The sequence below is a fragment of the Medicago truncatula genome, chromosome 3 (genome assembly GCF_003473485.1).
Source record: "Medicago truncatula cultivar Jemalong A17 chromosome 3, MtrunA17r5.0-ANR, whole genome shotgun sequence".
NCBI classification, from domain to species: Eukaryota; Viridiplantae; Streptophyta; class Magnoliopsida; order Fabales; family Fabaceae; genus Medicago; species Medicago truncatula.
In genome coordinates, this window is record NC_053044.1 from 15,470,904 (window position 1) to 15,542,992 (window position 72,089).

The window sequence follows — 72,089 nt, forward strand, 5'->3', positions numbered from 1 at the left end:
GTGCGCTCTTTTGAAGTCATTTGCCGTGGAATCGATTTTTCACCGTCTGCCTATGCATTCTTTAGCTTCTTCCTAGCTAAGCTAAGTAACAATTATTGGGTGTACATGAGTAACTTTTCTGGTCGCCCCCTTGTCCGACCCTGTCATGCCTCCTGGAAAGGAACACTTAGTTTTAAAGAGAAATTCTTCTGTGTCTGTCCCTGGCCCAACTTTCCCCGATTGTTTCACGACGAGTCTGGAGATCCTCTATTTCCTTTATACTAGACGGAGAATCCTCGTTCTAAAATTAGACATCGCACTCTACCAAAATCGGATGCAGACGACCAGTTGATCTCACTGTTACGTCAGGCTACGGCTGTCCATGCCTCAGAAGTGCTTGAAAATGAGCGCGACCGCGCGAAACTAGCCTCTGTGTTGAGTAATTATTCTTCCCCTGCCGTTTTAATTCTCTTTTTCGCTTTTAATATATGTATAAGAATTGTTTGCATCTCTTCCTCAGTCGTGACCATGATTAAACTAACACTTTTACATTTTCTTCTTTCTTTTTGCAGGATCAGCCGGGATGGCCCCACTCACTAAGGAAGAGCGTCGTGCTGCTCGGGCTCAACAAGCTGTGGTGCAGGGAATCGCTCACTTCAGCCCTATACCAGACGAGCACATTGGAGGCTCTACTGCTCACCCAAAAGACCCACCTTCAAAGATGAGCTCCAAAAAACGTCGCCCCAATTCTTCTATGGTAGTGATCCCTGAAGTCGTTGAGGAACATGCTGAGCCAAAGGCTTCGGAGCCTGCTCCTTACGTGGGTTCACCTGGAACTTGGCGATCTGAGCTAGCGACTTTCAATTCTGGAGCCGAGGACTCCTCATTGTGGGATGTTGAATTTCCCTTTAACCACACTTTGAACGAGGTATCCAACCAAGGAGACAAAGCAAATATGAAGAAGCTTGGAATCAACGAGTCTCTGAAACCATGAGAGCAAACTCTCTTTGGACGAGTGCATTGGCTAACTCCACCGAGAGACTTTGTCTAGGCCAGCGCCAGGAGTACCTCGACCTTTTACAATCATTGAAAGATAAGATCGCTCCACTTGAGGAACGGTGCACGGAATTGAAGAATGCGTATAACCGTGCTACTAGTAAGTTGGCGAAGGCCGAGTCGGATTTGCAACTCTCTAGTGAGAAGTATCAGGCTCTAGAGAAAGCCAAAACTAAAATTCAGTCTCTTATGGTCGCCGCCTAGGAAGAGCAAGACAAGGCGCAAGCTAGGCTCTCTGAATTGACAAGTCAGGGGGTAGTTGATTATGACAACGGCTTTCACGATGCTCTTGGACAATTTCATGAGAAGTTTCCGAGCCTAGATCTTGACGGGATCCATCCAGACTAGCGGAGACGTTGTGGGGGTCTCCGGAAGGCTGACGTTTATAGTGTTGTATTTGGACTTATATTATTTTATTTTCCTGTAAGGTCGTTCCGACCATGGGTGGAGGAGTTACCAATGGTCATGTGGTCATATCACACCACCCCACACTCATCCACACAGGAAACTCCCTTCAGGATGGTGTATGGATCAGATGCTATGATTCCAATTGAAGTCATGGAGCCAAATGCAAGAGTCCTTTTTGCACAGGAAGAAGTGAACAATAGTAACCTACTGAACAACTTGGACTTCCAGGAAGAAGTTTGAGCACGAGCTCAGGTGAAGGAGGAAGCTTGTAAGAAAAGAGCAGCACGGAGGTACGACACTAAGGTAAGAAGGAGAAGTTTTAAGCAAGGGGACTTAGTGCTGAGGAAAAGGCCTGGAGTAGAGCAACCAGGGAAGTTGCACGCACGCTGGGAAGGACCTCTTAGAGTGAAAGACGAGGTGGGAAAAGGAGCTTACCGTTTGGAGTGTTTGGATGGATAAAAGGTGCCTTGCACTTGGAATGCAGCGAACCTTCGTTATTACTTCAGCTAAGGGGAGAAAATCGAGGGAAATGGCCAAATCTTATGTTTATTTTATTATGGTTAGTCTAGTATGTTAAGAGTAGAGCTCTAATGAAGGAATTATGCCAATAGTCGTCTAATATGTTAGAAGTAGGGCTCTAAAGAAGGCATTATGCCAATAGTTGTTGGATATTTGTAATGTTCTTCTACCGTTTTATAATATTAAATCAAGGCCATTTTCCTGCAGGATACATCAAATCTACGTTATAGGGATTGATCCGTTAGAGACTTTCCTGGACGTCTTAATAAGGGTAGCCGAGTAGAGCTATACCTTCAAGACCTAAGCGAGTATCGGTATAGAACCGACCCTTAGGCAAATCTACATTATAGGGATTGATCTTCTAGAGACTTTCCTTGACGTCTTAATAAAGGTAGCCGAGTAGAGCTACACCTTCAAGACCTAAGCGAGAGTATCGGTATAGACCCGACCCTTAGGCAAATCTACGTTATAGGGATTGATCCGTTAGAGACTTTCCTTGATTTCTTAATAAGGGTAGCCGAGTAGAGCTACACCCTCAAGACCTAAGGGAGTATCGGTATAGACCCGACCCTTAGGCAAATCTACGTTATAGGGATTGATCCGTTAGAGACTTTCCTGGCCGTCTTAATAAGGGTAGCCGAGTAGAGCTACACCTTCAAGACCTAAGCGAGTATCGATGTAGACCCGACTCTTGGATGAATATACATGGTAGGAAAAATGCGTAGTAAAAGAGAGCATGCGGTAGTGCAAAACAATAACGAGAGGTACCATAGTAATTCGAAAGTAAAATAGTACAACATAGGTTGGCCCAAAAGTGACCTAATGCAATGGCCTAAACGGCCTTACAGGAAAGTGAAATAGTACAACATAGGTTGGCCCAAAAGTGACCTAATGCAATGGTCGGAACGACCTTACAGGAAAATAAAATAATATAAGTCCAAATACAACACTATAAACGTCAGCCTTCCCGAGACCTCCACAACGTCTCCGCTAGTCTGGATGGATCCCGTCAAGATCTAGGCTCGGAAACTTCTCATGAACTTGTCCAAGAGCATCGTGAAAGCCGTTGTCATAATCAACTACCCCCTGACTTGTCAATTCAGAGAGCCTAGCTTGCGCCTTGTCTCGCTCTTCCTAGGCGGCGACCATAAGAGATTGAATTTTAGTTTTGGCTTTCTCTAGAGCTTGATACTTCTCACTAGAGAGTTGCAAATCCGACTCGGCCTTCGCCAACTTACTAGTAGCATGGTTATACGAATTTTCCAATTCCGCGCACCGTTCCTCAAGTGGAGTGATCTTATCTTTCAATGATTGTAAAAGATCGAGGTACTCCTGGCGCTGGCCTAGACAAAGTCTCTCGGTGGAGTTAGCCAATGCACTTGTCCAAAGAGAGTATGCTCTCATGGCTTTCAGAGACTCGTTGATTACAAGCTTCTTCATCTTTGCTTTGTCTCCTTGGTTGGATACCTCATTCAAAGTGTGGTTAAAGGGAAATTCAACATCCCACAATGAGGAGTCCTCGGCACTAGACTTGAAAGTCGCTAGCTTAGATCGCCAAGTTCCAGGTGAACCCACGTAAGGAGCAGGCTCCGAAGCCTCTAGCTCAGCATGTTCCTCAACGACTTCAGGGATCACTACCATAGAAGAATTAGGGCGACGTTTTTTGGAGCTCGTCTTTGAAGGTGGGTCTTTTGGGTGAGCAGTAGAGCCTCCAATGTGCTCGTCTAGTCTAGGGCTGAAATGGTCTACCCATGTCAGTCCACAGTCCACCAAGTGTCATGCCTGTTAAGGCGTAGACGTTTGTTCTTTAATCCGGTCGATCTGTACCAGTCCACAATCCACCAAGCGTTAAGCCTGTTAAGGCGTAGACGTTTGTTCTTTAATCCGATCGATCTGTACCAGTCCAATAATGGTTGGTGTGGTGTACATTGTGCCAAAACTTAGAACCAAAATGTTGATAATTTTTCCTTCGGTTGCCTATTTAACTTCGTGTTCTACAATTAGTATTGGTCCCTCTTCAATTCAAATTTGTTTAATTTATGCTTAAGTTTTGTTTAATTTTTTTATGTAGGGACTAAAAAACCTATTAAAATTAAGTAAGGACTAAACTTAGAAATTCCCAAATTTATAGGGACGAAAAACATATTTAACCCAAAAATTAATTAATTGCAAATTTTGTCCTTCATTTTGTTTTATATAGTTGGTTTTATTATTAAAATCGCAGGTGGTTCTGCGATCCATACCACAGATTCATCCGACGTCCATTTTGTTGATAATGATCTCGCCTTAATGCAACTTTTTTACGAGAGTGAAGGACAAGGTGAGTAGTGGTCATCTTAACTTTGAAAGTTAGTGTATATGATCCATGAGGTTAATTTTTTTTTTCTTTCAATCTTTACTTTTCAGAATATCTAGATATTGGTAAGATGAACACTGTTTGTCAGAAATGTGGCGGTTTGGTATGCTGAGAGGACCGGTAAACATTATGCTGCACTTACGCCAAAAATTTCATTGTGTTGTCTAAAAGGGAAGATTAAGTTGCCGCTCATGTTGGAACCTCCACCTCTAATTAGGAATTTATTTGTTGGAAATGATATTAGGAGTTCCCACTTTCTTTCAAATGTTAGATCTTACAACATGTTTTCCTTTACTTCCATGGGTGGTAGAGTCGAATCTAGAAGCAATGATGGTGGGGGGCCCAGACCTTTGTTATATCCGGACAAAGTTACCATAGGATTGGGAGTCTTATTCCGAGTGAAGGCCAACGTCCAAAATTTTGTCAGCTATACATATACGACACTTAGAACGAACTCTCTAATCGATTGTCCCATTTCAGGTTAGTCATGAGTCTTGGTTATTAATATTTGTTAGTTGTTGATGTTTTGGCACCTATGATTTTCTCAAGTATTTGATTGTATTTGTTGTATTTAGGATGCAAGAAAGGGCCAGCGAGGATTCTATTGTATTTTACGGCAAACGGTTATTCCAACAATTTGTCGTTGATATGTATTCCATGATAGAGTCACAACGTTTATCTTTTATTCGAAATAACTAGAGTTCAATACGTTCAGGATTTCTATTGGGTGTGGAGGAGGTTGTTAGTCGTGGGGACTATGATGCATCTTTGATTGGAAACCGTGTTGTTTTGCCAGCTTCATTCACTGGTGGTAGGAGCTATATGTTTAACAATTGCCAGGATGTCATGGCAATCTGTAAGAAGTTTGGATATCCCGATTTGTTTCTCACCTTTACCTGTAATCCCAAATGGGTGGAGATTCAGTGTCATTTGTCGAAGTCTGGCAACCAGGCAGTCTATAGGCCAGATATTTGTTGTAGAGTATTTCATATTAAGTTGGAACAGATGATGGCTGATTTCAAAAGCGGAAAATTTTTTGGAACAGTTATAGCAGGTGTGTACTTATTGTTTTTTTTTTAGCTCCCTTTTTTTTTTTTTTTTGTAAATGACAAGTTAATTGAATCTGCATTTTATAGGGATGTACACAATTGAGTTTCAAAGGCGTGGGTTGCCACATGAATATATTCTCTTGTGGCTTGATCCAAGGGATAAGTTGGAGTTTCCTGACGAGAGGATTTATCCTAAACTCTATGCATCAGTTACAAGTTTTATGATTCACGGTCCATGTGGGTTTGCTAGACCTAATTCTCCATGCATGAAGGATAGGCGTTGTACTAAGTTTTACCCAAAGAAATTTGTCTCTCGGACTTCTTTTGATGAGAGGGGGTATCCTGTCTATCGGCGTCGAGACCTTGGGTACAAAGTTTTGAAGAAGGATGTTGAGTTAGACAATCGTAGTGTTGTTCCGTATAATCCTATGCTTATTATGAAGCACAATGCTCATATCAATATTGAGTATTGCAACAAATCCAACTGCATTAAGTATATGTTAAAGTATATAACCAAGGGTGTTGATAGGGTGACTGCTACATTAAAGATGAATGATGAGGAGTGCGTTGATGAGATACAACAATATCATGATTGTCGTTACCTTTCTCCTTCCGAGTCGATATGGAGGATTTTCAAGTATGATATCCACAAGAGATGGCCCTGAGTTCAACCTTTGACTTTTCACCTTAAGGGCGAGCAGATGGTTTTTTTAAGGAAAATTCTAATTTGGGTAACGTGTTGGACATGAATAAGAACAAGGATACGATGTTTCTTGCATGGATGGAGGCCAATAAGAGACATGTGGCTGGAAGGAGTCTTACTTATACGAAATTTCCAACGAAATTTGTGTATGATTCAGACAATCGTAGGTGGAAACCACACACAGAAGGGTCAATCAATTGGAAGGTTGACTTTTGTAGCACCTAGTGTAACAGCCCGATTTTCGTTAGATTTATTTTAATTACTTTTATTGTGTGTTATATGTGCTTGTGCGTGATTAATCATCATTGGGTGCATTTTCATGGGTTTTCGTGTTAGAAGGGTAAATTAGTCATTTTGGACTTAGGGGTATTTTGATCATTTTGTGAGAATGGGTAAATTATAAGTTTTGGTGAGAATTACTTTTAGTATTTAGTGAGAACCGTCGTTTAACTAAGTTACTAGATTAGAAGTTAATATTTTACCGATTAGTGATCGTTGGTGATATTTTACCGTTATGTGACCGTTATTAGTGATTTGTCGTTGAGTGTGTAGAAACATTTTAGAATTAAGTTGGAATGGGTTAAATCCATTAAGCTTTATAGTTAGGCCTATTAAGGGGACTTACTATAAAAGCCTTGTCTTAGAGAAAATTTCCTCACACTTTCATTTTCATAAAATATTTTTGAGAGAGTGAGAGAGAGAAAGTGGGACCAAGAGGAAAATGGTTAGAGAGAAGAGGAACTTGAAGAATCAAGGATTGGGGGAGAGCTAGGAGCAAAATTGAAGCCTAAGCTAGGGAGATTAATCTAACTAAGGTAAGGGGGTTAGAATTCATCATAATCATTTATTGCAATTTTTCAATTATTGTATGAAAAGTGCTTAATTAGGTGAATTGATTAATTGTTCATAAATGATGAAATTCGTGCTCTAATTATGATGACATGTTTGGATATGTGAAAATATGCTCAATTGGTTGAATCATGCTATGTTGTTGTTGAATTGTGATAAGATTCATGATCAATTGATGTTGTTGTTGCTAAGTGATGTTGTTGATGGTAATTCATGGCTTGGGTATGAATGATTCATGATTTGTTGTTGAGAAATGAGATGTTGTTGGTGGTTTGATAAAAATTGGTGAATTGGTCCAAATGTCAATTGTTTTCATGTTTGTTGAGTCTTTGTGAGTCTTTTAGTCATATTGACCTGTAAACAACAACTGGAAACATATTTGGGCGTTGGGAGATCAAAATTTAGGTTTTGGGGTGAAAAATGGTTTAAATCCGTGAAAAATTCTGCAGAACTGATTACTGTTCGCTTAAGCGAGCCGGAAGCGAGCAGTAAGCGAACAATCGCTACTATAAGTAGTTCGCTTAAGCGAAAAATCCGTCGCTTAAGCGAAATGCTCTCTGACAGCATTTCTTATTCCGCGTTCTTGTGTCTTTTTCACATGTTTCTGTTTTGAATTGGCCTTTGGTGTAAACATGAAAGTTTTAGATAATTATGTTAGCTTTCTAATGGATTTGGTTTGACTTCCAAATGATTTTTAGAACTTTAGTTATGATTAAATTACTACACATGGGTCATGTGGATTTTTGTGAAAACTTATCATAACTTTTTCTATAAGCCGTGAAACTTTTCCAAACATGATATTGGGTTTAATGAAGTACTTAGAGTGAATAATTGAGTATCCATTTATGTATTTGGGAATGTGAATGTGTTGATGGTTTGAGAAATATTTTGGGTGGAATTGAATCGGTGAAAACGAGTTTTTAGCTAAAATGTCGTTTTAAGTGATCACGTGAAATAAGCTATGTTTTAGCGATTGAACTTGAGATGTTAGAGTTGAAAATGATGTGTGTAATACCCCGCATGTAAAAAATTCAATATCAGTTATTTTATCTTTGGAATTTTTTTTTAGGGAAGGACAAAATGGTAATTGTGCATAAGACTTTTCAGGACTGAAACATACGGACTATGGGGAATGAAATATTTCACTTAAAACTTTTACGATATTTTATCGGATATTCTAGTTTGAAGAAGAGTGTAGAAAAGGGCATTTTGGTCATTTCTTACCTAAGGATACAAATAAGACAAAACATGAAATTTCTACACTTTTCTCCATCTTTCTCTCTCTCTCTCTCTCTCTCTCTCCAAAATTTCAGATTTTTCTTCTCTCTTCCTCTCTAGCTCACGTCTTCTCTACCTCTCTTCACCCAATCCACCAAAAATCATTAATTCTTCATGAAATCATCATGAAAATTGTTTAAGAGTGTCCCTTGTAGTGATTAGACCAAGAAGTTCAAGGTTTGAAGTGGAATCTCAAGTGGGAAGCTTATTCTAGTAAGAGTTTATTTCAAACAAGGTGAGAATCCTAAATTAAGCTTGAATTTGAATTGTTATAGATTGAATTGTTGATTAAGTTAATGGGTATGTGAATTGTGTGAGAAAGTTTGAATTTCTATGACAATTTTCATATTATAGTAGCTTGGTTCATGAAATGAGATAATTAGAGAATTTTTGTTGAAGATCATTGTTAATGGGTTGTTGTTGATGTAAGAAAGATGAGTTGGTGATCAAAATGGTGTATTATTGTTAAAGGTGTACTTGAACCTTATGAAAATTGGGTAAAAATTCGTATGGCATGTTGGTAGTATATGCATCATATCTCTTTCTGTGTAATCTGGAATTAAGTAGTTGTTGAAGTTTCGGATTCTACACTTATTTCCCTTCAGTTTGAATATAAACTTTGCATGACTCGGATTAAGAATGGACTCAGAAAACACATTTAAAGTTTGGAAATTCATGCTGAAAATGGCTACGGGTTTGATGTGGATTTTTCCGAAATAAGCTACAATGTGAATTCAAATTGGTTATAAATGATTTCAGGTTAATTATAGATGCACTTATGGTTGAGCATGAAGTTGGTTGAGGTTTGAAATGCAAAAGTGAGACGAGCCTATGCCATTTTAAAGGATTAAAGGTGAGTTCCTTTAGCTTAGAACCCACCTTTGGGAATGGATTATGATTATGTTAGATTAATGAGATAACATGAATAATTAGGCCATTTTTATGATTTCTTGTCTTTTGTGCAAGCATGACTACTATGCCATATGAATGATACATTTGAAACATAATAGATATGAGATAGTAGAATGATTATTTCTGAACTAGGTACAATTATTAGTTATTCTAAAATCTCTTTTATGTTAATAAGTATGTTTATGTTAGCATAATTGTTGGAGGGAAATTTTTTCAAGACAATTGATATGTAAAATTATGGTAATGATTTGAAATACAGTCTATGAGTAATATGCTCACAATGAATTATAGAAAATCACAGAAAAATGGAAATGAGTAGAAAAACTTGAAATGAGTAACATGATCATAGAAAAAGAAAGAAAGAAAGAAATAAATAATAATAAATTTGATAAAATCTCCGTTTGCTACAACGAAGAGATAATGTAGCCTATGAGGAACGGCTCATAGTAACAAATGTGAAACTCTGTTTGCTACAACGAAGAGATAATGTAGCCTATGAGGAACGGCACATAGTAATGAATGTGAAACTCCGTTTGCTACAACGAAGAGATAATGTAGCCTATGAGGAACGGCTCATAGTAAAGAATGTGAAACTCTGTTTGCTACAACGAAGAGATAATGTAGCCTATGAGGAACGGCTCATAGTAACGAATGTGAAACTCCGTTTGCTACAACGAAGAGATAATGTAGCCTATGAGGAACGGCTCATAGTAACGAATGTGAAACTCCGTTTGCTACAACGAAGAGATAATGTAGCGTATGAGGTACGGCTCATAGTAACAATAATGAAATAGTTACCGTTCGCTATAATGAAGAGATAATATGATATATAGCATATAATGAAATGTATAACTAATGATACTCATATTAACATGAAAATTATGTTTAATATGAATTAGCTACGAAGCCATATCTTATGGGCATTTTGCCAATCATTGGAAATGATGAATTTTAGTTACGGAACTACGGAACTCCGGCTCAGTTAGCCGAAACTAGTTGTTACCAAAAAAAAAAAAAAAAGAATCAGAGACATACCCAGATAAGTATGTCAAAGTATAAGCTATACTAGAATACGATATATTGGATTTATGTTTATGATTATTATTATGATTATGGTGATTATGCTTATGATTGAAGTTATGAGTATGACTATATTTATGATATAATCAAAATAGTATTTCAGACAGCGATTTTAGTTATCCCCTGATTGCTCAGTTATGCATAATGAAATCATATAAACCCGAAATGGGTTGAGTTTAGTAACAGATGGCGATCTTAGATTCCCCGAGATTGCCTACAGCCTAGGATAGGTGGAACTCACTAAGACATTTTGTCTCACCCCAATCCTTTTTATTTATTTCAGACGTACAAGTTATTATACAACATGATGGTTCGTGATGAAGAAGCAGAAGTCGCTTGAAGTTTCGCGTCAGTAGTGTTAGTGTTACTTCAGAGGTATAAGACGAGAATTTTTGTATCTTATTCAGAGGAAATTTTTATTGTTGTAATTTTAATGTATCCATTGCCAAGTTTAACACTCATGCTAGATATCCTAGGTAATTTCTAGTAGGGGTGTTACAATGTGTTATTTTGCTGTTTTGATTCATATTTTTGCTGGAACATATTTTACATGGTCAAAACTTGGAGTTTCTAAATGGTTTGAAACTTGTGTTTGTGTCGTTCGGTTTTTCGGAAATTGTCGGAACTTGGAATTTTGTGAACAAAAAGGATTGCAAGCTTGGTCTCATATAGACTTAGACAAGGCTTGTAAGTTTAGTACAATGTCTTAAACATGTCAAACTTGATTTTCGGGTGGGATTGTGGAAAATGTGAACTTGGGTTTTATCATACGAACTTAAGCTATTCTTTGAACTAATGTTTAATGGTTTGTAAGTGGCTTAAGCTCATAACTATATGATTGATTAAGATTGTTTGGTGAGTTTTCAAACTTTATATTGTTACCTTACTTGAGAGTTATCAAGGTTGGCCGTTTGCCACTTGATATGGTTTTATCAGAAATGATTCTTTTAAGTCAAATATCTTATGATCTTTCGTGACTAACCTTGTATGACTAAATTGTGATGTGTGAATGAATTGTTATGTGTTGGATATGATATTTATCATGAGATGTGTATGTTATCTTACTTAGAATGTAAGAAATGTTATCTTACTTAGAATGTAAGATATTTATCATGAGATATGAGATAGTTAATGTTGAATGACATTGTTGATTATTGATGATCATGTTGATGTGGTGATGATGAGTATTATGATTTGATTGTGTATGGGCATGTTTTCTTGATAATGCAAATGTTGTGGAGATGATCAATATATATGGAAGTTGTCCTCTATATTGTGGTGAAAATTGTGGATTGATGTCGCATTATCGAGTCTTATTACATGTCCATGCATCATAGTCGTGTTGAGATTTGATATGATGTTTTTGTTGAATTATTGGGCTCCGGCTTAGCAGAGATCATTTGGTGATCTAGTTTTGTGGACTTCGGTCTTGCAGAGATCCATTAGTGATCTAGTTTTGTGGACTTCGGTCTTGCAGAGATCCATTAGTGATCTAGATTGTGGGTTTCGGCCTTGCAGAGACCTTTGACGGTCTAGATATAGGTGACGACCTTGAGGTGATTTGGTACCACATGCATATATGTGTCGGGCTAGGAACACATCATGCATAAGTCTTATTGGTGAAATGTAATTGATGATTGTGCATGCATAAGTGTGATTTGATGATTGTTCATGACACATGTGATTGGTGAATAATTGAGCTGAATCTTTGAGAATGATGGTATATGTATTTATACGTGAATATTATTATTGATCAAGTACATGATGGTTAAATTGGAATATTCATGTTAATTGTTATGTGGATTATGATGATGTAATACTTACCCCTAGTGGTTTTGACCGCCTACCTGTCTGTATGGATGGGTAGATGTTGTGCAGGATTAGTTGCTTGGTGAGTTCTTGTGCTTGGTGGATATCGGGAGCTATCTCCGGTATCGGTGTTTAGAGAGTCTAGGTTGGCTCTGTAACACCCCATTTTCCCAACTTGAAATTTTTTGCATAATAATCAGAGTATTCAACTTAAACAGGATGTCACACTTCTTTAAAAGATAAATAGAGTAAAAATTTTATTTACTTAAAACATCTGCTTCCAATAATTTTCAATAAACGTCGCAGTGGAAAATAATTATTCTTTCAACAAAATTGGCACTAAGGCCTCAACATAAACAACGTCATAAAAAATTCAACAAAAAGGTTCAACAATGAAATCATAAAAAATACGTAACGATGGAAATAAATATCAAAGTTCCCATCCCGTTACGTATCAGAGCGACTCCTAAGACGACACAAGGAATCAACTCACATCAGCGGTTACTCCTGGTTATCTGCACGTTACCCACGTAGAGGCAACATTCAAACAGAAGGGGTGAGATTTCACATTCAATAATAATAAGCATATAATTCTTAAAAGAATTCAACAACACATAACAACATCTATTCATCATTAGTAAAACTAATAAACAATAATTTAAGTAAGAGAATTTATCAACATAAACAACAACAATTAAACAATGTTAATGCTTCACATAATTTCAATTATAAATGATCAATTAACTTCAAATCATCATTAACAATGCTTCACATAAACAACATAAACAACATCAATAAATAGTATTGATACTTCACATAATTCCAACTATAAATCATTAATTATTTCGACAACTTGACAACAAGACGACAACACCGACAACTCGACATCAACGACAATGCAACGACAACAACATCAACTTGACAAATGCAATATGCATGTGGTACCAATCAGGGCATCAAGGCCCCAACTTTAAGAGCGAATAAGGCTCACATGGCATCAAGTCCCCAACTTTAAGAGCGAAAAGGCTCACAGGGCATCAAGCCCCCAACTTATAGAGCATAAGCTCTCAGGGCATCGAGCCCCCAACGTATAGAGCGAAAAAGGCTCACAGGGCATCAAGCCCTCAACTTTAATGAGTATGCATGGACTCGACAACCATCAACTTTAACAACTTAGACAACTTCGACAACTTAGACAACTTCAACAACTTGTACGACTTCAACAACGACTTTGCATCATAATATCATAATTTATCAATGTATACATTCATATAGTAATTCATTAATTATGAACAACATCATATAACATCATATTTATCAACATATACATTCATATAATAATTCATAAATCATGAACAACATCATATAACATCATATTCATCACAACATAGGTTAAATACTCTTAAACACCTTAATTGAACTCATAGTACACAAGCTTTGAAGTTTGGAGACAATCCATAAGTTTTGGATTGACTTAGAAATAGTTATGCAGAATTTTCATAAAATTTCACTAAGACCTCCTTGGAGTATTTTCATCATAACTCTAAAACCAAAAATCATTTTCAAGTCAAACCAATGCCACTGGAAAGCTAACACAATTATCTACAACTTTCATGTTTACACCAAAGGTCAATTCAAAACAGAAACGTGTGACAAAGATGCAAGAACATGAAACAGGGCATGCTGTCAGAGAGCAACTCGGGAAAAACCCATTTTTCACCCCAAAACCGCAATTTTAACTTCCCTGTGCTCAAATTTGATCCCAAAGTTTGACTAAACATTTATACACATCAAAAGAGACTCAAAACCATATAAAACTTGACCCAAAACATTATTTTAGAAAATCATCAAAAAACAACATCATATTTCACCAATTTTGAGCAAAAACACAAGTATACATATATACATAACTTAAGCATATAAATTCATCATCAACAACTTAATTAACATCAAAATCACATATCCAAACATTGCATCAAAACATAAACACAAATTTCACCAATTAAATCCACAATAATCACTTTATACAAATAGGCACTTATGGGTAGAAGTAGAAAAAGAGATTATACAAAAGATTATGAGTGAAATTTAACCCTAATTTTTATAACATCAAAACTAACAACAACTACAAGGTTAAACCTTTTTTTAGAATTATACAACCCATTATTAAAGAAAGCTAGTCCCACCCTTACCTTAGATTGATCGACGAAGGACTCTACCGCTTTCTCTCCTCTGGCTCTTCTCTTCTCTTGTTTCCTCCCTTTTTCTCCAAACACAGGTATCACGTAATCCTTATTTTCTAATTCTAACTCTCCCCTTTTATATAAATCTTTAACCTACTTATTTTCTCTTATTTCCAAATCTGCCCTCCAAGTCTCAATAATCTATTCTAATATATATATATATATATGTGCTCGTGATTTTCGGATATCAAACCATTAATTGATTTGAATCGTCAATCTTTGAACTCTTAATTTTTATTCGTGGGAAGGGAAAAAATGAGTAAAAACCCTTGTCGAGACTTTGGATTCGGGGGTTGGTTACGCGAAGGGAAGGTGCTAGCACCCTAAGCGTCTACGGTATTCCGTAGGAACCTCGTACCTAATATATCTTGTGCTAAATTCATTGCTTATTTGAAAATTATTACCTAAAAATCTAAGTGAAAGAATGGAGGGAGAAGAAGTATGTTTTTGGTTATTTTTATTTGATTTGGAAGGATAAAAATCCTATGCCTACATACCCTTAAAGAAAAGGGATCAAAACCAATGTAGTTCACCTAAAAAGTTTCTTTTGGTGGGTTGGTTGATTTTAAATTTTAGAAAAATGATTTTAAGAAGAGATAAGAGGCCTCAAGGCATGAGAGAAAATAAAGTGAGGTTGGTCAAATTTTAATTACAAGAAATCAAGTCTATTATGAATGTTAATTCAATTAAGCATTTGATTAAGAAAATAAAAGGAAAACACTTGGGTTACGAACCAAGGTTTATTAAAAAATATTTTTGAAGTTTTGACATATTTGATTTTTTTGAGAAAAATGATTTTTTAACTAACGGTGAAAACTAACATAACGGCGTAACGTAACATGAAATAAATGTGAAGTGTCGGTGCATATTCTCATTTATGGATATTTACAAGGGACCTAGATACATGCTAAAGTCTCAAGCAAGAAATATAAAATGCATGATTATATTACATCAAATTCCTAAATACACACTAAAAATAGCAACAATAAAATAAAATGACAAAAATTAAACATGCATGACATGATTCAAAGTACTAATGCAAATATACTATAAAAATAATAAAAAAAAACAGTAAATGAACAATTAACACAAAGCAAAATATTTTTTGTAAACTTTTAGAGAAATTTTAAGTAAAAGAGGTGCAGAAAGTAAAAATAGAGGTGACAAAAGTAAAACAGTAGTGAATTTTAAAAACAATTGGGCTCAGACTGGAAAGATCTGGACCGTTCGATGAATCAGAAGGTCTAGATCTAATCACAGCAAGTATCATCACAGCCACAGGATCTGAGATCCAACGGTCTAAAAGAGGATCCGGTTCGGTTCACTGGTTTACAAAAACGGTTTGGTTTAGTCACAGTATAAAAAGATTTCTCATGGTTTTTTATTCATTTGCAAGAAATTCTTCTCTCTCTAAAGTTCTCACTTCTCTCTAAAACAAAAGAACAAAACCGCCGCCCCCTACATACATTCCGGCACGATGGCCGGTGGTGCACCGCCGTGCCGGAGTTTCAAAACTCCGCCGTTTCAAAAATAAATTACCTTTTTAAACATCCTTTTCTTCATACGTTTCAAAAATCCACTTAGTTTTTACGAACAAACACCAAACAATCCTAGATCTGTAAATGAAGTTACGAAAAGAAAAAAAAATACCAAACGTGAGCGGATCTAGCTTTGCTCTTCTCTTTCTTGCTCGATCGGTTCGGATTTACTTCGATTCACGCTCCATTTTGCTCCGATTCACGCTCCAATCTCCTTCTCCGATTCCGGTTGAATTATGGCTTGAATGTGTTGGATTTACGGTTCTGTCGATTTGGTTGTGTTGTTAACTTGGAATCTTTTGTATTTTTTGTGGTGAAATCATGATACTGGAATTTTAGTGTTCATAGTGTTTTTTGTGTTTGATTTTAGAAATCGGAGAGAGAAATGAAATTAGGGTTTGGGTGTTGACTGCTGCGGCTGATTAAGTCTGGTTTTTCTCCCCCTTTCTGTATTTTGCAGGCTTGCTTTTATAGCATTAGGGTTGAAGGGAAAAAAGGAAACAATTTGCAGAAACAGCAACTGCATACTGAATTTGGAAACAAAATTTTGACAATCTGCCTGAATATGAGGCGTGTAAAAAAATATTTTTTTGGACCCCTGCTGGGATTTTTCGGACTCATTGACATTATAGCACAAAAACATAAAATAAACTATTAAATATATAAAAAGAGTAACTAATTTTAAAATCAAAACAAAAATTAAAACTAATAAAAGATGGAAATTAAACACTGAAATAAAAAGAAAATAAAGAGAGAAGAGGGCCCGACTCGGAATAAAAAATGAGGTACTTCAAAGTAACCTCTTTTGCCGAAATTTCGTCTGAAACGACGAAAATTCCCGACTTTAAAAATATGAATAAAATGGATAAGAATAGAGAAAAGTGGTCAAAATTTGGGGTATGACAGATGCCCATATTTAAGTTTCTCCTCACGGAGATTTAAAAAAATGAAAATTTTAAATCGACGGGTCGAAGAGACTTAAATACTAAGTACACCAATTTTTGACCAGTTGAAATGCCGAGAACGCAATGCTTATGAATATACTGGTATGAATGTCTATGATGCAATTATGAATGCAAAGACGGCAAGGATACATTGACTGGGGAACAAACTGATAGGTATTACTGGGGAGGAAATATTATTTATTACTGTTACTGCGATAAAGACGAACGTACGAAATGAAATATTGTCTATTACCTTTACTGTGGTAAAGAGCAACATAGGAAAGGAAATACCGTTAGTTACCTTTACAGGGGTAACGACCCACATACGAAACGAAATACCGTCAATTACCTTTGCTAGGGTAAAAACCAACATACGAAAGGAAATACCGTCAATTACCTTTACTGGGTAACGACCAACATACGAAAAGAAAATACTGTCAATTACCTTTACTGGGGTAAAAACCAACATATGGAAGGAAATAGCGCCAGTTACCTTTACTAGGGTAAAAACCAACATACGAAAAGAAAATACCGTCAATTACCTTTACTGGGGTAAAGACCAACATACGGAAGGAAATACCGTCAATTACCTTTACTGGGGTAAAGACCAACATACAGAAGGAAATACCGTCAGTTACCTTTACTGGGTAACGACCAACATACGAAAAGAAAATACTGTCAATTACCTTTACTGGGGTAAAAGACCAACACACGGAAGGGAATACCATCAGTTGGTATGCCCTTTATTATTTATGCATCTCCTATCCAACATTATGTGTATTGTGTGTGGTATTGATAATTTTAACTTGTTAGTTTTAATCTAGTACAAATTTAAATCTCATTGTTGTGTTTGATAATTTGAAAGTTGGTAAACAATTGATCCTGTTTTAGTTTTAAATATCTAGTTCGAATTTTGTTTATTGTTAATTTCATAAAATAAGTTAAAAATCAAGCCAAACTAAAGAGTTTTAAACATGGTAGATAAACCTCGTTTTTATAAAAAAAAAAAAAAACACATAAATTTTAATTTAAAAAAAATAATAAAATTCAATTGGGCTGGAAAAGTCATATTGGGTCAGATAAAGTCCAACCTGAATATAGCCGCCCCTAACCCGAACTCGAACTACCCCGCACACCAGTTTTGGGCACAATTGTGCAAGATGTCTGGACCTGTGGGTTGGACTGGGTTGCCACTTTGGGTCCGAACCCGCCCGATGTCCACCCCTACTATTGACTTCATTAAGAGGTATATGTTATGAATAAATTTTCACCTTGTAATTTTCTCCAAAAAATTTAATTATTCTATGGTAATTTTAATTTATAAATAAATGTGTTGCCACCTCTTTTAATTTATAAATAAATGTGTTGCCACCTCTTCAATGCATTATAATTTCTACAACTATATTTTGGTTTATGTAATACTTCAAATTGTTTAGATTTTTGAAATTTTCCCTTGTCCATTATGAAAGGATGAAATAGAAATAAAAAAAGTATAATAAAATTATTATAAATAATATACAAGATTGTTTTCATAGAGACAATTAAATAAAGTTCCAAATTCATGATTTGATTCTTACAACTCTAAATGGGCTAAGATCTCTTAAAATTATGAATCAAATTTTTAAGTTTGTTTATGCTTTGATAATCTTTTTTTCTTTATTTCTTGTTGTAACCAATGCTGGTAAGCCTTTTCTTTGCACCATTTTAAAAAAAAAATAATATTATATCATATACACACTATTTGATAACTTATTATTGACAATCATTTATTCTTATATGACATCGCAGGTCTTTTCCGCTGCAAAGTTGACATTGATTGTCCACAAATATTATGTTTCGAGAAACAAATAGCGAAATGCATTGATCGTATGTGTGAGTGTGTAAATTGCCAAGTGCATTGATCGTATGTCCACAAATATTTTTATGTTTCTATCAAAATTTCGTTTATGTTTCTTTGATATTTAATTTTCTTTGACAAGCTGAAAATCATATTATTATATTATAAATGTGTTGTTACATTTATTTTCGCAAAGAAGATATTGAAAACAACATCCTCAATTTAGAATTATACAACTTCTTCAACAAAGAAAGTCAATGTTTTAATATATTTAGTAGTTATTTTTCCCTTTCTGCATTTAGAATAAGATTGTCAACTTATATAAACTTTATACATATTAGTATATATTTCAATAATCATTGAAATATCTAAACTAAATGATTCAAAATAAGTTTGTTAAATTGTCATTTGTATGCCAAAAGCACACTTAACAACAAGTGTTTATACTCTTCACTTTGAAGATGCCTAAAATGAATAGACATATGAAATATATCGCAAAAGTTATTGATGAACGAAATTGGAAAATGATGGACGAAATTGGCAAGTACACCAAATAATAATAAGTAATAAAATAGTAAGTTGTATCGTTCTCCACTGAGATTGTCGTTCAACTCAATAGTTAGTAAAACTTATTTTAAAAGTGAAAATTAAATAAAGATTAATAGAATTGCAGAGTTAAATTGTCATGCCCAATGCAAGAATAAGTTTTTTGTGATTTAGATGATTAACGGTGATTAGGTTTCCTTGAATCTCTCCTTCGTCTTTATTGGAATTATCTTTTACGAAATAAAAAAACTTATGCAATGTATCATTGATTTAATGTATCACGACGGTCAAACCCACACTACAGTCTTTAGATAACTTGTGTAGGACCCGCCAAGCGGTTAGCTTGCAAATTTTAATTTTCTCTAAAAGTGTCATCCCTAGTGTGTCTAGTCAAGATATGTCTCTGTCATTTTTACCTTCATACAGCTATCAATTAGATAGTAAGTAAATACATGTAATTTGTCTTCATACAGTTATCAGACAGATAGTAGAAAATGTGTCTTTCATTTTACCTTCATACAGCTATCAATTCTGATAGTAAGTAATCCTTGTCATTTGTTTTCATACAACTCACATACAGATAATAGACAGTGTCTCTTTCATTTTACCATCACACAACTATCAATTTCGATAGTAGGTAATCCTTGTCATTTGTCTTCATACTACTATTATACAGATAGTAGACAATGTCTCTTTCATTTTACCTTCATACAACTATCGATCCCGATAGTAGGTAAATACATGTCATTTGTCTTCATACAGCTATCCGATACAATTAGTAGACAATGTCTTTTTCAATCTTACCTTCATACAACTATCGATCCTGATAGTAGGTAAATACATGTCATTTGTCTTCATACGACTATCATACAGATAGTAGACAATGTCTCTTTCATTTTACCTTCATACAACTATCAATTCCGATATTTGGTAATACATGTCATTTTACCTTCATACAGCTATCATGCGATAGTAGGTAAACTCAAGCTTTTGTCTTCATTAAGCTATCATTCTGAACTGATACGATAGTTGACAATCATTTTCTCCAGTGAAAATACATTACCCCCTAGCGGAGTCTGTAACACCCCATTTCCAAAACTAATTAAATAATAATAATTCAACATCAGAGTAAAACCCAAACGGGCATGTCACACTACATTTTTAAAATTTTCTTAAATAGAATATAAAAATCTATTTAATTAAACATCCTTCAAAATTATCATTAAATCTGCAGCGGAATATTCTCATCAAATCAACAACAATAACTGTTTAAACCTCCATAATAAATTCTTGGCATAAAAGCCTTAACAACATAAAATCCAATAACAAAAGGGCTACATCAGCAACAATCAAAATATGATACATAAGGAATGAAACATAATTAAGTAAACCCATCCCGAATGTATCAGAGCCCTAGACACTTGAGCCACCACCAACTACTCAGGATCACCTGCAAGTTACCCATAGGAAGGGCAACATTTTCAAGCAGAAGGGGTGAGATTCACAACAATAATATAGATAATGAATGCATCAATTGAATCTAACACCCTATCATAATAATTCATCAACATATATAAATATCATCATTATCAATATCATCAACAAATGGTAATTAAAAACCAACACAACGACTCATGCGACACATCACCACTCCACTAAGACTCCTCTAACAACACCCATGCATGTGGTACCATAATCAGGGCCGAAGCCCTCACCGCTGTAGAATTGTTAAAGCATTCATTTTCAGGACATAAGTCCTCACCGCTATACACGGCTTTGAACAACTAGTGTTCCACCGCTTTGAACGACAAGGCGTTCCAGAGCCGAAGCTCTCCCGCTTTTATGCTTATGCAACTAACCCTCTTGTGTATATCTACATACAACTCAACCAATGCATATATATGTATATGACTTACCACTCCAAAATGCAACATCATGTATAACTTAATTAAATGAAAGCATACGTTACAACCAACAACAACTCATTATAAACATTCCAGACATCCCAGAAAAATACACCATTTATAATAGCCATGCTTAAACACCAAGATAAACCAACAATCATCAAAACAGAACCAACAACTCAAAGTTTGGGAAACTCGCCTCGCGAGTACTTCTACTCGCTATGGCGAACTCAAGGAAAGGGTCACTTGCCATGGCGAGTTCAAGGCGAACAGAAAAATGGTGCTCTCGGGAGTTTTGACATTTTTCTCACTAAATCTTCAATTCTAAGCTCCCTATTCATCTTTTTAATCTAAAACTTGCTCCAGTCCTCTCTAAAATCATCTAGGTACTTAAAACTATCCATTTTACAGCTTATAACAACACTTCAAAAATCATCATCTCTCAGGTGCTTGCTCTCTATGGCGAGTGGCTCTGCTCGCGAGGCGAGCCATGAAGTTGCTCACTCGCGAGGCGGGAAGGTCTACTCGCCTAGGCGAGTGATGAATATCAGCACGACCAGAACCCAGAATTTTACCCAAAATCCCAATTTTCTCAATTCCACTCCCCAAATAAGTTTATAGATATGAAACTAAACGCTGTATGCAACCAGAACCTATTCCTAACATCAAAACATCACACTATACTCTCAAAACCCACTAATTCAACATAAACCTAGAATCCCCAATTCTACCAAAACCTGTTAAACTCAAAATCAGAATTCATAATCTATACTAATGAAGCAAACCTCACCCTTACCTTAGAATTGCAGAAAGAAATGTACATCAATTGATAAACTTGGCTTTACTTGCTCTTCTCTCCCTTTTCTCCCAAAACTGACAGTTTTCACGTAAAACGTATTCTGACTCTTTCTTTCTTTCTTAACTCCCTTCTTAACTTCCCTTTATTTTATTTATTCCCTCTTAATTCTAATAAATTCTAACATAACCCCCAAAACTCCAATTAATTCAAATTCTCGCTTATTCTAATTATTATTAAAATAAACTATATAATAAAATATAACACACCATAAAATCCACAAATATTATTTAAAATCATGAAAAGTGTAACACCCCGTTTTCCAACATAAAAATTTCGCATAAATAATCAGAGTTTTTCAACATAAACGGAATGTCACATTCTTTTCTTAAAATCATAAATTGAATAAATAACTATTTATCCTTTAAAATTCAAATACAAGATCTTTAATACTTCGCAGCGGAATTTATTTCAATAACTAAAACAGTCTTTGGCATGAAGGCCTCTTCATAAATGTCTCATAAAAATCCAATCTAAAAACATAGTCATAAATCTTCAAAAACAATACGTAAGGAATAGAAAAGTAATAACAAAGTTCCCATCCCGTTACGTATCAGAGCACCTAAGACACACGAGAAGGAAAGCTCACACGACATCAACTATTCTTGGTTACCTGTTAGTTACCCATGGTGGGCAAACAGAAGGGGTGAGATTTCACAAACAATAATATTAAGCATATAATTCATCAATTACATTTAACAACATAAGCATCATCAATCATATTTAACAACTCATAGACAACATCATGTAATCATCATAATATTCATCATAGATAGTAATATATCATAATTCACTTCTTTAATAGTTCATATAAAGAATCACAGCTTTAAACAATTTCATGATTTAACAACTTAACAACTCGACAACTTGATAACTTGACAACTTGACAACTTAACCTCTTGACTATGCAACTTAATCTTCTAATCATGCATGTGGTACCAATCTTTGAGCGTAAATAGGCTCCAGGGCATCAAGCCCTCAACTTTATTTGAGCGTAAAAAGGCTCCCAGGGCATCAAGCCCTCAACTTAATTGAGCAAAGGCTCCAGGGCATCAAGCCCCCAACAATGAAATGCTAATGCATGGACTCGACCTCGTAATATCTTAAATCGACAACCTCTTATATAATCCAATAATTTGGGACTTCATCATCTTAATCAACTTAGACCGACTCATGCAGCTTAGTTAAATAACAACAGCAGCACAACAGTATACAAAAACAGCATGACATAATAATATCAAATGCAAGTCAACAACGTCTCAATTATTCACATATAATTCAAGTAATGCATATACAATTATATCACAATATAACAACATCAAATAATAATCAACATCTTAAAACATCATATATACATATAACACTTCATCAATCATGGACAATATCGTATTCACAACATATACATTCATATACTAATTGATCAATCATATTCAATTATTCACTGTGACCTACGTGCAGTAATTTGACTATAACTCTAGTTCTATAAATTCTTTTGAAGTCAAACCAACGGCATTAGAAAGCTAACATTTATACCTACAACTTTCGTGTTTACACCTAAGACCAATTCTGTACCAATCAATACCGGTTTTCATTTCATATTCGGACAAAGTTGTGCTGAAATTCATAAAAATTCACTGTGACCTATGTGCAGTAATTTGACCTTAACTCATAAACCAAAATTCATTTTCAAGTCAAACCGACGCCACTGTAAAGCTAACACAATTATCTACAACTTTCATGTTTACACCAAAGGCTAATTCAAAACAGAAATGTATGAAAAAGACGCAAGAACATGAAACAGGACATGCTGTCAGAGAGCAACTCGGGAAAAAAACACACTTTTCACCCCAAAATCCCAATTTTAACTTCCCTATGCCCAAATTTGATCCCAAAGTTTGTCTAAACATTTATATACATCAAAAAAGACTCAAAACCATATAAAACTTGACCAAAAACATTATTTTAGAAAATCATCAATTAACCACTTTTAACCTTAATTCCCAAATTCTCAAAAACTAAAACCTACAACATGTTAAATCCAATTTTCAGAATCAATGACTTAAGATTATTGAATGTTAGTCCCACCCTTACCTTATAGATGAAAATCGCAGCACTCCTAGGTCTTCCCCCTCCTCTCGGCTTTTTCTCCCTGTTCTCCAAAATTGATCGTACGTTATGTATTTTTCTAAACTAGGTTTCTCCTATTTATAACCCTTTTTCTATTTTATCTTATTTCTCTTTCTCCCCCAAAACTCTCTAAAATCTCATAACAAACTCTCAACTCAATCTTATTTCTATTTTCAAATCTTAATCTATTAAATAACAACATAAGCCACTTAATAAATCACATAATCAAATAAATATATTTTAAACTCTTCTTAATAAATTTTAGACTCAATTAAATAATTAAATAAATCTAATAATTCAAAGAGGGCGTTACAAAAAGACTCCACATAAATCCAAAATAATTAAAATAACGACTAGGGCGTTACAACTCTCCCCAAATTACAGAATTTCGTCCTCGAAATCTTACCTTAAACAAACAACTCTGGATAAGAATCCCGCATCTTACTCTCCAGCTCCCAAGTCAAACTTTCACCAGTCGCTCCGTCCCAAACGACTCTCACAAGGGGTATTTCCTTGCCCATCAACGTCTTCACTTTCCGATCATCAATCCTTACCGGTAAAGTCTCCACCGTAAGGTTGTCTCTAACTTGCACATCATCTCTCGGAATAACATGCGAAGGATCCGCTACATACTTCCGAAGTTGCGACACATGAAACACATCATGCAAGTTCGAAAGATGTGGTGGCAAACCAACTCTATATGCCACAGTTCCAACCCTCTCTGATATCTGATACGGACCAATGAACATTGGAGTCAACTTCCTCGACTTCAATGCACATCCTACCCCTGTCATAGGAGTAACCCTCAGAAACACATGATCACCCTCCTGAAACTCAAGGGCCTTTCTCCGCTTGTCGTGGTAACTCTTCTGTCGACTCTGCGACGCTTTCATCTTGTCTCTGATCATCTTGACTTTCTCTGTAGTCTCATGAACCAAATCCGGTCCCAATACCACACTCTCTCCTGACTCAAACCAACATAAAGGAGTCCTACACCTCCGACCATACAAAGCTTCGAACGGTGCCATACCAATACTCGAATGGTAACTGTTGTTGTATGTGAACTCTATCAACGGTAGGTGACTATCCCAAGCTCCACCTTGCTCAAGCACACACACTCTCAACAAATCCTCCAATGATTGGATCGTCCTCTCCGACTGACCATCTGTCTGAGGATGATAAGCCGAACTCAACCTCAACTTCGAACCCAAAGCATCCTGCAAACTCTTCCAGAACCTAGAAGTGAACCTCGGATCCCTATCCGACACAATACTCGACGAAACTCCATGTAGCTTCACAATGTTATGAATATAAATCTCCGCCAACTGAACTACCGGATAACTGATGTTAATAGGAATGAAGTGCGCCGACTTTGTCAACCTGTCGACCACAACCCATATAGAATCATACCCTCTCGGAGTGTTTGGTAAACTCATCACAAAATCCATAGAAATGCTATCCCATTTCCACTCCGGTACATCCAATGGTGTCAACTGTAACAGCCCGATTTTTAGCTAGGTTTATTTTAATTACTTTTATTATGTGTTTGTGTGTGATTATTTGTGCTTGTGTGTATTTAATTGTCATCGAGTGCATTTTCATGGGTTTTCATATTAGAAGGGTATTTTGGTAATTTTGTGAGGATGAGTAAAATTATAATTTTTAGTGGGAATTGCTTTTAGTAATTAGTGAGAGTGGTTATTTCATTAAGTTACTAGAGAAAGTCGAGATTTTACCGTTAGTGACATTTTACCGTTATTAATTAAAATATCGTTTGGAGTGTAGTAATATTTTTGGTTTGAATAGAAACGGGTTAAGCCCACTAGAAACTAAGTTAAGCCCATTAGTAGAGATAACACTAGGGTAGTGTTAGAAGAACCAAATCATTTTCATTTCACAAAACATTTCTAGAGGGAGAAAGTGGGAAGAGAAGATAAGGGTTTGGAGAGAAGAACTTGAAGAATCCAATTGGGAAAGCTTAGGAGCTAAATTGAAGCCTAGGTTTGGTCTAATCTTCATCTAAGGTAAGGGGGTTAGTCTTTATCATAATCATGTTCATTCTTTGCACTTTTTCATGATTTGGATGAAATGGGTTGAAATGAATGAATGGATAATTGTTGCTAAATTCGTGCTCCTACTTTGATGATATGTTTGCATGCATGAATTGATAATAATTGTGTGATTGTTGGTTAAATTACATGTTTGAATATGTGAAAATGAAAAGTTATGAAAATTGTGCAAAATGGATGAATTTGACATGTTGTTGTTGAATTATGATGGAGGGTATGATTAGATGTTATGATTGTAGTTGATTGATGATGTTGATCTCATTTCATGACTTGGGTATGATTTACGTTGAGATGTTGTTGAGAATTGTGTTGAATTTGAAGAGATGAATTGTGGTTGTTTGAGAACTTATTGTCTTGAGAAAAATTATTTTAAACAATTTCATAACTTGTACAAATGCCCCGAAACGAGCGAGTTCGATGTGTTAGAGCCTCGGGTTATGCCTCAGATCACTTTTGATGATTGAGGATTTTGAACGTTCGGTTTATGACCGAAATTGGCGAAAACCCGCGGCCGAGACACGCGAAAACGCGCGTTTACGGAGCGCTGCGCCTGTAGTGGAGCGCTGGGCGCCCACTTATAGGGAATCAGCGCTTGGGCGCTGCACCTCTAGCGCCAGGCGCCCATGACAGGACAACGGGAACGTTGTTCCGTGTCCGGGTGCTTGGGGGTGGTCGTGCAGGGGTCCTAGGCGATCGTTTTGAAGTGTTCTTTTGCTGTTTTCACCTACTTTTCTATTGGAACACATTTGGCTTTGTCGGAACTTTAATTTTTCTAAATGGTTTGAAACTTGAGTTTGTGTCGTTTCGGTTTTTCGGAAATTGTTGGAACTTGGTCTTTGTGAACAAAAGGAGTTGCAAGCTTAGTCTACAGTTCTTATGGGCTTAGGCAATGCTTGTAAGGTTGGTACAATGTCTTAATCATGTCAAACTTGATTTTCGGGTGGGAATGTGGAATGTATAAACTTGGGATTTTCTCATACGAACTTAGGCTAACCTTTGAACTAATGATCGATAGTTCGTAAGTGGCCTATGCTCGTACTTATATGATTGATTAAGATTGAATTGTAGGATTTCAAACTTGAATAAGTTGCCTAGATTTGAAAATCATCAATGTTGGCCGTTTACCACATGATTTGGATTTTTTTGTCGGAAATGTTTCTTTAGCAAATTGTTTTGTGAGTTATTGAGATTATTCTTGTATGACTAAGTGAAATTGTATGAAGGAGTGATTATATTTTGGATATGATGTTTATCATGAGATGTTGTTTTTCCCTATTACTTGGAATATGAGAATGCTTGAAATGGTGAAACTATATGATATAGCTGATGTTGCATGACATTGTTGATTATTGATAATTATGTTGAAGTGTGATGGTGAATACTATGATTTAATTGTGTATGGGCATGTTTTCTTGATAATGCAATGTTGTGGAGATAATCAATATAATTGGGTGTTGTCCTATATATTGAGTTTGAAATTGTGATTGTTGTCGCATTATCGAGTCTTTACACATGTCCATGCATCATAGTCGTTGTTGCTGTAAAAGGGATGACTCTTTTACTTCGAGATTATTGTAAGGCAGAGGTGAGCCTTACATGCGATGTTGACTTGTGCATCGGAGGTGACGACCTTGTAGAGATTTGGCACCGCATGCATTTATGTATCCATAAGTGCATATCATATCATGAGTCCTATGTGAAATATGTGATTGGTGATGAATTGAGATGAATGAATGTTGCTAATGATTGTCTATGACTGATGTTGCGAATGAATATTTATGATTGGATAATTATTCATGTGATTGATATATGTGGATATGAACTAGCAAGTTGTGATATAAGTATTTATGCATGACTATTATTATTCAAGTACATGATATTATTGAATTTGATTATTATCTGGATTATGATAATGTAATGCTTACCCCCAGTGGTTTTAACCGCCTACTTGCCTGTATGGGTGAGTAGACGTTGTGCAGGAGTAGTCTCGGTGAGTCTTTGCTTGGGATATCGGGAGCTTCCTCCGATATCGGTGTCGTGTCGGCTCTGATCTAGGTTTGTCGTGTCGGTCTAGATTAGGTTGTTTATATTTTCGTTTGGATTATTATTTTGTTGATGACTACCCGTATGTTTGGGTTTTGAGATTTATCTTTGGGATATGATTTATTTGCTCATGGCATGTATATATTTGATCACTCTGATTTATATTCCGCTGTAACTGTTGAGGTTTACATACATGTCTATCGGTTTTTGAATTTTGAATAAGACGTAATCTCTATTTCTTGAATAAATGTATTATTCGCATGTTTAATTGCTTTAATAGAAATAGGAGCGTTACAGGGAGCGCCTGTGTTGTTGGTAAAGAAGAAGGACGGTAGCATGAGGTTGTGCATTGATTATCGTCAGTTGAACAAAGTTACAATAAAGAACAGGTATCCACTTCTGAGAATTGATGACTTGATGGATCAGTTGGTGGGTGCAAAAGTTTTTAGTAAGATTGACTTGAGGTCAGGTTACCATCAGATCAAGGTGAAGGATGAGGATATGCAGAAGACGGCCTTTAGGACACGATATGGACATTACGAATACAAGGTGATGCCTTTCGGTGTTACTAATGCGCCTGGTGTGTTCATGGAGTATATGAACCGAATTTTCCATGCTTTTCTGGATAAATTTGTGGTTGTGTTTATTGATGATATTTTAATTTATCCTAAGACTGAAGAGGAGCATGTAGAACATCTGAGAATTGTGTTGCAAGTTTTGAAAGAAAAGAAGTTGTATGCTAAATTGTCAAAATGTGAGTTTTGGTTAAGTGAAGTAAGTTTTCTTGGCCACATTATTTTTCGTAATGGTATAGCAGTTGATCCGTCAAAAGTTGATGCGGTATGACAATGGGAGACTCCGAAGTCAGTGACTGAAATCAGAAGCTTCTTGGGTTTGGCTGGTTATTACCGCAGGTTTATCGAAGGTTTTTAGAAGTTAGCACTTCCGTTGAATCAGTTGACCTGTAAGGGTAAGTCTTTTGTGTGGGATGCTCAGTGTGAGAGTAGTTTCAATGAGTTGAAGCGAAGATTGACGACTGCTCCTATTTTGATTTTACCTAAGCCGGAAGAACCTTTTGTTGTTTACTGTGATGCGTCTAAGTTGGGCTTAGGAGGTGTTTTGATGCAAGATGGTAAGGTGGTAGCGTACGCTTCTAGGCAGTTGAGGATTCATGAAAAGAACTATCCTACTCATGATTTGGAGTTAGCTGCGGTGGTTTTTGTTTTGAAAATTTGGAGGCATTATTTGTACGGTTCTTGATTTGAGGTGTTCAGTGATCACAAGAGTCTAAAGTATTTATTTGACCAGAAGGAATTGAATATGAGGCAAAGGAGATGGCTTGAGTTGTTAAAAGATTACGATTTTGGTTTGAATTACCATCCTGGTAAAGCCAATGTGGTTGCGGATGCGTTGAGCAGGAAGACATTGCATATGTCTGCATTGATGGTGAAGGAATTCGATTTGCTAGAACAGTTTAGAGACTTGAGTTTTGTTTGTGAGTTGTCACCTCAGAGTATACAATTAGGGATGCTGAAGATTAATAGCGATTTCTTGAATAGTATCCGAGAGGCGCAGCAAGTGGATGTGAAGTTTGTTGATTTAATGGATGCTGGTAATGAAACAGAGGATAGTGACTTCAAGGTTGATGATCAGGGTGTATTGAGATTCAGAGGCAGAATTTGTATTCCTGACAATGAAGAATTGAAAAAGTTGATTTTAGAAGAAAGTCACAAGAATAGCTTGAGTATTCACCCCGGAGCTACAAAGATGTACCATGATTTGAAGAAGCTGTTTTGGTGGTCCGGTTTGAAGGGTGACGTTGCTCAGTTTGTGTATGCATCTTTGACTTGTCAGAAGTCTAAGGTTGAACATCAGAAGCCTGCAGGGTTATTGATGTAACGCTCCTATTTCTATTAAAGCAATTAAACATGCGAATAATACATTTATTCAAGAAATAGAGATTACGTCTTATTCAAAATTCAAAAACCGATAGACATGTATGTAAACCTCAACAGTTACAGCGGAATATAAATCAGAGTGATCAAATATATACATGCCATGAGCAAATAAATCATATCCCAAAGATAAATCTCAAAACCCAAACATACGGGTAGTCATCAACAAAATAATAATCCAAACGAAAATATAAACAACCTAATCTAGACCGACACGACAAGCCTAGATCAGAGCCGACACGACACCGATATCGGAGGAAGCTCCCGATATCCCAAGCAAAGACTCACCGAGACTACTCCTGCACAACGTCTACTCACCCATACAGGCAAGTAGGCGGTTAAAACCACTGGGGGTAAGCATTACATTATCATAATCCAGATAATAATCAAATTCAATAATATCATGTACTTGAATAATAATAGTCATGCATAAATACTTATATCACAACTTGCTAGTTCATATCCACATATATCAATCACATGAATAATTATCCAATCATAAATATTCATTCGCAACATCAGTCATAGACAATCATTAGCAACATTCATTCATCTCAATTCATCACCAATCACATAATTCACATAGGACTCATGATATGATATGCACTGATGGACACATAAATGCATGCGGTACCAAATCTCTACAAGGTCGTCACCTCCGATGGACAAGTCAACATCGCATGTAAGGCTCACCTCTGCCTTACAATAATCTCGAAGTAAAAGAGTCATCCCTTTTACAGCAACAACGACTATGATGCATGGACATGTGTAAAGACTCGATAATGCGACAACAATCACAATTTCAAACTCAATATATAGGACAACACCCAATTATATTGATTATCTCCACAACATTGCATTATCAAGAAAACATGCCCATACACAATTAAATCATAGTATTCACCATCACACTTCAACATAATTATCAATAATCAACAATGTCATGCAACATCAGCTATATCATATAGTTTCACCATTTCAAGCATTCTCATATTCCAAGTAATAGGGAAAAACAACATCTCATGATAAACATCATATCCAAAATATAATCACTCCTTCATACAACTTCACTTAGTAATACAAGAATAATCTCAATAACTCACAAAACAATTTGCTAAAGAAACATTTCCGACAAAAAAATCCAAATCATGTGGTAAACGGCCAACATTGATAATTTTCAAAGCTAGGCAACTTATTCAAGTTTGAAATCCTACAATTCAATCTTAATCAATCATATAAGTACGAGCATAGGCCACTTACGAACTATCGATCATTAGTTCAAAGGTTAGCCTAAGTTCGTATGAGAAAATCCCAAGTTTATACATTCCACATTCCCACCCGAAAATCAAGTTTGACATGATTAAGACATTGTACCAACCTTACAAGCATTGCCTAAGCCCATAAGAACTATAGACTAAGCTTGCAACTTCTTTTGTTCACAAAGACCAAGTTCCAACAATTTCCGAAAAACCGAAACGACACAAACTCAAGTTTCAAACCATTTAGAAAAATTAAAGTTCCGACAAAGCCAAATGTGTTCCAATAGAAAAGTAGGTGAAAACAGCAAAAGAACACTTCAAAACGATCGCCTAGGACCCCTGCACGACCACCCCCAAGCACCCGGACACGGAACAACGTTCCCGTTGTCCTGTCATGGGCGTCTGGCGCTAGAGGTGCAGCGCCCAAGCGCTGACTCCCTGTAAGTGGGCGCCCAGCGCTCCACTACAGGCGCAGCGCTCCGTAAACACGCGTTTTCGCGTGTCTCGGCCGCGGGTTTTCGCCAATTTCGGTCAAAAACCGAACGTTTAAAATCCTCAATCATCAAAAGTGATCCGAGGCATAACCCGAGGCTCTAACACATCGAACTCGCTCGTTTCGGGGCATTTGTACAAGTTATGAAATTGTTTAAAATAATTTTTCTCAAGACAATAAGTTCTCAAACAACCACAATTCATCTCTTCAAATTCAACACAATTCTCAACAACATCTCAACGTAAATCATACCGAAGTCATGAAATGAGATCAACATCATCAATCAACTACAATCATAACATCTAATCATACCCTCCATCATAATTCAACAACATGTCAAATTCATCCATTTTGCACAATTTTCATAACTTTTCATTTTCACATATTCAAACATGTAATTTAACCAACAATCACACAATTATTATCAATTCATGCATGCAAACATATCATCAAAGTAGGAGCACGAATTTAGCAACAATTATCCATTCATTCATTTCAACCCATTTCATCCAAATCATGAAAAATTGCAAAGAATGAACATGATTATGATAAAGACTAACCCCCTTACCTTAGATGAAGATTAGACCAAACCTAGGCTTCAATTTAGCTCCTAAGCTTTCCCAATTGGATTCTTCAAGTTCTTCTCTCCAAACCCTTATCTTCTCTTCCCACTTTCTCCCTCTAGAAATGTTTTGTGAAATGAAAATGATTTGGTTCTTCTAACACTACCCTAGTGTTATCTCTACTAATGGGCTTAACTTAGTTTCTAGTGGGCTTAACCCGTTTCTATTCAAACCAAAAATATTACTACACTCCAAACGATATTTTAATTAATAACGGTAAAATGTCACTAACGGTAAAATCTCGACTTTCTCTAGTAACTTAATGAAATAACCACTCTCACTAATTACTAAAAGCAATTCCCACTAAAAATTATAATTTTACTCATCCTCACAAAATTACCAAAATACCCTTCTAATATGAAAACCCATGAAAATGCACTCGATGACAATTAAATACACACAAGCACAAATAATCACACACAAACACATAATAAAAGTAATTAAAATAAACCTAGCTAAAAATCGGGCTGTTACAGTTGACACCATTGGATGTACCGGAGTGGAAATGGGATAGCATTTCTATGGATTTTGTGATGAGTTTACCAAACACTCCGAGAGGGTATGATTCTATATGGGTTGTGGTCGACAGGTTGACAAAGTCGGCGCACTTCATTCCTATTAATATCAGTTATCCGGTAGTTCAGTTGGCGGAGATTTATATTCATAACATTGTGAAGCTACATGGAGTTCCGTCGAGTATTGTGTCGGATAGGGATCCGAGGTTCACTTCTAGGTTCTGGAAGAGTTTGCAGGACGCTTTGGGTTCGAAGTTGAGGTTGAGTTCGGCTTATCATCCTCAGACAGATGGTCAGTCGGAAAGGACGATCCAATCATTGGAGGATTTGTTGAGAGTGTGTGTAATTGAGCAAGGTGGAGCTTGGGATAGTCACCTACCGTTGATAGAGTTCACATACAACAACAGTTACCATTCGAGTATTGGTATGGCACCGTTCGAAACTTTGTATGGTCGGAGGTGTAGGACTCCTTTATGTTAGTTTGAGTCAGGAGAGAGTGTGGTATTGGGACCGGATTTGGTTCATGAGACTACAGAGAAAGTCAAGATGATCAGAGACAAGATGAAAGCGTCGCAGAGTCGACAGAAGAGTTACCACGACAAGCGGAGAAAGGCCCTTGAGTTTCAGGAGGGTGATCATGTGTTTCTGAGGGTTACTCCTATGACAGGGGTAGGACGTGCTCCCAAGTGGCACTCTCACCAGTTGGTCCAACCCAAATCACTTTGACCAAAGCAATCTCTTTGCCACGCAAACGCTTCAACTCACGATCCTCAATCCTAACCGGCAAAGTCTCAACTGTCAAATTATCCCTTACTTCCAATTCATCCACTTGAACCACATGAGACGCATCATGCACATACTTCCTCAACTGAGACACATGAAACACATTATGAAGATTCGACAAAGATGGTGGCAACGCAATCCGGTACGCTACAACCCCAACCTTCTCAATCACATCAAACGGCCCAACAAAACGAGGAGTCAACTTCCTACACTTCAAAGCACGACCAACTCCGGTCACAGGATTCACCCTTAAAAACACATGATCACCAACTTGAAACTCAATATCCTTTCTCCTCTTATCATGATAGCTCTTCTGTCTACTCTGAGACGCCTTCATCTTCTCCTGAATCATCTTAACCTTTTCTGTAGTTTCTTGCACGACTTCCGGTCCTAACAAAGCATTCTCTCCGGACTCAAACCAACACAACGGTGTCCTACACCTCCGACCATACAAAGCCTCAAACGGTGCCATTCCGATACTAGCATGAAAACTGTTGTTGTAAGTAAACTCAATCAACGGTAAACATTCGTCCCAACTGACACCTTGCTCCAAAACACAAGCTCTCAACAAATCCTCCAAACTCTGAATAGTCCTCTCCGTCTGCCCATCGGTCTGAGGATGGTAAGCAGAACTCAATCTCAACTTAGTTCCCAAAGCAGCTTGCAAACTCTCCCAAAACTTAGAAGTAAACCTCGGATCCCAATCCGACACAATACTGGAAGGAATACCATGCAATCTAACAATCTGCTCAATGTAGATCTTAGCCAACTTCGCTACCGACATACCAGTCTTGATAGGAACAAAATGCGCTGACTTCGTCAACCGATCAACAATCACCCAAATCGAATCGAAACCCTTACTAGTCTTAGGCAACGCTCCAACAAAATCCATAGAAATGCTATCCCATTTCCACTCTGGCACAAACAACGGTTGTATCAAACTCGATGGTCTCTGATGTTCAATCTTCGATTTCTGACAAACCAAGCAAGCATAAACAAACTCAGCGATCTCCTTCTTCATTCCAGGCCACCAAAACAACCTTTTCAAATCCTGATACATCTTAGTTGCTCCTGGATGAATACTCAAACTACTTCTATGACCTTCGTCCAAAATTTGCCTCTTAAGCTCAAACACATCCGGCACACAAACTCGATCACGAAACATCAAAACACCACTCTCACCCAATCTAAAGTCTCCACCTTTACCTTGATTAACCAACGTCACTCGGTCCACGAGTTCCAAATCTTCCTTCTAACCCTTCTTGATCTCTTCCAAAATATTGCTTGTCAACTTCAACATACCCAACCTCACACCATCAGGTGTCAACTCGCTAACCAAACTCAAGTCTCGAAACTGCTCAATCAATTCCAACTCTTTAACCATCAAAGCAGACATATGCAAAGTCTTTCTACTCAAAGCATCCGCAACAACATTAGCCTTTCCGGGATGATAACTCAACTGAAAATCGAAGTCCTTAAGATATTCCAACCATCTCCTCTGCCCCATATTCAACTCTTTCTGATCAAACAAATACTTCAAACTCTTGTGGTCACTGAACACCTCAAACTTAGAACCATACATGTAACGCCCACTTTCGTTTAATCGTTATTTAATCGAGATTAGGCAATTATATGATAATTATATAGTATATGCATGATTTTGGTATGTTTTGATGATTTGATCGATGACGTGTTAAGTTATGAGTATTGAAGGATTTGATTATGATATGGGCATTATTTTATTGTTAAATAAAATAAAGATTTGAAAATAATATAAAATATTTAGTTGAGGGCTGTTTTGATATTTTAGATAGTTTTGGGGGAGAAAGTGAGATAAGATAAGTAATTAGAAAAAAGATATAAATAGGAGAAGACCTAATATTTTAGAAACTCATTGTACGTGAAAACTTTTGGAAGAAGGGAGAAAAGCCAAGTCTAGAGGAATCAAGGTAGAGTGCTGCGATTTTCTTCATTCAAGGTAAGGGTGAGACTAATAATTCAATAATGTTAATTACTGTAATTCTGATGATTAGTTGACAAAGTTAGGATTGATTTAGAGAAGTTTTGGAATTAGGTTAAAACCCTAAAAATTGATGATCAAACGGTAAAACTTGTTAGATTGATGTAGAAACCGTCCTTTAACCTTAGAATATGTTTAGGATGAATTCTGGAATCAAAATTAGGCTTTGAACCATGTTGTGTGATGGATTTTTGAGAAAAACCCTAGTCTGCCCGTGCTTCTGTTCATCGCTCGCCACGGCGAGTGATGATCCTCGCCTCGCGAGTGATGAACTTCATCGCTCGCCACGCGAGCCCCTTTCCTTCGCCTCGCGAGTTGTTTGGTCCAACTCGCCATGGCGAGCAACCTTTCCTTGCCTCGCGAGCTTAGGCAGAGTGCATGTCATATTTTGTGTTTCGACCTTTTTAGTTGGACCTTGGATGCCATAGAGTGCCTGAACATACCTAGTATTGATTAGGAATGAATGTAGGATCAGAGGGAACCCAGAACGACCTTAGTTTGGGAGTTGAGTGGTACTCGCCATGGCGAGTAAGAGCTCTCGCCTCGCGAGTACAACCAGAATTTAATTGCTTGAGTGTTTGTGCGATCTGTGTCGCACGTGTTGATCAAGAGCGAACCCCTAATTGGTATTGAGACCTATTGATGAAGTTTAATGCAGTCGGTAGAGTTGTTAAGTTATATTGATATTAATTGAACATGAACTAATGTATTGTATAATCATGCAAGATATGAAGGTTGATAATAGTGCAATTTATGTGCTATTGATATAATGATATCATCTTGATATGTGACTTGTTTATGCTGCTTCCGTTGTTTAACTAAGTGCATAAGTATATGATGAAGTTTAGCTCCAAATTATTGGATGCATGTTGATAAGTCGATTACGTTGTTTTGTTCATATGTGTCCATGCATAGCATATCATTGAGCTTTGTCCTCACCACGAAAATTAGGAGCTTTGTCCTCCGCACGTTTTATAGGAGCTTTGTCCTCCGCACGATTAAAGTATATTAATACTTATGATGACGATTGGTACCACATGCATATAAGGAGTCTAGGAGCATTGTCACATTGTCATGATTAAGATGCCTTGTTGATAATGAATGAATATGTGATTATGTGATAAGTGTTATTTGATTATGTTTCGTTGTTCATAATGAATTGGATATATGATTACGTGATAACTGTTTAGCATTTATGCAAAGTTAATAATGGAATGATTATGATGTTAATTATGATTCGCAATTACATTGATTAATGTTATTTTATTATGAAATCTCACCCCTTCTGCTTGAAAATGTTGCCCTTCGTATGGGTAACTTGCAGGTGATCGTGCTTAGTGTGCAGTTGCTTCTGTGAGTGGCCTTGCCTCTCTGTGTCGTCTAGGTCGCTTTGATACGTAACGGGATGGGGTTAATGCTATAACATGCTTCATTCTTTTACGTGAACTGCCATGATAATTTATGCTTTGATAAACTCTTTTGAGATACTTGTTGGGGCCTGCGTGCCAAACTGATTTATGATTTCTGAACTAATACTCCGCTGCTATGTTAAGATATTATGTGGAAGTTAAATTATTATTTAACTGTTTTTGGGATTACGTTTCTATGTGATATCCCGTTATGGTTTTTACTCTGATAAATGTTTAAGAAATTTGTATATTGGGAAAACGGGGTGTTACAATACAGATAATGTCTCCAAATCTTCAATGTATACACAACGGCTGCCAATTCCAAATCATGAGTCGGATAATTCTTCTCATGCACTTTCAATTGCCTCGAAGCATAAGCTACAACCTGACGATTCTGCATAAGCACACCACCAAGACTCATCTTAGAAGCATCACAATAAACAACAAACGATTCCTTCGGATTCGGCAAAATCAACACCGGAGCTGAAGTCAACCTCTTCTTCAACTCTTGGAAACTCTTCTCACACTTGGCATCCCAAACATAAGCTTGTCCTTTCCGAGTCAACTGCGTCAATGGCAACGCCAACTTAGAGAATCCCTCAATGAACCTCCGATAATAACCGGCCAAACCAAGAAAGCTTCTAATCTCAAAAACAGACTTAGGAGACTCCCACCGCAACACTGCATCAACCTTGGAAGGATCCACAGAAATACCACCCTTAGAAATCACATGACCAAGGAAACTCACTTCCTTCAACCAAAACTCACACTTAGACAACTTGGCACACAACTGGTTCTCTTTCAAGACTTGCAACACAATCCTCAAATGCTCAGCATGCTCTTCCTCAGACTTTGAATACACCAAAATATCATCTATGAACACCACCACAAAACGGTCCAGATAAGGATGAAATATTCTATTCATGTATTCCATAAAGACACCTGGCGCATTAGATACTCCAAATGGCATCACAGAATACTCATAGTGTCCATACCTCGTTCGGAACGCAGTTTTGGATATATCTTCCGCCTTTACTCTAATCTGATGATATCCTGATCTCAAATCAATCTTACTAAACACCTCTGCACCCACTAGCTGATCCATCAAATCATCACTCCTTGGAAGTGGATACCGATTCTTAATCGTCACCTTGTTCAACTGCCGATAATCCACACATAACCTCATGCTTCCATCCTTCTTCTTAACCAACAACACTGGAGCACCCCACGGTGAAACACTTGGTCTAATAAACTACTTCTCAAGCAACTCTTCCAACTGATTCTTCAATTCACCCAACTCTGATGCAGACATCCGATACGGCGCAATCGAAATAGGACTCGTGCCTGGTACCAAATCAATTGCAAACTCAACTTCCCTCTCTGGCGGTAACTCGGTAATATCCTCTGGAAAAACCTCAGGAAACTCTTGCACTACCGGCAAATCACTAACCCCTTTCTCACCACCAACCTTCAAGGATGCAAACATCATAAACACACAAGCCTCACCATCTAAAGACTTCTTCACTTGCTCCGCGGTCAAAAACTTCCTATCTAACTCTTCTACCGGCTTGGAAAAAGTCACACTCCTAGTCAAACAATTAATGCTAACCCCAAAAGCTAACAACCAATCCATACCAAAAATCACATCCATATGCTTCAACGGAAGACAAACAAGATCCAACTCAAAATCAACATCACCAAAATTAACAGGACACTTAGCACACATAAAAGAAGTAGTCACCGAACCGCTAGCCGGGGTGTCAATAACCATTCCACGCAACAAAGGAGTTACAACCAAATCCAAACGTTCAACACAATTAGCCGAGATAAAAGAATGAGTAGCACCAGTATCAATAATTGCAATCAAAGGAGTACTATTGATAAAACACATACCTCGGATAAGATTATCCGGCTGCTCCACCTCCTCCGCGTTCAAAGCAAACACCTTTCCCGCCGCCTTCTTCGGCTTGGTACACTTGGTACTAATATGACCCTTCTCTCCACAATTGTAACAAGTAATCTCTCTTGCAACACCTCTGCAGTCGGCCGCCTTGTGACCCGCTTTCCCACACTTGTGACAAGTAAAATCATTCTTGCAATCACTAGCATAATGACCCATAGATCCACACTTAAAGCACTTGACATCCGCCAAACTTGGCTTAGAGCCTCCACCAGCTTCTCTCTTCTTTCCTTTGTCCTTGCTGTAAGGTTTTCCAGCCCCATGTCCTCTTCCTCTCTTTTCACCCTGAGCCTTGTAGTAATTAGACTTAGCCTTCCCAACATCATCAAACATACGACACTTATGCACCAAAGTATCAAAGTCTCGGATCTCCTGAACACACATGTACTGATAGATGTCCGGCCTAAGCCCACTTTCAAACTTCACACACTTGGAAACCATAGCATCCTCAGCATTGATGTAGGGACAAAACCTTGCAAGCTCCTCAAACTTCGCCGCATACTCGGCCACAGACATACTCCGTTGCTTCAAATTCAGGAACTCCACTTCCTTCCTAGTCCTCAAATCCTCTGGAAAGTACTTCCTCAAAAACTCAGCCTTGAACCTTGTCCAAGTCACAACCTCCCCACCAATCTCAAGTCTTCCCTTAGCATTAGTCCACCAATACTCTGCTTCCTCAGCTAGCATGTGAGTAGCCAACCTCACCTTCTGATCATCACTAGTCACCATAGCACGAAAGATCCTCTCCATGCCCTGCAACCATGTTTGAGCTCCATCCGGGTCGAACCTTCCCTTGAACGTAGGTGGATTGTTTCGCAAGAAACGATCAAGCCTCCGCTCCTCAGCTTCTCCCTCATTCCGACGACCAATCGCCGCTTGCTCATTCAATTGAGCCAAAACCTGAGCCATCGCTGCCAAGGCTTGTGCAATCGCCGCATCATCACGACCTCCTGCCATGTTCGCACTACACAACCATCTAACCGATAAGAAACAACACAACAAAGATTAATCCAAACACGACTGACCATGGCTCTGATACCAACTTGTAACGCTCCTATTTCAATTAAAGCAATTAAACATGCGAATAATACATTTATTCAAGAAATAGAGATTACGTCTTATTCAAAATTCAAAAACCGATAGACATGTATGTAAACCTCAACAGTTACAGCGGAATATAAATCAGAGTGATCAAATATATACATGCCATGAGCAAATAAATCATATCCCAAAGATAAATCTCAAAACCCAAACATACGGGTAGTCATCAACAAAATAATAATCCAAACGAAAATATAAACAACCTAATCTAGACCGACACGACAAGCCTAGATCAGAGCCGACACGACACCGATATCGGAGGAAGCTCCCGATATCCCAAGCAAAGACTCACCGAGACTACTCCTGCACAACGTCTACTCACCCATACAGGCAAGTAGGCGGTTAAAACCACTGGGAGTAAGCATTACATTATCATAATCCAGATAATAATCAAATTCAATAATATCATGTACTTGAATAATAATAGTCATGCATAAATACTTATATCACAACTTCCTAGTTCATATCCACATATATCAATCACATGAATAATTATCCAATCATAAATATTCATTCGCAACATCAGTCATAGACAATCATTAGCAACATTCATTCATCTCAATTCAGCACCAATCACATAATTCACATAGGACTCATGATATGATATGCACTGATGGACACATAAATGCATGCGGTACCAAATCTCTACAAGGTCGTCACCTCCGATGGACAAGTCAACATCGCATGTAAGGCTCACCTCTGCCTTACAATAATCTCGAAGTAAAAGAGTCATCCCTTTTACAGCAACAACGACTATGATGCATGGACATGTGTAAAGACTCGATAATGCGACAACAATCACAATTTCAAACTCAATATATAGGACAACACCCAATTATATTGATTATCTCCACAACATTGCATTATCAAGAAAACATGCCCATACACAATTAAATCATAGTATTCACCATCACACTTCAACATAATTATCAATAATCAACAATGTCATGCAACATCAGCTATATCATATAGTTTCACCATTTCAAGCATTCTCATATTCCAAGTAATAGGGAAAAACAACATCTCATGATAAACATCATATCCAAAATATAATCACTCCTTCATACAACTTCACTTAGTCATACAAGAATAATCTCAATAACTCACAAAACAATTTGCTAAAGAAACATTTCCGACAAAAAAATCCAAATCATGTGGTAAACGGCCAACATTGATAATTTTCAAATCTAGGCAACTTATTCAAGTTTGAAATCCTACAATTCAATCTTAATCAATCATATAAGTACGAGCATAGGCCACTTACGAACTATCGTCATTAGTTCAAAGGTTAGCCGAAGTTCGTATGAGAAAATCCCAAGTTTATACATTCCACATTCCCACCCGAAAATCAAGTTTGACATGATTAAGACATTGTACCAACCTTACAAGCATTGCCTAAGCCCATAAGAACTGTAGACTAAGCTTGCAACTCCTTTTGTTCACAAAGACCAAGTTCCAACAATTTTCGAAAAACGGAAACGACACAAACTCAAGTTTCAAACCATTTAGAAAAATTAAAGTTCCGACAAAGCCAAATGTGTTCCAATAGAAAAGTAGGTGAAAACAGCAAAATAACACTTCAAAACGATCGCCTAGGACCCCTGCACAACCACCCCCAAGCACCCGGACACGGAACAACGTTCCCGTTGTCCTGTCATGGGCGTCTGGCGCTAGAGGTGCAGCGCCCAAGCGCTGACTCCCTGTAAGTGGGCGCCCAGCGCTCCACTACAGGCGCAGCGCTCCGTAAACGCGCGTTTTCGCGTGTCTCGGCCGCGGGTTTTCGCCAATTTCGGTCAAAAACCGAACGTTTAAAATCCTCAATCATCAAAAGTGATCCGAGGCATAACCCGAGGCTCTAACACATCGAACTCGCTCGTTTCGGGGCATTTGTACAAGTTATGAAATTGTTTAAAATAATTTTTCTCAAGACAATAAGTTCTCAAACAACCACAATTCATCTCTTCAAATTCAACACAATTCTCAACAACATCTCAACGTAAATCATACCCAAGTCATGAAATGAGATCAACATCATCAATCAACTACAATCATAACATCTAATCATACCCTCCATCATAATTCAACAACAACATGTCAAATTCATCCATTTTGCACAATTTTCATAACTTTTCATTTTCACATATTCAAACATGTAATTTAACCAACAATCACACAATTATTATCAATTCATGCATGCAAACATATCATCAAAGTAGGAGCACGAATTTAGCAACAATTATCCATTCATTCATTTCAACCCATTTCATCCAAATCATGAAAAATTGCAAAGAATGAACATGATTATGATAAAGACTAACCCCCTTACTTTAGATGAAGATTAGACCAAACCTAGGCTTCAATTTAGCTCCTAAGCTTTCCCAATTGGATTCTTCAAGTTCTTCTCTCCAAACCCTTATCTTCTCTTCCCACTTTCTCTCTCTAGAAATGTTTTGTGAAATGAAAATGATTTGGTTCTTCTAACACTACCCTAGTGTTATCTCTACTAATGGGCTTAACTTAGTTTCTAGTGGGCTTAACCCGTTTCTATTCAAACCAAAAATATTACTACACTCCAAACGATATTTAGTTAAGGCTAAAATATGGTTTTGGTCCCTGCAAATATGTCTCGTTTTGGTTTTAGTCCCTGTAAAAAAAAATTGTTGTTTTTGGTCCCTGCAGGGACTATTTCCAAAAACAAAATATTTTGCAGGGACCTTTTTCAAAATCAAAAGATTTTGCAGGGACTATTTCTCTAATAAATGGTTAAGTCATCATGTGACACGTGTGCAAATTATCACAAAAGTGGAGTCAGGGACCAAAACCAAAATGAGACATATTTGCAGGGACCAAAAACAACAAATTTTTTTTGCAGGGACTAAAACCAAAACGAGGCATATTTGCAGGGACCAAAACCATATTTTAACCTTTAATTAATAACGGTAAAATGTCACTAACGGTAAAATCTCGACTTTCTCTAGTAACTTAATGAAATAACCACTCTCACTAATTACTAAAAGCAATTCCCACTAAAAATTATAATTTTACTCATCCTCACAAAATTACCAAAATACCCTTCTAATTCGAAAACCCATGAAAATGCACTCGATGACAATTAAATACACACAAGCACAAATAATCACACACAAACACATAATAAAAGTAATTAAAATAAACCTAGCTAAAAATCGGGCTGTTACACTCCCCACGGTGAAACACGGGTCTAACAAACTTCTTGTCGAGCAAGTCCTCCAACTGTTTCTTCAATTCAGCTAACTCAGACGCTGACATACGATAAGGTGCCATCGACACCGGCTTCGTTTCCGGAACAAGGTCAATTTAGAACTCAACCTCCCTCTCTGGTGGCACATCAGGAATCTCATCCAGAAAAACTTCAGGAAATTCATTCACCACTGGTAACCTGTCAATCACAGCTTGATTTTCTAACGACAAATATGCCATTAAAGAATACATCAGAATTCCATCATGTTCTAGTTGTTTCATCTGTTTCGTAGAGAAGAACTCAACTTCACCCTCTTCTTCAGCAGAAGAAAAATGCACCGTCTTACTAAAGCAATTGATATGAACTCGGTTATACTCTAACCAATTCATCCCAAAAATAACATCCATACCCGTCAATGGCAAACATACTAAGTCGACCTCAAAATCTCTACCAAATATAGACAATGGACACCTTAGACAAACAAGAGAAGTAGTTACTGAACCCTTGGCTGGAGTTTCAACAACCATTTCTCCTTTCATATCAGATACAACCAAACCCAACTTATATGCACATTCAATAGCAATGAAATAATGAGTAGCACCAGTATCTATAATAGCAATTAAAGGAGTACTATTAAAGAAACAAGTACCTCTGATAAGTCGGTCCTCATTAGTAGTCTGTGTACTGTAACGCCCTCTCTAATTATTTGATTATTTTAAATGAGTTTAGAATATACTTATATAATTTGTGTGATTTATATGATTTATATTGATGAGTGATATTTTGTTATGATATATGTTATATATTTATTAATATAATATATATGTTATTTGATTTAGAAATATATATATATATATGCTATTTGATTTAAAAATATAATATATGTTATTTGATTTAGGAATGTATATATGTCATTTGTTATAGAAATATATACACGATTTGTTGCAGAAATAAATGTGATTTGTTATAGAAATAAATGTTATTTATTGTAGAAATATGTATGATTTGTTGTAGAAATATATATAATCTGTTATAGAAATATGTATGATTTGTTATGGAAATATATATATATATATATATATATGTTATAGAGATATAATTGTTATTTATTATTGTTATAGAAATATTTTATATATATATATATATATGTATATATTAGAATAGAATATTAATATTTGGATTTAAGAGAAAAATAAGTAGGTTAAAGATTTATATAAATAGGAGAGACCTAGTTTAGAAAAACATAACGTACGTACGACCAGTTTTGGAAAAAGAGAGAAAAAGTCAAGAGAAGAGGGAGAAGACCTAGAGGCTGCGATTTTCTTCACTTTAAGGTAAGGGTGAGACTAACTTTGCAATTCTATTAAGTATGTGAATCAATGGTTAGGTTTAACATGATGTAGGATGAGCTTTTGAGGAATTGAAAAGTAGGTTAAAATTGTAGAATTAATGAATAAACGGTGGAAACTTGTTAAAAAGATGTAGAAACTGTCCTTAGACCTTAGATAATGATTAAGATGAATTAAGGAATCGAAATTAGGCTTAAAACCTTGAGGAATGATTGAATTGGAGAAAACGAAAACTAGGTCAAAACCTTAGAATTGATGATCAAACGGTGAGAATTGGTTTAATTGATGTAGAAAGTGTTCATAGACCTTAGATAATGTTTAGGACGAACTTTGGAATCAAGAACAAGCTTAGAACCATGTGAATCGTCGAGTTTTTGTGAAAATAGGAAGCCTGGCCGTAGCAACCTTCATCGCTCGCCACGGCGAGCTATGAACCTCGCCTTGCGAGTGATGATCTTCATCGCTCGCCTCACGAGCCCTTTCCTTTCGCCTCGCGAGCGTTTCTGGCATCGCTCGCCACGGCGAACAACCCTTCCTCGCCTCGCGAGCTCAGGCAGAGAGCATGTCATATTTTGTGTTTCGACCTTTTTAGTTGGACCTTGGATGCATTAGAGCGCCTGAACATACCTAGTATTGATTAGGATTGAATGTAGGATCAGATTGAACCCAGAACAACACTAGTTTGGGAGATGAGTGGTACTCGCCATGGCGAGTAAGAACTCTCGCCTCGCGAGCACATCTAGAATTGAGTGCTTTTGAGGAATTTGAGACCTGAGTCGTTTGAATGGATTAGGAATGGAACTTTAGGTACTAATGAGACCTATCTAAGATGTTAACCGTTATTTGTGAAGCTATATTGAAATGCTAAGTGTTTATAATGTGATTTATTGATTGATTGCATTACTTGAATTATTATTGAATGATCAGGAAGTTGTTGAAAATGAATTGGTATTAAGCTGTTGATATAATCTGATTATGCTGCTATTGTTATTTAACTAAGTTACATGAGTTGTTGTTGATTATCATTTGATATTGTTATATCCTGAGATGTTTATGTGTCGCCTATGTTGCTGTTGTTGGTTATGTGAAATATTTATATGTCTTATGTGGAAGATGTTTGATGTTTAAGTTGTTGATGCTTCACATTAATATTGTTATGTTGTGAATTGCAATTGATATATTGATATCTCTCTATTGTTGTGTGATTTGACTGTGCTACTGCTGTTATTTAACTAAGTGCATGATGTCTATATATATATTATGAAATGATGACGTTTAGCTCCAAATTATTGGATGCATGATGATATGTTGATTACGATGATTACGGTGTTTTGTTGTTAAGAGTCCATGCATAGCATTTCATTGAGCTTTGTCCTCACCACGATTAGGAGCTTTGTCCTCCGCACGTTTTAGGAGCTTTGTCCTCCGCACGATAAAAGTATATTAATACTTATGATGACGATTGGTACCACATGCATATAAGTGTCTAAGTTGCATTGTCGCATATGTCGTGTCAAGGTCGTTGTTGATGAATTATCATCCATGAGTTGTTAAGTTGTCGATGAATTATCATCCATGAGTTTGTCGAGTTGTGTTCTACCCATGTGTTGTTAAAGAAGTACCTACGAAGATTATACGATGTGAATTATATGATGTTGACTAAAATATTGCTATGTTGTTTAACATGTTGATTATGATATTGTTATGTTGCTATGTTGTTTAAGATATTGATTATGATATTGTTACGTTGCTATGTTGATTAAGATAATGATTATGATATTGTTAAGTTGTTATGATGTTGTGTATAATTGTTACTATTAAGTGATGAATATGTTGTTCTATATATGATTAATATTATTAAGTGAATATTATGTTATGTTATTGATGATGATCGAATGTTGTGATTACTTGGTAATTGTTTATCAAAGATGCTATGATGTTTAAGATGATATTGTTTAAGATGTTTATGTTGAAGATTTATGATGTTGATTTTGGTGTTAGTATGTGTTGATTATATTTTCATAAGATGATGAATACGTTGTTGTTATATTAATACAAGAAGATGAATATGTTGTTGTTATATTATTATATTATGACGAGATGATGTATATATAATTATTATTATTATTAAGTGAATATCATGCTATGTTGTTGTTATATTATTATATTATGATGAGATGATGTATATATAATTATTATTATTAAGTGAATATCATGTTACGTTGTTGTTATATTATTATAAGAAGATGTTTATGTTATGATGTAGATAATTATTACTATTAATAAGAGATGATTATATTGTGTTGTTTTAAAGTTATTAGTGATGATGATTACATGATGATATCTATGAGTTGTTAAGTATTAAAGACTTTTTAGTTATTGAATTTTAAAGGATAAATAGTTATTTATTCAGTTTATGATTTTATGAAAAGAAGTGTAGCATTCCGTTTTTGTTAATTACTCTGATTAAATAAATGAAATTTTCACGTTGGGAAAACGGGGTGTTACAATTGGTATCAGAGCTGGTTGGTCTGTCCGGCCAATTAGAAGAGTCGTGTCGAGTTTTAGTAATAGTTATATTACTATCTTTATGCTATTTGATTAGTTGTTGTTGTGTTTCTAATTAATAGTTATGTTTATTATGTGATCATGTTTGATTGACTAACTTTGATGTGGTTTGCATGTTTTGTTGATGTTTCTATTTAACTATATATGGTTTAGTATGGTTATATAATAATTGAGTTTATTTCTTGTGTGCTTGAATTTCGAGGACGAAATTCTTTTAAGGGGGGGAGAGTTGTAACGCCCTCTCTAATTATTTGATTATTTTAAATGAGTTTAGAATATACTTATATAATTTGTGTGATTTATATGATTTATATTGATGAGTGATATTTTGTTATGATATATGTTATATATTTATTAATATAATATATATGTTATTTGATTTAGAAATATATATATATATATGCTATTTGATTTAAAAATATAATATATGTTATTTGATTTAGGAATGTATATATGTCATTTGTTATAGAAATATATACACGATTTGTTGCAGAAATAAATGTGATTTGTTATAGAAATAAATGTTATTTATTGTAGAAATATGTATGATTTGTTGTAGAAATATATATAATCTGTTATAGAAATATGTATGATTTGTTATGGAAATATATATATATATATATATATATATATATATATATATATATATATATATATGTTATAGAGATATAATTGTTATTTATTATTGTTATAGAAATATTTTATATATATATATATATGTATATATTAGAATAGAATATTAATATTTGGATTTAAGAGAAAAATAAGTAGGTTAAAGATTTATATAAATAGGAGAGACCTAGTTTAGAAAAACATAACGTACGTACGACCAGTTTTGGAAAAAGAGAGAAAAAGTCAAGAGAAGAGGGAGAAGACCTAGAGGCTGCGATTTTCTTCACTTTAAGGTAAGGGTGAGACTAACTTTGCAATTCTATTAAGTATGTGAATCAATGGTTAGGTTTAACATGATGTAGGATGAGTTTTTGAGGAATTGAAAAGTAGGTTAAAATTGTAGAATTAATGAATAAACGGTGGAAACTTGTTAAAAAGATGTAGAAACTGTCCTTAGACCTTAGATAATGATTAAGATGAATTAAGGAATCGAAATTAGGCTTAAAACCTTGAGGAATGATTGAATTGGAGAAAACGAAAACTAGGTCAAAACCTTAGAATTGATGATCAAACGGTGAGAATTGGTTTAATTGATGTAGAAAGTGTTCCTAGACCTTAGATAATGTTTAGGACGAACTTTGGAATCAAGAACAAGCTTAGAACCATGTGAATCGTCGAGTTTTTGTGAAAATAGGAAGCCTGGCCGTAGCAACCTTCATCGCTCGCCACGGCGAGCTATGAACCTCGCCTTGCGAGTGATGATCTTCATCGCTCGCCTCACGAGCCCTTTCCTTTCGCCTCGCGAGCGTTTCTGGCATCGCTCGCCACGGCGAACAACCCTTCCTCGCCTCGCGAGCTCAGGCAGAGAGCATGTCATATTTTGTGTTTCGACCTTTTTAGTTGGACCTTGGATGCATTAGAGCGCCTGAACATACCTAGTATTGATTAGGATTGAATGTAGGATCAGATTGAACCCAGAACAACACTAGTTTGGGAGATGAGTGGTACTCGCCATGGCGAGTAAGAACTCTCGCCTCGCGAGCACATCTAGAATTGAGTGCTTTTGAGGAATTTGAGACCTGAGTCGTTTGAATGGATTAGGAATGGAACTTTAGGTACTAATGAGACCTATCTAAGATGTTAACTATTATTTGTGAAGCTATATTGAAATGCTAAGTGTTTATAATGTGATTTATTGATTGATTGCATTACTTGAATTATTATTGAATGATCAGGAAGTTGTTGAAAATGAATTGGTATTAAGCTGTTGATATAATCTGATTATGCTGCTATTGTTATTTAACTAAGTTACATGAGTTGTTGTTGATTATCATTTGATATTGTTATATCCTGAGATGTTTATGTGTCGCCTATGTTGCTGTTGTTGGTTATGTGAAATATTTATATGTCTTATGTGGAAGATGTTTGATGTTTAAGTTGTTGATGCTTCACATTAATATTGTTATGTTGTGAATTGCAATTGATATATTGATATCTCTCTATTGTTGTGTGATTTGACTGTGCTACTGCTGTTATTTAACTAAGTGCATGATGTCTATATATATATTATGAAATGATGACGTTTAGCTCCAAATTATTGGATGCATGATGATATGTTGATTACGATGATTACGGTGTTTTGTTGTTAAGAGTCCATACATAGCATTTCATTGAGCTTTGTCCTCACCACGATTAGGAGCTTTGTCCTCCGCACGTTTTAGGAGCTTTGTCCTCCGCACGATAAAAGTATATTAATACTTATGATGACGATTGGTACCACATGCATATAAGTGTCTAAGTTGCATTGTCGCATATGTCGTGTCAAGGTCGTTGTTGATGAATTATCATCCATGAGTTGTTAAGTTGTCGATGAATTATCATCCATGAGTTTGTCGAGTTGTGTTCTACCCATGTGTTGTTAAAGAAGTACCTACGAAGATTATACGATGTGAATTATATGATGTTGACTAAAATATTGCTATGTTGTTTAACATGTTGATTATGATATTGTTATGTTGCTACGTTGTTTAAGATATTGATTATGATATTGTTACGTTGCTATGTTGATTAAGATAATGATTATGATATTGTTAAGTTGTTATGATGTTGTGTATAATTGTTACTATTAAGTGATGAATATGTTGTTCTATATATGATTAATATTATTAAGTGAATATTATGTTATGTTATTGATGATGATCGAATGTTGTGATTACTTGGTAATTGTTTATCAAAGATGCTATGATGTTTAAGATGATATTGTTTAAGATGTTTATGTTGAAGATTTATGATGTTGATTTTGGTGTTAGTATGTGTTGATTATATTTTCATAAGATGATGAATACGTTGTTGTTATATTAATACAAGAAGATGAATATGTTGTTGTTATATTATTATATTATGACGAGATGATGTATATATAATTATTATTATTATTAAGTGAATATCATGCTATGTTGTTGTTATATTATTATATTATGATGAGATGATGTATATATAATTATTATTATTAAGTGAATATCATGTTACGTTGTTGTTATATTATTATAAGAAGATGTTTATGTTATGATGTAGATAATTATTACTATTAATAAGAGATGATTATATTGTGTTGTTTTAAAGTTATTAGTGATGATGATTACATGATGATATCTATGAGTTGTTAAGTATTAAAGACTTTTTAGTTATTGAATTTTAAAGGATAAATAGTTATTTATTCAGTTTATGATTTTATGAAAAGAAGTGTAGCATTCCGTTTTTGTTAATTACTCTGATTAAATAAATGAAATTTTCACGTTGGGAAAACGGGGTGTTACATGTACCGGTCAATGCAAACACTTTTCCACCGGTTCTAACCTTCTTCGGCTGTGTGCACAGAGAACTGATATGGCCCTCTTCATTGCAGTTATAGCAAACAACGTCTCCCCTCTTACAATCAGCTAATGTGTGACCCTTCTGACCACACCTGAAGCACTTCTTCTCATCTTTGGTACAAACATTACTCTTGTGGCCTTTCTCGCCACACTTGTAACAAACTATCTCAGCAGGAGCATCTCTCCTATTGGGCCTCCTCTCATCATTCAATCTTTGCTTTCCCTTGTCAGCAGGGGCACTGTACGGTTTAGGACGACTCTGCTGTCCCTTACCTCTTCGCTCATTCATCACCTTATAATGAGCTTTTGTGTCCTCCTCATAGATCCTGCAACGACTTACCAAATCAGAGAAAATTCTAATCTGTTGATACCCTATGGCTCTCTTGATGTCAGCTCTCAAGCCATTCTCAAACTTTATACATTTGGAGAATTCAGCTGTCTCCGCGGTATAGTGAGGGTAGAACTTTGCAAGTTCCACAAACATTGCAGCATACTCAACAACAGACATGTCACCCTGCTTCAGCTCCAGAAATTCAATCTCTTTCTTACCTCGGACATCTTCCGGGAAGTACCTGTTCAGAAATTCTCTCCTGAACACCGCCCAAGTCACTGCAGCTCCATTCTGTTCCAACATAGGTAGCAAACTTACCCACCAGTCATCTGCCTCCTCAGCCAACATGTGCGTCCCGAACCGCACCTTTTCCACTTCAGAGTACTGCATGACCCTGAAAATCCTCTCCACTTCCTTAAGCCATTTCTGGGCACCATCGGGATCATACCTTCCCTTGAATGCTGGGGGATGATTCCTCAAAAAGGTCTCCAGCATCCTCACTTCTCCATTACCAGCTCCAGCTTGCGGTTGCTGTTGAACAGCTTGAGCTACAGCCTCAAGTGCAGCAGCAATAGCAACATCGTTTCTACCAGCCATCTTAAGATTCTACATAATAAACAACCATTCAGAACAACAACAAAACAACATTAGAGTTGACACTCTATCCTAGGTGGCTCAACACGACTCTACTACTCGGTCGGACGGACCAACCTACTCTGATACCAATTGTAACACCCTGTTTCCTAAAACTAATTAAATAATAATAATTCAACATTAGAGTAAAACCCAAACGGGCATGTCACACTACATTTTCAAAATTTTCTTAAATAGAATATAAAAATCTATTTAATTAAACATCCTTCAAAATTATCATTAAATCTGCAGCGGAATATTCTCATCAAATCAACAACAATAACTGTTTAAACCTCCATAATAAATTCTTGGCATAAAAGCCTTAACAACATAAAATCCAATAACAAAAGGGCTACATCAGCAACAATCAAAATATGATACATAAGGAATGAAACATAATTAAGTAAACCCATCCCGAATGTATCAGAGCCCTAGACACTTGAGCCACCACCAACTACTCAGGATCACCTGCAATTTACTGATAACACGTAAAATGCACTATTATTTTGACTCGTCTTACACATTTTTAGATTTAGATTTTATAAATTTTTGCAATGTTATGCTGGTATTGTGTGTCTATTTCAGGTATTTATCGGTTGAAGGTCTCCGTGCGTCAAAATGATGAAATTCTGCGAAAAAAGGAAAGAAAGGGTAAAAAAGGAAAAGAAGGTTAAAAAGTCAGAAGTCGGTGGAAAGTAAAAGCCGATCAATTCTTTCCCCACATTTCAGAAGCAGTTTGCCCACTTCCTCCATTTTCTCCACTACTTGAGACATGATCAGAAGCACTTCAGGGCAGATTTCAGCCTATAAATAAACCTGGAAAACTCAGTTGTGAATACCAAGCATTTTAGAGAGAAATTCAGCAATTTAGAAAAGAGCTTGTTTTCACGTTGAACTGCTTGTTGTAGTTTACGTTCTTAGTTTTGTGTTTTTTATTTTTCATTCAAAGGAGTCTCGATACAAAAACCTTTGTTTTCATTGCAATTTTAATTAAGTAGTCCTTATTTTTATTTGATCTCAATTGCCGTTTCTTTATTGTTATTAACCGTCCAAATTCCATTGATTACCTTGTGGCTGCTAAGTAATTTCTCAATTCCAATTATATACTATTGCTGCGATATCTATTATAATTGAGAAGTGTTATTAGACTGTTGCTGCGGTCCAATCCATTGTGTTGGTTACGATGTATGGTTGCTGTTCTTTTCCATTCCAATTCCAAATTGCTACTGTTGCTGCGCATATCCATTACAAACAAGAAGTTCTTTCATACTGTGAGTTGCGGCTGTTTATTTGAATATAATTGGCTTAGCTTTCAATTATTTGTAGCAGTGGAATTATACTCAATTAAAGTGTCCATCTAATTGCAGGTTCGGTTTACTTTGTTTTCTAATTATTCACGTTGTTCTTTTGTTTTCCTGTTTCAATTACTATGCATAATATGAACAATTGTTTATTTATTATCACCATTATGTCAGAGTAGATTTTTATAGAGTCCGGAATGTGATGAATGTTGTACCAATGATGCTCTGTTAATTTGTATGACTAGAAATTGTAACAGGAATTATTTTTAAGGTCTAAAAATTCTGATTTTAAACAATTAACATTTACAATGAAAGTTGAAATACAGTGATACCGGTTTCATATCGAAAGAGTGAAACCTGTATCTGACCGTAGAATTTTTAGGAATTGATTTTGAAATACAGCGAAAGCGTTTTCTTTAATTAATTTAGAGATTTCAAATTTTCAAAAAGGCTATTTTAAACTTGCGGTCGTACATGCAAAAGTTGACGCTTGTGAGTTTAAAATACGGTATCGGACGTACGAAAGTCAACGGTGCCTTTAAATTTGTTCTTTTTACACGTGAAAATATTGTCATGTTACAAAAATAAAATACAATTTAGCAAGCATCAACGGACGACACGAATTATATTCCAGGCTCTCGTCATTTAAAAGTAATTAAAAACAAGTTATTTTCCCAATTTTGCAACCAAATTAATCTGCATTGCCTTAGATAAACAAGATAACAATTAATTACGATACTTGACATTGGTCTCTGTGGGTTCGATAATCTTTTATACTAAAACCGATATTTCCGTGCACTTGCGGACCTATCAAGTTTTTGGCGCCGCTGCCGGGGACCAAATTGGCAATATCGTAACACCGTTGTTACACCGTATAGATTAAGGCATTTATTTTCTTTTTTATCTCTATTCGTCGATTATATGCCAAGTACTCGATCCTCTGAGGACAATCTGAAGGTGAAAAACACAAGAAGGGGGGGGTTGAATTGTGTTTTCTTTTTCTCTTAAAAAATACTTCTTCTGATAAAACTTCAGAAGCAGTTTGATTGCTTCTGATGAAATGATCAGAGTCAGATTGCAGCGGAAAAGAACAGAGCAGAGAAAAGAAAGACAAAGACACAAGCAGTTATCCTGGTTCCTTCCACAACACGGAAGTAGTCCAGTCCCCCTTGCACTTCCAAGGAGATTTCACTATAATCACAAAGATTACAACTGCTCAATACTTTCTAAGTATGAGACTTCACAAAAATGCTCAAGCACACACGCAAGAGTCTTCCAATGCTCAAGCACTAAGCAAGAGACTTCTAATGCTCAAGCACGCAGGTAAGAGACTTCTAATCAAACAAAAATACAGAGAATTGAGTTTGAATTGAACACTTGATATACAATCAGTGGTGTTCACAATACAATACAGAAAAGACTCTAGACTTTGAATTTCTAAGATGTATCAAATCAGTGCAGAAATTCAGTGTGCTTTGTAGAATCAAATTGACAGAGTTTTGGCGCTTTTGAACTTATGTATCTCTATCTACAATCTTCAAGTCTTCACTCCTTTATATAGAGGCGTGAAAGAGACGTTGAGATAATCAGCACGTCTAAAGAGTCGTTTGAAATCCTTTGATTATCCACCAGTGATCCTTTGCCTGATTTGGGTGTAGTCCTTTGAAGAATAAGCTTCAAATTCATTCCCATCTTGAGTGTACAAATTCTGCAGGCATGGCTGTTGTTTTGTCTTGTAGCGTAGACAGAAAACAGAGTAGTGGAGGTAGTGGTTGTACACTTGTACTTTGTCAACTCTATTAATGAGAGACAAGTGCTCAGTGCTATCCATATATCCGTTGATACCTCCCTTTCAATTCTTCGTTCTTCTTTGATAAGACTGAATTGAGAATCAGTTACTTTGAATCTTCAGTTTGATTAAAGGATCAAACGTAGCTTCTGGTGAAGATATTGCTTCTGATAAAAACTTTTGCTTCTGATGACTTTCTGCTTCTGATGACGTCATCTCTTCAGGAGCACTTCAGCTTCAGGAGCAGTTTTCTTCAGATGCTCAGAATTTCTTTTTCTTTCCATTGTTCTTCCAAGACCTATTGAAATAACTTGAGTAGCCTTTGGTCCTGTACACTTGAACAATTATTAGTAATAACCAATTGACAATTTTTAATACCTTGTTATCATCAAAACTTAATAAGGTTCATTGTGAAACACATTTTGTTCCAACAATCTCCCCCTTTTTGATGATGACAAACAATAGTATTTAAAATGTTCAATTGTTGTTGATCTAATTAATAAGTTGACCACTGGGATAGAGGTTTGTAAGCTCCCCCTGAGTCTAATAGATCTTTAAGGTGAGGTTTGTAAGCTCCCCCTAAGTTCTATTCTTATTAATTAAATTTCAATAAAATACTCATAAAATCAAATCAGAAGTATTTAAAAGAAATTTAGAAGTGGTTGTAGTGGGGCTCAGTGCCTTAAAAATACTATACATTTACTCCCCCTTTTGTCATCAACAAAAAGAATAGAAACAAAAGAAAGAGTATCAGAGCAAAATAAAACAAAAGAATAAACAAATAACCTTTAAAAATAGTATTTCAGAGCAAGCAGCATTAAATATCATCAGAGTTAAAGCTTGTAAAACATATTGAAGGTGAAAAAGCACAAGATCCAGAAACAATGATAATATATATATATAGAAAAGTTGAGATACAAATGCAGTGCAACTAAAGTACTTAGAACAACAATTAAAACAAGCAAAAAAAAATGTGCAACTAAGGTTGGGTTTGCTTGTACATCTGTTCCAATAGATACTTGATTTGCTCATCCTTCTTTTTGAGTAGCTCATCCTTTTCCCTCATTCTTCTTTTGTATCCAGCATGAATTCTTGTTGCCCTTGAGATGTACTCTTCTTCTGGATAGAAAGGAGTGATGTCCAGCAGAGGCACGTAATTCAGCTCTTTCACTCTAGCTGCTTCATGCATATCATCCAACAACTTTTGCAGCATGGCAGAGTGAGATGAGACACACTTAGAACTTAGCTTATCCAGCAGGTCATCAAAACTCTTTTTCAGATCCATCCATTGATCAAGATAGTGAATAGGAGGTACAGGAACTGTTCTGCGAAGAATCAGTGTCTGAATCTCATCACTAAGCTTGATTAACTGTTCATCTATATACTCAGATTCAAGGATATAGTCAGGGATGGTTGAAGGTTCAGATTGAGTTGTATGAGATGTGGAGGGTTGGTCAGAGGCTGTTTGTTGGTCAGAAGAAGTTAGGTCAATTATTGGTGGTTCTGGTTGTTGTTCTGGTTCTGTTGATTGATGGTCAGAAGCAACTTGTTCAGAAGCAACTTGTTCAGAAGCATCTTGTTCAGGAACAGTTTGTTCAGGAACAGTTTGCTCAGGAACATTTTGCTCAGGAACAGTTTGCTCAGGGATGGTTTCTGTTTGTTGGTTTTCTAACACAGTCTTTCCAGGGACTGTCTTAGAGGCCTTTGTAGGTGTAGGTTGCATTTCACCACCTAAGTGTTTTTCTAAATTGTGAATGGTTGAGGATTCTTGTTGTTGTTGAGGGATTTCTGAAGTAGTTGCTTCTGAAACTACTTCAGAGGCTCTTTGTGGAGTTTGGTTAGGTTCTTGGTTGGGTTCAGGTTGTTGTACACTAACAGGCTCTGGAATATCTGGATATAGTGGATGAGTAGTAGGCAAATTGAATTTCTCACACAGTTTAATCCTATTTTTGGAAAATTCTATTTGAGTTCTCTCATAGTCAAGTGTTCCAAATTCTGTTAGTTTGGTAGGTTTGGTTTTTAGAAGTTTGTCTATGTGTTGGCTAAGGGGTTGGTCATCTGATTCTGTTGATGATGAAGAGGGTGAAGAGGGTAGAGATGGAATCTGAGTATAGATGTCAGGTTTGGATGAATTACCTGAAGATTGAGCTTCTGGATGAACTGCTTCTGGAGCTTTTGAAACAGGTTCTGATGAAGTTGCTCCTGAAACTTGCTTATTCTTCAAGGCTTGAGAAAGCAGAGTTGCTCCATACTGAACAGTTTCTAACTCAGACGCTAAAGCAGCAATGTCAGGAGTAGGCACATACCCTGCAGCCTTGAGACGCTCATCCCTTTCTTTCTCAAACACTTCCTTCAACCTTTTCTTCTCTGCTATCTTGGATGCAGAGTACTCCTTAGCATACTGCTTTATTTCTTCAGTCATTTCAAAACTGGGCATGACTATAGGCTCTGAAGTTATAGTCCTTTTTGCCTTCTTGGGGCTTGAGTCTTCATCCCAGTTTTCTTCCAATTCTTCCAACATTTCTGCCCTTTGTCCTTCAGCTGTCTTCAGATTCCTTGAAGATCTCTTCCTTTTGATGGTCTTAAGAGCAGCTTCTCTTTTCTTCTTGGGACTTAGAGGCTCTTCAGAAGCAGCTTGCTCAGAGCCTGTTTGTTCAGAAGCAAGCTGTTCTGCTGTTTCTTGAGCATTCCTTGTCCTTTTTGAGATAAGAGGGACATCATCCAAATCCTCCACTTCCTCAAGAATGGTGGACATAGCAGATTTTTCCTTCTTGGCTTTCTTATGCTTCTGAGCACCCTCCTCAGTAGCATCTTCAGCAAGGTATTCTTCCTTGGTGATCTGCTTCTTCTTAGATTTTCTGCCTTTGGCCACAGGCAGATCACCACCATACATTTCCTCAGGGACATCTTTCAAGCTGATCTTCTTGTTGTAGGTTTTGTAGAAGTCCAAGATGTAGGCTCTCTGCACATCCAGGGGATCCTTCTTGCAGATGGGGATGTGATGAGTGACTAGATCAGATATTGCATCAGATTCACGCATATCAGAATCTAGTTTCTTGAGAGCATTTGCTGGAATCAGTTTCATCTTCACAAGTGTTGATGCATTGATTATCTTCCCAGTTACTGCTCCCAGCTTCTGGTTATCATAGATGCCCACATCCTTCAAGGCACTTAGAAGTCCTCCTTCTTGAAAGATTACAGAGAGTAGTCTTCCATAAGGAACAAACTTTCTGTTTTCCATTTGACTCTTCTTTAGTTCCTTGATCATGTATTTGAACATGTACTTTGGAACATTCATCGTTGTTTCCTGAGTGATGGTGTGATGCAGAAAGACTTTGTGACCAAGAGAGGGTTGATCACTTCCTCCACCTTTGGGAAAGATGTTTTCATTCTGGATCTTCAGCAGCATTTTCTTCTCAATGCTCAAAGTGCTGTAAGGTTGAGCAACCTTAGACCCATAAATGGTCTCATTGACAATTTCCTTCCAAGAGCTGGTTCTTGGATTAGGAATTTCTTCTCCAAAGTATTTGCCAGAAGTATCCCTTCCCATGGCTTGAGCAATAATCTGCTCATTTATGGTTACAGGAATACCCATGACATTTGATCTAATCTCTATGCCGGTGAAGGAGAGTAGACCCATTTCTTCTCTGGTTTTTCCCTTTAGAGTAGGATCAACCAGAATCCGTTGAGCTTCTTCCTGTCTAGCAGCTTCAATGTCAAAGACTGAAGCCCTTACCCAGAATTGTCTGACCAGAACTTCATAAGTTGGACCATTGAGAAGACTGAAGTAACCCATCATCTTCTGCTTCTTGTAGAATCTTACCAAGTCGCACCCATGGTGAGTTAGAGAAGCGAAATCCACTGGATTTTCCGCTTGAATGATTAACTCCCATTCCTCAATAGACATAGTTCTTCCTTTGATTTCATATGCTGGAGTATCTATATCCATATTTGATGAAGAACCACCAGCAGAACTTGAAGATGCCATAGATTTGAAGTAGTTTTAGGGTTCTAAGGTGTTTTGAGAGGATGAGTGAATGCGCTTACTTTCGCAGAGGGTTGAGAAGAAAATAGAAAGTGTTTGTTGTGAAGTGAGTAGTGTGTGAATTGACTTAGTGTTTTTAATAAAACGTTTGCAATTCAGAAGGGACAAACAAACACAGCATTAATGACAAATTGGGGGCGCGTGTAAGTATGTTAAAAAGCGAATAAAACATCATTGCCCTTTTTTGTTATACTCCAATACAAATAGACCGCGTCAGAGACTCTTCAGAAAACTACCTTTTGGGTAATGGGACAGCTGTTACATAAAGTAACTACCAACGTTCCCACTAACCATGCTATTCAGAAACAAAGAATAACACTTCTGAAGTTTTAGTGCTGACGTCATCTTCAGAAGCACATTTTCCTCAGAACCTCAGTTAAGAGCTTCTGATGAACCAAATGCTTCTGAATAAACTTCAGAACCAAACTTCTTATTCAGAGGCAAGCAATTTTTCAATCAGACACAAAATGCATGTTCAAATTTTTCTTAATAAAATCAAATCTTTCAACAGATAAAGGTTTTGTAAATATATCAGCCCATTGATGTTCAGTATCAATGAATTGTATATCTAAAATCCCTTTTTGAACATAGTCTCTGATAAAATGGTGTTTGATTTCAATATGCTTGGCTCTTGAATGTAGAATTGGATTCTTTGACAAACAAATAGCAGCAGTATTATCACAATAAATGGGAATACTGTTAGCATTAATCTGATAGTCTTCCAACTGATGTTTCATCCAAAGTAGTTGTGTGCAACAACTTGCAGCTGAAATGTATTCTGCTTCTGCTGTAGACATAGCAATAGTTGCTTGTCTTTTGCTTGCCCAGGATATCAGATTCTCTCCCAGGAATTGACAATTTCCACTGGTTGATTTTCTTTCAATCCTATCACCAGCATAATCAGCATCACATAATCCAATCAACTTATAATCTAGGGATTTCCTATACAGGAGTCCAAAATTAGTTGTTCCTTTCAGATACCTGAAGATTCTCTTAACTGCAGTTAAATGAGATTCTCTAGGATCTGATTGAAATCTTGCACACAAGCATACACTGAATAAAATATCAGGTCTAGATGCAGTGAGGTATAACAGAGAACCAATCATACCTCTGTATAGCTTCTGGTCTACTACTGTTCCAGTATCTTCTTTGCTTAAGGTGCAGGTTGGATGCATTGGAGTGTTCATCACTTTACAATCTTCTAGCTTGAACTTCTTCAGAAGCTCCTTTGTATATTTTGTTTGATGAACATATACTCCTTCTTTACTTTGGTTGATTTGAATTCCAAGAAAGAATTTCAATTCTCCCATCATACTCATTTCAAATTCATCCTGCATTAACTTAGAAAATTCTTTGCAAAGAGATGCATTAGTAGAACCAAATATTATATCATCAACATATATTTGCACAATCAAAATATCTTTCTTAAGAGTCCTTCTGAAGAGTGTTGTGTCAACTTGTCCTCTTTCAAAATCATTTTTAATTAAGAACTTACTTAGTCTATCATACCAAGCTCTGGGAGCTTGTTTCAAGCCATATAGTGATTTCTTAAGTTTATAAACATGGTCAGGATGCTTAAGATCCTCAAACCCAGGAGGTTGTTTAACATACACTTCTTCTTCAATGACACCATTAAGAAAGACACTTTTGACATCCATTTGATATAATATTATGCCATGATTAATTGCGTAGGATAGAAGTAACCTGATTGCTTCCAATCTTGCAACTGGAGCAAATGTTTCAGTGTAATCAATGCCTTCTTGTTGACTGTAGCCTTGAGCAACAAGTCTGACTTTGTTGCTGGTTACTTCTCCTTGTTCATTCAGCTTGTTTCTGAATACCCATTTTGTTCCAATAATGTTCTTCTGAAAGGGTTTGGGTACCAGATCCCACACATCATTCCTTTGAAATTGATTTAGCTCTTCTTGCATAGCTAATATCCATCCATCATCTGAGAGAGCTTCTTCAACAGTTTTAGGCTCAATTATTGAAAGCAGTCCTATTAATGACTCTTCTTGTCTAAAATGTGATCTTGTTCTTCTAGGACTATCTTTGCTTCCAATGATTAGCTCCTCAGGATGTGAAGATTTGTGCTTGAATTTAGGTTGAATAACCTGCTGAGTGTTATCTTGAAAGTCCTCAGAAGCACTTTCAATCTGTACTTTTGGGCTAGGTTCTGCTTCTGAATTAGACTCAGCTTCTGGAGTGATTTCAGCTTCTGGACTAGATTCAACTTCTGTATACTTTTCAGAATCAGAAGGTTGATCAGATTCTAATGTATCTTCAGAATCAGTTGTACCTGCATTACTTTCACTTTGCTCTGAAGTTTTACTTCCAGGCTCTCTATCATCAAATTTTACATGCATAGATTCTTCAACACATTGTGTTTCTGAATTATACACTCTGTATGCCTTTGACCTTTCAGAGTAACCTAAAAAGATTCCTCTTTGAGCCTTGGCATCAAATTTCTTCAGATAGTCTTTAGTGTTTAAGATGTAACAAGTACATCCAAACTGATGAAAGTAAGAGATATTGGGTCTTCTTCCTTTAAAGAGTTCATATGCTGTTTTCTCCAACATAGGTCTGATATAGATCCTATTTTGAATATAACATGAAGTATTGACTGCTTCTGCCCAAAAATGTTTAGCTAAGTTGTTTTCATGGATCATGGTTCTGGCCATTTCTGGTAATGTTCTGTTCTTTCTCTCTACAACCCCATTTTGTTGTGGAGTTCTAGGAGAGGAAAACTCATGGAGAATCCCATGTTTTTCACAAAAAAGTTCAAATGGCTCATTTTCAAATTCTCCACCATGATCACTTCTGACTTTCAAAATTTTCAATTCTTTTTCAGATTGTATTTGAGTGCAGAAGCTGCTAAACACTTCACATGCATAGTCTTTACTTTTAATGAATTTTACCCAAGTCCATCTGCTGTAATCATCAACAATGACTAATCCATATTTACTTCCATATAAAGATGCAGTGTTAACTGGACCAAAAAGATCAATATGGAGTAATTCTAAGGGTCTGGAGGTTGATACAATGTCTTTAGATTTGAAAGAACTTTTCACAATTTTCCCTTTCTGACATGCACCACAAAGTGCATCTGAATGATAATCAATGTTAGGCAATCCTTTGACCAGTTGTAACTTGCTAATTTTAGAAATTAATCTCCAATTAGCATGTCCCAACCTTTTATGCCATACCCATTTTTTATCATTCATTGACAGAAGGCAAACTACCTTCTGATCAGCCAGATCAGAGAAATTTATTTTATAGACATTCTCAACTCTCTTTCCCTTGAATGTAATGGATTTGTCATCCTTGTTGACTAGTGTGCAGTTGGTCTTACTGAACGTTACATCATACCCATTGTCACAAAATTGACTAATGCTCAATAGGTTATGCTTCAGACCATCTACTAGCCACACATTATTAATTGAGATGGAGGAATTAACAATAGTACCTGTACCAATGATCTTTCTAGTTTGGTTGCCACCAAACTTCACTTCTCCTCCATCTTTCATTGTAAGGGTAAGGAACAAAGCTTTCTCTCCAGTCATGTGCCTTGAACATCCGCTGTCTAGGTACCATGACCTTTGTTTCTCTCTTGCCCTTAAGCACACCTGCATTTTTGGCCAATTCAGATTTAGGTACCCATATCTTCATGGGTCCTTTTGGGTTAGTTTTGGAGGTTTTACTTTTCCTCCCTTGTACCTTTGGGTGAATGCTGAGTGGTTTCTGATCATTCAATACTTTAGGTTTGACACCTTTTGGTATTGTTTTCTCAGAAGCAGTAGCTGCTTTGTTCTTCTGATCCTTTTGTTTTGGGATTTTAGATTCTGGTTTAATCAGATTCTGATGAACAGGTTCTGATCTTTTCAGAATTTTAATCTTTTGACTCTTAGGATCAGATTTTGTCATTACCTTGATCTTAAGGTTTTCTGGCTTTGATGTGATCTTAGCCTGTGAACCAGAAGCTTCAGGTTTTGACTGATCAGCAGTTACAGCATTTGTACCTTCAGGCACAAAGGTGGATTTCAATCCATCCTTGATACAATCACAGTAGCTCTTGAGACTGTATTCTTTGGATTTCTCCTCAGAATATCCAATCCCTTTGCCTTTGTTCTTGTATGTGCTGTAGATCATAGAAGCAACTTTGCTTCTGTCTATTCCAGCCATAATAAAATCATCCAAGGCAATCTCATGTTTATTGCCTGAACCTTTATCACATTTTTCTTGTAGCTTCTGACAAAGACTCTTGAGTCTATCTTCATATGTTGTTGATATGAGGTTAAACCCTTTGAGTTCTTCTTCAGAAGCTTTCAGTTCCAATAGAGTTGACTTTTGTTGTTTCATCAAATCAACATATTTTTCTTTTAAATCTGTCAACTCATTGGTTCTGTGTTCAAACAGTGATAAAAGTTCTTTTAGAGAATCAACAAGTTCTTGTCTAGGGATTTTGGAATATACCTCATTTTCATCTTCTGAATCTGATTCAGCTTCTGATACTGCTTCTGATGATACTGTTGCCACTAACCCCACGGCTGCCTTAGCATCATCATCAGCTTCTTCTTTATCAGAACCAGATTCACTATCCAAATCTTCCCAGGTCGCCATCAAGCTCTTTTGATTTGCTTTCTGAATTTACTGGAGTTGAAGCTTGATTTCTTGGATTTGCCTTTAAACTTCTCCTTCTGAAGATCAGGGCAATCAGCAATGAAATGACCAGGCTTCTTACAATTGAAGCATCCCTTCTGATCTTCTTTCTTGGAGTTCTTGTAGCTACCTCTCTTGCTCAAAAATTTCTTCTGCTTCCTTGCCAGATACTCAAGCTTGTTGGACAGCATAGCCATTTTTACAGATTGATCTTCATCAGAATCTCCATCAGGTGATTCTTCTTCAGATTCACTGGCTTTGTAGGCTTTGGAAGATTTTGAGATCTTTCCTTTAGATGGTAAAGCAATGGATTTACTCTTCTTAGAGGTTTCATGCTCATTTAAACTCATTTCATGCACTTTGAGTGAGCTAACAAGATCTTCAACACTTAAAGTATTTAGATCCTTAGCTTCCTCAATAGCAGTTACTTTGGGTCTCCATCTTGAAGGTAAGCTTCTCAAAATCTTACTAACATGATCAGAAGCAACATAGCTTTTCTTCAGTATTTGCAATCCAGAAACTAAAGTTTGAAATCTTGAGTACATTTCTTCTATACTCTCATCATCCTTCATTCTGAAAAGTTCATACTGATGAACTAGCATCAAAGTTTTAGCCTCTTTTACTTTCTTGCTGCCTTCAAAGTTTGCACATAGAGAAGCAAACATAGCCTTCGCAGTAGATTTGTCACTCATTTTCATGTATTCGGTGCGAGGTATAGAAGCCACAATGATTCCTCTTATCTTGTGGTGTTTCTTATAAAGCTTCTTCTGAGCAGGAGTATGTATTCTTCTGTCTATAGCAGCTTCTTCTTCATCCAAATCCAGATCATCAACTCCATCTTCCAGTATGTCCCATAACTCTTCATCCAATCCCATGATAAAGCTGTACATATTAGTTTTCCACCATGAAAACTCTTCTGGATCTCCATTAAACTTTGGAGCTTTTCCAGAGTCTGTTTTCTTGTCAGCAGTATCATAGTCATGCTTGACACTTGTGTATTTTGTAGTAACTGATTCCTCATCTCCAGACATGTTTTTCTAATAGATCTTGAACTGTAACACGGTTAAGTGCTGTGATAACAGAGCAGGCTCTGATACCAATTGAAGGTGAAAAACACAAGAAGGGGGGGGGTTGAATTGTGTTTTCTTTTTCTCTTAAAAAATACTTCTTCTGATAAAACTTCAGAAGCAGTTTGATTGCTTCTGATGAAATGATCAGAGTCAGATTGCAGCGGAAAAGAACAGAGCAGAGAAAAGAAAGACAAAGACACAAGCAGTTATCCTGGTTCCTTCCACAACACGGAAGTAGTCCAGTCCCCCTTGCACTTCCAAGGAGATTTCACTATAATCACAAAGATTACAACTGCTCAATACTTTCTAAGTATGAGACTTCACAAAAATGCTCAAGCACACACGCAAGAGTCTTCCAATGCTCAAGCACTAAGCAAGAGACTTCTAATGCTCAAGCACGCAGGCAAGAGACTTCTAATCAAACAAAAATACAGAGAATTGAGTTTGAATTGAACACTTGATATACAATCAGTGGTGTTCACAATACAATACAGAAAAGACTCTAGACTTTGAATTTCTAAGATGTATCAAATCAGTGCAGAAATTCAGTGTGCTTTGTAGAATCAAATTGACAGAGTTTTGGCGCTTTTGAACTTATGTATCTCTATCTACAATCTTCAAGTCTTCACTCCTTTATATAGAGGCGTGAAAGAGACGTTGAGATAATCAGCACGTCTAAAGAGTCGTTTGAAATCCTTTGATTATCCACCAGTGATCCTTTGCCTGATTTGGGTGTAGTCCTTTGAAGAATAAACTTCAAATTCATTCCCATCTTGAGTGTACAAATTCTGCAGGCATGGCTGTTGTTTTGTCTTGTAGCGTAGACAGAAAACAGAGTAGTGGAGGTAGTGGTTGTACACTTGTACTTTGTCAACTCTATTAATGAGAGACAAGTGCTTAGTGCTATCCATATATCCGTTGATACCTCCCTTTCAATTCTTCGTTCTTCTTTGATAAGACTGAATTGAGAATCAGCTACTTTGAATCTCCAGTTTGATTAAAGGATCAAACGTAGCTTCTGGTGAAGATATTGCTTCTGATAAAAACTTTTGCTTCTGATGACTTTCTGCTTCTGATGACGTCATCTCTTCAGGAGCACTTCAGCTTCAGGAGCAGTTTTCTTCAGATGCTCAGAATTTCTTTTTCTTTCCATTGTTCTTCCAAGACCTATTGAAATAACTTGAGTAGCCTTTGGTCCTGTACACTTGAACAATTATTAGTAATAACCAATTGACAATTTTTAATACCTTGTTATCATCAAAACTTAATAAGGTTCATTGTGAAACACATTTTGTTCCAACACAATCTAGAGCAACCAATCGACGAAATCGAACGTTTTTTACATATTAGACGCCAAGTTGAACGAATTCATGCTGAAATGGAACTAGCTCATAACGCGAACCGTCCTCTTAAGGACTTTGCCGTCCCATCCCAGGACGAGCCTCACTCGAGTATTGTTAACCCGACGATTCAGGCTAACAACTTTGAGTTGAAACCTTCTCTGCTGCAAATCGTGCAACAAAACCAGTTTTCCGGTAATTCTACGGAAGACCCGAATTTGCACCTATCCGTGTTCGTTCAATTCGCTGATACGCTTAAGTGCAATGGCGTCGCTCCCGAAGCCATTCGCCTGCGTTTATTCCCTTTCTCCCTCAGAGACAGAGCTAGAGCTTGGCTGCAGTCTCTGCCGTCAAATTCCATTACGACATGGAATGAATTGAAAAAGGCGTTCCTAGCAAGATATTTCCCTCCTAGTAAAACTGCCCAGCTTAGGAACCAAATTACCTGCTTTAGGCAGACAGACGGCGAGTCACTTTTTGATGCGTGGGAGAGGTACAAAGAATTAATGAGAGCTTGTTCCCACCATGGATTAGAACAACGGCTGATTATTCACACGTTTTATAATGGCGTTCTCTATAATACGAGGATGACCATTGATGCCGCAGCTGGCGGAGCCCTAATGGACAAGCCTTTCAAGGAGGCATACGAGCTTATTGAGAATATGGCGCAGAACCATTATCAATGAGGGAGCGAACGCACTCCTGTAGAGAAATCTCAATCCAAGGGAGGTATGCATGAAGTCAGCAACCTTGACCATATGAACGCCAAAGTGGATGCGTTGTTCCATAAGTTGGATAACCTGAAAATCGCTCCACCAGCTACTGTTGCTGCCGTAACTCCCAATTGTGAAATATGCGGAACCCCAGGACATGTTGCTGTCGAGTGTCTGTTGTTAGCAGAAACTGATCAAGTGAATTATGCGCAAGGAAACCCGTACGCTAACACGTACAATCCAGGATTGAGAAACCACCCAAATTTCTCTTACAAAAATAACAATCCTACCTTTGCGCCAAGTCCTGCACCTGCAGCACCCCCCAGTTTCCAAGGACAAAGAGGAGCCCCTGTTGCTCCAAAAAAGTCTAACCTGGAGCTCATGATTGAAACTTTGTTTTAACTCAAACTCAGCAAAACAAGGAGTTTATGAATCAAAACGTTCATACGAATGAATTGATTAAGCAGTTGGCGCACAAAGTTGACTCCATGGCCACTCATAATAAAATGCTTGAGACGCAGATATCCCAAGTAGCCCAACAACAAGCAGCAACAGCTACCCCAGCCGGAACATTTCCGGGCCAACCGCAACCAAATCCTAAGGGACATGTTAATGCAATAACACTACGTAGTGGAACATAATTAGACAACAGTCCTGCTGCTGTGAGAGTTAGGAGCCGAGACGAAAGAAAGGCTAAAGACCCTGTGAGTGAGACAGTTGACGTTGGAGAGATATCTAAGTCTCAGGAGGTAACAGAAAAAGAAAAAGAAAAACCTTATGTACCTCCTCCACCTTATAAACCTTCAATCCCTTACCCTCAAAGACTCGCGAAGTCTAAAACTGAGGGCCAATTTAAGAAGTTTGTAGAACTTCTAAAATCTCTTCATCTCAGTATTCCATTTTCGGAGGCGATTACTCAAATGCCTTCGTATGCCAAATTTTTAAAGGAAATTCTGACTAACAAAAGGAAGATTGATGATAATGAGACCATAGCACTTACTGAGGAGTGCAGCGCTATTATTCAGAATAAGATGCCACCCAAGTTAAAAGATCGAGGGAGTTTTTAAATTCCTTGCGTTATAGGCAGCCACATCATTGATAAAGCCTTGTGTGATTTAGGAGCTAGTGTGAGCCTGATACCATTATCCATTTGTAAAAAGCTAAACCTAGGAGAGTTGAAACCAACTAGAATGTCTCTGCAATTAGCTGACCGTTCGATTAAACATCCAGTCGGGATTATTGAAGATGTCCTTCTTAGAATCGGTCAACTATACATCCCCACTGACTTTGTAGTCATGGACATTAGTGAAGACTCTCTTACTCCTATCCTCTTAGGAAGACCTTTTCTGGCTACCGCAGGTGCCATCATTGATGTAAAGAAAGGAAAACTCACATTTGAGGTTGGCGATGAGAAGATTGAGTTCATTTTATCTCAATTCATGAAAAGCCCCTCCATAAACGATACATGCTGTTTTGTTGACATAATAGATGCATGTATCAAGGAGTTTTCAACTGAAGCTGAACCATCTGAGGAAATAATTGAAGATCCGATAGAGGAAGTAAAAGAGATGGAAGAAGTCAGTGATGAGGAGGCCGAAATTTCTCGCATTCGTGAATGCCTCGACCAAACCACTGACCCATCTCCCGAGCCAGATCACCCCAAGATCGAGCTAAAGGAACTTCCTAAGAACCTCAGGTATGAGTTCCTAGATATAGAGCGTAATCGCCCCGTGATAGTTAGCGCAGAGTTAGGGAAGGAAGAGACGGGTAAACTCCTCGATGTTTTAAAAAGATATCCTGATGCTATAGGGTATAAGATTAATGATCTCACCGGGATCAGCCCATCTGTGTGCACACACAGAATTTTGCTCGAAGAAGACTCTAAAACCTCTAGAGAGCAATAGAGGAGGCTAAACCCCATTATGAGCGAAGTGGTCAAAAAGGAAGTTATGAAACTCCTTGATGCTGGGATCATATATCCTATATCCGCTAGCAAGTGGGTAAGTCCAGTGCACGTAGTGCCAAAGAAAGGTGGGATGACTGTAGTTCAAAATGAGAAAGGTGATTCAGTCGCCAAGCGAACAGTTACGGGATGGAGGATGTGCATCGACTACAGAAAGTTGAACACAGCTACTAGAAAGGATCACTTTCCCCTCCCGTTTATTGATCAAATGCTCGAGCGTCTTGCAAGGCACTCGTATTTCTGTTACCTTGATGGCTATTCGGGATTCTTTCAAATCCCCATCCACCCGGATGACCAAGAAAAGACCACATTCACATGTCCGTATGGAACATTTGCTTATCAGCGAATGCCATTCGGACTATGCAATGCACCCGCCACATTCCAAAGATGCGTGATGGCAATCTTCGCCGACTTCCTAGAAGATATTCTAGAAGTTTTCATGGACGATTTTTCTGTGTGTGGGTCTAGTTTTGAAGATTGTCTTGGTAATCTTGAGAAAGTTCTGGAGAGGTGTGTGAAGGTCAATCTAGTACTTAATTGGGAAAAGTACCACTTTATGGTCAGGGAAGGCATAGTACTTGGACATGTGGTGTCCAATAGGGGAATTGAGGTTGACAAAGCAAAAATAGAAGTTATTGAGAATTTACACCCTCCCAAGACTGTAAGAGAAGTTAGGAGTTTTCTTGGACACGCCGGTTTTTATCGACGATTCATCAAAGACTTCTCAAAAATTACCAAACCATTGACTGGCCTTTTGATGAAGGACGCTGAGTTCATTTTTAATGAACAATGCCTTGAGTCTTTTCAGTAGTTAAAACACGCATTGATCTCAGCCCCAATAATGCAACCTCCAGACTGGAGTCAACCTTTTGAGATCATGTGTGATGCCAGTGACTACGCAGTAGGCGCTGTCTTGGGTCAGCGAAAAGATAAGAAACTCCATGTTATCCACTATGCGAGTAGGACACTCGATGAAGCTCAAATAAACTATGCCACAACTGAAAAGGAGCTTCTAGCCATCGTCTTTGCAATTGATAAATTTCGTTCCTACCTAGTGGGATCGAAGATTATCATTTACACAGACCATGGAGCTATCAGGTACCTACTAAGCAAGAAAGATGCAAAGCCGAGGTTGATTCGGTGGATATTGTTACTGCAAGAATTTGACATGGAGATCCGCGATAAAAAAGGGACGGAGAATGTAGTCGCGGATCACCTGTCAAGAATTCAGGATGGTCAGTTGGAGGAGGTACCCATAAATGATTGTTTTCCCTACGAAAGATTGGTTTCTTTTGTGAAAGCGGAGTCACCTAGATACGGTCACCTCGTAGATTTTCTAGAAGAGGGGAGTTCAGGCATTAAAAAGATACCAGAAGAGGCAAGTGCTCTAAGCAATACAGCTACCCCATGGTACGCTGATATCATAAACTATTTGGTTGCTGGAATTCTACCTCCCGACATGACCTATTAGCAAAAGAAGAAATTCTTCCACGATCTTAAGCAATATTACTGGGATGATCCCCTCTTATTCAAAAGAGGAGTGGACGGTATTTTTCGTCGATGTATCCCAGAAGAGGAAATTGAGAGTGTCATCACACACTGTCACTCCTCTCCCGTTGGAGGACACATGAGTAAATCGAAAACTGCAGCAAAAATTCTTCAAGCTGGGCTCTACTGGCCCACCATCTTTCGAGATGTTCATGTTTTCGTTTTAGAATGTGACCGGTGCCAACGATCCGGAAACATCTCTAGCAGGAATGAAATGCCACAAAAGTTTATCCTAGAAGTGGAAGTTTTCGATGTCTGGGGAATTGACTTTATGGGTCCTTTTCCTTCATCTATGGGAAATAAATACATACTCATTGCTGTGGATTACGTGTCAAAATGGATCGAGGCCATTGCCTCTCCCACCTGTGATACGAAAGTAGTGGTAAAGATGTTTAAAAACATTATATTCCCAAGATTTGGTGTCCCCAGACTAGTCATCAGTGACGGAGGATCTCATTTTATTTCAAAAATATTTAAGAATCTCCTAACAAAGTACGGGGTACGTCACAGAGCAGTTACTCCCTATCATCCTCAAACAAATGGGCAGGCAGAAATCTCTAATCGAGAAATTAAGTAAATCCTAGAGAAAACTGTCTCTGTCTCAAGAAAGGACTGGTCCTTGAAGCTGAACGATGCATTATGGGCTTATCGGACCGCCTTTAAAACACCCATTGGCACCACTCCTTTCAAGCTTGTATATGGAAAATCGTGCCATCTCCCGGTTGAGCTCGAGCATAAGGCTTATTGGGCCATCAAAGCCCTAAACATGAATCATAGCGAAGCTGGGGGAAAAAGGATGCTGGATCTTCATGAGTTAGAGGAGTTGAGGCTCGAAGCGTATGAAAATGCCTTGATCTATAAAGAAAGAACAAAGAAATGGCATGACAGACGCATTATAAGACGTGAATTTAATGAAGGTGAGGTAGTGTTGCTGTTTAATTCTAGGCTAAGGCTGTTTCCTGGAAAGCTTCGCTCTCGATGGAGTGGACCATTCGAAGTCACTAAAGTAAATCAATCTGGTGCCAATGAGGTCTGGAGCGAATCCACTGGTAAATTCCTAGTGAATGGCCAAAGATTAAAGCACTACCACCCAGCAGCGAAAGTAGGACATGTCGCTACTCTTGTTATGTGTCCTCCTTGAATGTTGCCACTTTGAAAAGTCGAGCTACCGACATTAAATGAAGCGCTGCGTGGGAGGCAACCCACAAGTTTAAGTTTAGTTTAGTTTAGTCTTTTAAGTGAATAAAAAGATGCAATTGAAGATGATCAACACCATAATCCACCCCCTCCCCCATATTTTCATGCTAACTTTTCCGCAGGTACAAACCACTTCATGATCAGCCATATATACACACCCTTGTTGATTCTATCGATGATTGATCTTGCTTGGTAATATCTTTCCTTTTCCCATATTTTTGTTTATTCACATTGAGGTCAATGTAGGTTTTAAGTGTGGTGGAGGAATTTCCCACCTTAATAGTTTAGGATTTTCATTTTCATTAATAAAGTAGTGTTATCGAGTCATTTATGTGTGTGGTTTTGCTTTGTTATTGAGTTCTCTTGTTTCTTGAACCAAATAATTTATTTTATTTTTTTTTTTAAAAAAAAAAAAGATTTAGGATATGTAGCTTACTGAGAAAGTATATATGTTTCAAAGGTAAAAAGGTTAAAGGCTAAGGATACTTGGAAAATTTCAACATAATCGATATTATTCCAACACCTAAAATCTCCCAAATATGGATCCTAATTTAAATAACCGTTGTGCCATAGTCTCAAAACTTTTTATTTCTTAGTAATCCTCAAGTAGTTTATTTATCCAGTCTGATGCCATCTATAGTCACACATTAAGTAG

At 36.9% G+C, this 72,089-nt stretch overlaps 1 protein-coding gene, 1 long non-coding RNA gene and 1 other non-coding gene across 3 annotated transcripts; 2 read left to right on the plus strand and 1 right to left on the minus strand.

Annotated features, from left to right (window-relative positions):
- The first annotated feature begins 3,702 nt into the window (after positions 1-3,702).
- Positions 3,703-10,915, plus strand: LOC112419943 (uncharacterized). The gene is made up of 8 exons (XM_039831923.1): positions 3,703-3,874; positions 4,187-4,282; positions 4,369-4,421; positions 5,018-5,372; positions 5,455-6,274; positions 7,989-8,432; positions 8,957-9,050; positions 10,473-10,915. Exons 1-5 carry the CDS (start codon positions 3,703-3,705, stop codon positions 6,030-6,032), a joined length of 1,254 nt encoding a protein of 417 aa, XP_039687857.1. The 3' UTR covers positions 6,033-6,274; positions 7,989-8,432; positions 8,957-9,050; positions 10,473-10,915.
- A 7,358-nt stretch (positions 10,916-18,273) lies between these two features.
- Positions 18,274-18,683, plus strand: LOC112419862 (uncharacterized). Its single transcript, XR_003009930.2, has 2 exons — positions 18,274-18,404; positions 18,512-18,683. It is a non-coding gene; the product is annotated as an uncharacterized lncRNA (long non-coding RNA).
- Positions 18,684-66,439: 47,756 nt separating this feature from the next.
- On the minus strand, positions 66,440-66,545 carry LOC120579817 (small nucleolar RNA R71). Its single transcript, XR_005645560.1, has one exon. It is a non-coding gene; the product is annotated as a small nucleolar RNA R71 (small nucleolar RNA).
- Between the last annotated feature and the right edge of the window lie 5,544 nt (positions 66,546-72,089).

Bases quoted from the DNA above. Each gene is read 5' to 3' on its own strand.
- LOC112419943 (XM_039831923.1), top strand. From the start codon at position 3,703: ATGGTCTACCCATGTCAGTCCACAGTCCACCAAGTGTCATGCCTGTTA. The intron at 4,422-5,017 runs GTATGCTGAGAG...CGAAATAACTAG, and splicing joins GTCAGAAATGTGGCGGTTTG to AGTTCAATACGTTCAGGATT. The intron at 5,373-5,454 runs GTGTGTACTTAT...TGCATTTTATAG, and splicing joins TTTTGGAACAGTTATAGCAG to GGATGTACACAATTGAGTTT.